The sequence below is a fragment of the Lepidochelys kempii genome, chromosome 6, assembly GCF_965140285.1.
Source record: "Lepidochelys kempii isolate rLepKem1 chromosome 6, rLepKem1.hap1, whole genome shotgun sequence".
Lineage (NCBI taxonomy): Eukaryota > Metazoa > Chordata > Testudines > Cheloniidae > Lepidochelys > Lepidochelys kempii.
Window position 1 is genome coordinate 67,036,391 of NC_136385.1, and position 53,256 is coordinate 67,089,646.

General features: G+C 44.9%; 1 protein-coding gene across 1 annotated transcript; it reads left to right on the plus strand.

The window, feature by feature from the left end:
* Positions 1 to 8,505: 8,505 nt before the first annotated feature.
* Positions 8,506 to 47,736, plus strand: TTC9 (tetratricopeptide repeat domain 9). The gene is made up of 3 exons (XM_073348506.2): positions 8,506 to 8,994; positions 35,692 to 35,874; positions 41,922 to 47,736. Exons 1-3 carry the CDS (start codon positions 8,694 to 8,696, stop codon positions 41,999 to 42,001), a joined length of 564 nt encoding a protein of 187 aa, XP_073204607.1. The 5' UTR covers positions 8,506 to 8,693; the 3' UTR covers positions 42,002 to 47,736.
* Positions 47,737 to 53,256: the final 5,520 nt, after the last annotated feature.

The following is a 53,256-nucleotide window of genomic DNA, read 5'->3' on the forward strand; positions in this document are numbered from 1 at the left end:
TGCTTCTGATTTCACCTTTGTTCCCTCTCCTTCCCCAATTACAACCACACACAAGTAAGATGCAGACCAGGGATTTCAGAGAGGCTTCTCTGCTTTTAGTTCCTCAAGCCTGTCTTGTGCCTTGATCACAAATTCCACCTCTTCCTTTTCCTTTTTGTGGGGAGAGGGGAAGGTAATGTGAGGTGCAGACCTAGATGAAAGATTCGGAAATAAGTAATGGATGACTTAATAGACTGGTGACAGATTGTAGCTGCAGCAGCAGCTGAGTATGCTGGAATTCAGATGCAACTTGGGGATCTTCTATCCTTATGCGTAAGCTGGGCAGGGATGCCGTTCTCCCAGTTTAGAGGGCTTGGCATCACTTCAATTACAATCACTCTTGGCCCACTTGGAGAGAGGCACGACTTCTGGTTTGCCTCTATGATTATTCATAAAGTGCGCAGTCATACGCTTCCACACGCACCCAAAACTCCCCTCGAAATCAATGAATTTTGAGTATCAGGGGGTAGCCGTGTTAGTCGGTATCCACAAAAACAACAAGGAGTCCAGTGGCACCTTAAAGACTAACAGATTTATTTGGGCATAAGCTTTTGTGGGTAAAACCCACTTCTTCAGATGCATGGAGTGAAAATTAAAAAGGCAGGCATTATTATACTGACACATGAAGAGAAGGGAGTTATCTCACAAGTGGAGAATCAGTGTTGACAAGGCCAATACAATCAGGGTCGATGTAGTTCACTCCCAATAACTAAGGAGGAGGTGTCAATTCCGGAAGAGGCAAATTTGCTTTTGTAGTGAGCCAGCCACACCCAGTCCCTATTCAAGCCCAAATTAATGGTATTAAATTTGCAAATGAATTTTAGTTCTGCAGTTTCTCTTTGAAGTCTGTTTCTGAAGTTTTTTTGTTCAAGTATGGCTACTTTTAAATCTGTTACAGAATGTCCAGGAAGATTGAAGTGTTCTCCTACTGGCATTCCTGATGTCCGATTTGTGTCCATTTATTCTTTTACGTACAGACTGTCCAGTTTGGCCAATGTACATGGCAGAGCGGCATTGCTGGCACATGATGGCATATATCATATTAGCAGATGTGCAGGTGAATGAGTCCCTGATGGTGTGGCTGATGTGGTTGGGTCCTCTGATGGTGTCACTGGAGTAGATATGGGGACAGAGTAGGCAACGAGGTTTGTTACAGGGATTGGTTCCTGGGTTAGTGTTTCTGTGGTGTGGTGTGTAGTTGCTGGTGAGTATTTGCTTCAGGTTTAGGGGGCTGTCTGTAAGCGAGGACTGGCCTGCCTCCCAAGGTCTGTGAGAGTGAGGGATTGTTTTCCAGGATAGGTGTAGATCATTGATGATGTGCTGGAGAGGTTTTAGCTGGGGGCTGTATGTGATGGCCAGTGGTATTCTGTTATTTTCCTTGTTGGGCCTGTCCTGTAGTAGGTGACTTCTGGGTACCCATCTCACTCTGTCAATCTGTTTCCTCACTTCTCCAGGGAGTACTGTAGTTTTAAGAATGCTTGATAAAGATCTTGTATGTGTTTGTCTGTGTCTCACGAATTGGAGCAAATTCGGCTGTATCTTAGGGCTTGACTGTAGACAATGGATCGTGTGATGTGTCCTGGATGTAAGCTGGAGGCATGTAAGTAAGTATAGCGGTCAGTAGGTTTCCGGTATAGGGTGGTGTTTATGTGACCATCACTTATTTGCACTGTAGTGTCCAGGAAGTGGATCTCTTGTGTGAACTGGTCTAGGCTGAGGTTGATGGTGGGGTGGAAACTGTTGAAATCCAGGTGGAATTCTTCAAGGACCTCCTTCCCATGGGTCCATATGATGAAGATGTCATCAATGTAGCGCAAGTAAAGGAGGGGCGCTAGGGGTCGAGAGCTGAGGAAGCGTTGTTCTAAGTCAGCCATAAAAATGTTGGCATATTGCGGGGCCATGCGGGTACCCATAGCAGTACCGCTGACTTGAAGGTATAAGTTGTCCCCAAATCTGAAATGGTTGTGGGTGAGGACAAAGTTTTACCCACAAAAGCTTATGCCCAAATAAACCTGTTAGTCTTTATGGTGCCACTGGACTCCTTGTTGTTTTAATGAATTCTGAGTGCACCACAAATGCAGGATTGAGAACACAGGATATATGCTGCATTCATAAAAATTTCCATTTTAAAAAATGTACATACACTCAGAAAAATCCACCTCCAGCTGGAAATCACAGCACCAAACCCATTCAAAGGCCCATATCCGCAACCCTCCTCAGAAGCCCTTTCAAATACTTTTGAAGCATGTTCTGAAATTTAACATCTATGCTATTTCTGACTATATTAATAATCATACAGTCTAGAAAGAGAGAGAGATACAATCATAGACAGAAGGATGACTGAAGATATATCACTAATATTTCTTCAATATCTTTCAAATTATTTCAAGAGTTTTACCTAGCAGCATACTTCCCAACTGTCAACAGTTCAAAATGTTATGACTCTTTGTTAAAAAGAAGTTAATTTGTTCAGGTAAATTGTGAGAGTAGAACATTAAGATACAATAAAAGGAGATCCCAAAATAACATTACCGTGCATGTGATCCAGAGCTCCACATACATAGCTTAGTAAGTGAGCAATGCAAATGTATACTTTTTGTCATGTGCTAAGGAAAATTCAATCTGAAGGAGGAAAGACAGGCACACCCAGGGGCAACCAGACAAGCAGGAAGGCACACCTAGGCTGATACAGAGACAGATAGAAAAATTACTCACAAATGAAGAGACAGACTCAACAGCCAACATTAGACTGCACCAGGGCACTGTGGTGGCATTAAAGATAGGAATTAATGTTAATTGATGTGAATGGTACTTTGTTTCTTAGCTCAGAGTATCAGCCCAATATCTTGGTGATGCTTTTGACTTCTGTCAGGTTTTGAAATAAACTGGATAAAATCACAGCTGTGGCTAGTCTTATAAGCTTGTGAGAAATCTAATTTTGATCCCTGGAATTTCTGCTGGACCCTCATACAGCTGAAACACCTACAGATCTGGATACCAAGTCAGCACCCATAAATAAATCTTTTCTGATTTGAGAAGGTGACAGGCTCTCACATTTTTCAATAGAAGCCATATACACTGTCTTTAACATTAATGTTCTGCCATAGTGTTTCTACAGCCAACATTTCCCAAGACCCTTTGTCTTCAGTTTTTATTTTATTTCCAGTTTCCTGGGAACTTATCAGTGTTTATTGCAAAAATTTGAAAACAGGTGAAAATCTATGCAAAAAATTAACTTCGCAGTTTTCTGGGTAAATATCAGGGTTAATACTGGGGGGTGGGAGGATAGAAAAAAGCAACAAATAGAGAAATGTAAGAGTATTGAAAGTAAAAACAATTTACTGCTGTGGTTTATCTAACGAACTGTACCTTAATGGTAAGTACACATATGCAGGTGGATGCATGTGTGTGTATATTCCACTACATTGCTTTACTTTAACAAACTGCCTCTTATTAACATTTAAACTAATTAATATAATGTATTGGATTTTCTTAACATAATCAGTATTTTCAAGTATTTGACTAGTCCAAAATTCAGGTGCAAATCAGTGAAAAACAAAATATAGCTTTTGTAAAACTAAGGAATTTTTCAGTAAAAATCCATAAAAACTGAAAACAAAGAGCCTTATCCATTTCACACGTTTTATCTTCCCTAAATATTTTACTAAAAATCAACAGAATATTTAGCTCATTTCTAGAGGGAGAGAGTCAAGAGCCAAATTGTCCTTTGCTAAATTGCCCTATACATATCTAATAGCAGATTTAGTGTCTCTAGCCCAGAGGCATATTAGGAAGCTTTCACATTGGGGCATACGGTATTGCACTCCATATCCAGCTTAAGGTGTCCATAGAATGGAAAATCATTCAGACACTTCTCTTGCCATATATAGTGACTCCATATTGTACTGATCAGCAATTTATGATATTAGGAGAATTTGGACCAATCTGGTAGAACTCAAAAATGTAAATCTCTATTGCATGCTGAGGCAATATTCTAAGATAACCAATATTTTCTTGTAGGGGTCATGGCTGTGGAAGAGACATCCTTCAGATCTTTTACAGATCTTAGTATATCAATAATTTTCAGAAGCCCTGGTTTTGGCAATATCTGTGGCCATGCTACTAGCTTCTTTTGGACCAGCCTTGACAGCAGCCACCTCTCTATTAACATTTCTTAAGGAAACGGGGTCCTTTATGAGACAAACCTCAGACATCTATACCTTTCTTCAGTCTTCCATGAGGCCAAGTTAGAATCATTTAGGGCCATTCATTAGGCACAGGTTTCAAAGTAAAAATATCCTCTAATATCCTCTGGTCAGTGGTATTGAATCTGCCTTAAAAGATCCTCATTAGTACAGCTGGTCAAAAATCCTGAAACCAAGTCAATTAAAAAAAGGGACACTTGGAAGTGGTTTCCTTTTTATGGGTTTCAGATTTTCCATTTTTCATGAAATTTTCCACGATATTTTCCACTAAAATTTTTATCAGAATGTTTTTCACAATCACCATTGAAATTATTTACTGGTTTTCAATAAATGATTATTTAAATTTAAGATATCAATTTAAATGCTGTGGGTTTTTTTGCAAAAGTTGGAAAAATGTCAAAATAAAAGTTGACAGTTTTTCATGAAAAGTTTTGTTTTCAAACAAAGGTAATTTTTGACAATAACATTTTTGTGCCAGAAATTTCTACCAGTTCTACTCATTAGAAATTTGCCACTGACTCATCTTATTTAGAATTTACATTAACACCCAAAGGCCCCAATAGAAATTGGTTTCAGAGTAACAGCCGTGTTAGTCTGTATTCGCAAAAAGAAAAGGAGTACTTGTGGCACCTTAGAGACTAACCAATTTATTTGAGCATGAGCTCAATGCTCATGCTCAAATAAATTGGTTAGTCTCTAAGGTGCCACAAGTACTCCTTTTTTTAATAGAAATTGGGACACCATTGTGCTAGATGCTGTACAACCACATAGAAAGACAATGTCTCTGCCTCTGCACAAGGTTGGGATTAAAAATATTGATTCTTGTCAAAGATGTCAGACCCTGTTTTCTTTGGTATGTGATCTGGGGATGCATCTGTTTACTAATGGGTTCTGGGAGGACACACTTGCAAATTACTTTTCAAGTTACTATTCCATTTTCAACTATTTCTCTTTTATCAGGAGAAACACCTAAATCATTCAGATTCACAGGATCAGCAAAGAGCTGATGCCTATAGGCTACTTTAATGTCAAGAAACATGGTATCACAATTCTGGAAAGCATTAATAGCTCTATGGACAGAGCAGTAGTATGTCCAAGCTAGTGCCTCTGGGGAGAGTGGCTTATAAAAGACCCAACAAACTGGGGGGCTTAGAGGATGTATGGTCGTTATTTTGGTTGTGATACAGAATAACTGTTGAGCATAACTGATCTACCCTCCTGGGATACAAACATTGATAATGTTATGAATGCTGACATGCTAGTGTCTTGAATTGATATATTTTAAATGTTTCTAGGGTCTTCCCTTCCACTTTATCCTCCTTTCCTGGCTTTACTGGCAAATTGGTTGAAACTATAGTAGAGAACAAAATTGTCAGACACATAGATGAGCATAATTTGTTGAGGAAGAGTCAACACGTTTCTTGTAAAGGGAAATCATGCCTCACCAATCTACTAGAATTCTTTGAGGGGGTCAACAAGCATTTGGACAAGGGGGATCCAGTGGATATAGTGTACTTAGATTTTCAGAAAGCCTTTGACAAGGTCCCTCACCAAAGGCTCTTAAGCAAAGTAAGCTATCATTGGATAAGAGGGAGGGTCCTGTCATGGATTGGTAACTGATTAAAAGATAGGAAACAAAGGGAAGAAATAAATGGTCAATTTTCAGAATAGAGAGGGGTAAATAATGGTGTCCCCCTGGGTCTGTACTGGGAACAGTCCTATTCAACATATTCATACATGATCTGGAAAAAGCAGTAAACAGTGAGGTGGCAAAATTTGCAGATGATTCAGAACTTCTCAAGATAGTTAAGTCCCAGACAGACTGTGAAGAGCTGCAAAAGGCTCTCTCAAAACTGGGTGACTGGGCAACAAAACGGAAGATGAAATTCAATGTTGATAAATCAAAGTAATGCACACTGGAAAACTTAATTCCAAATATACATATAAAATGATGGGGTCTAAATTAGCTGTTACCACTCAAGAAAGAGAGCTTGGAGTCATTGTGGATGGTTCTCTGAAAACATCCACTCAGTGTGCAGCAGCAGTCAAAAAAGCAAACAGAATGTTGGGAATCATTAAGAAAGGGATAGATAATAAGACAGAAAATACCATATTGCCCCTATATAAATCCATATCTTAAATACTGTGTGCAGATGTGGTTGCCCCATCTCATAAAAGATATATTGGAATTGGAAAAGGTTCAGAAAAGGGCAACAAAAATGATTAGGGGTATGGAATGGCTTCCATATTAGGAGAGATTAATAAGACTGGGACTTTTCAGCTTGGAAAAGAGATGACTAAGGAGTGATATGATTGAGGTTTATAAAATCATGACTGGTGTGGAGAAAGTAAAGAAGGAAGTGTTATTTACTCCTTTTCATAACACAAGAACTAGGGGTCACCCAATGAAATTAATAGGCAGCAGATTTAAAACAAACAAAAGGAAGTATTTTTTCACACAACGCACAGTCAGTCTGTGGAACTCTTTGCCAGAGGATGTTGTGAAGACTATAACAGGGTTCAAAAAAGAACTACCAGTAGATAAGTTCATGGAGGATAGGTCCATCAATGCTATTAGCCAGGATGGGCAGGGATGGTGTCTCTAGCCTCTGTTTGCCAGAAGCTGGGAATGGGTGAGAGGGGATGGATCTCTTGATAATTGCCTGTTCTGTTCATTCCCTCTGGTGCACCTGGCACTGGCCACTGTTGAAAGACAGGATACTGGTCTAGATGGACATTTGGTCTGACCCAGTATGGCCACTCTTATGTTCTTTTCCATCTAGCTTTTCCTATACTAGTAAATCCTGCTGTGTTTGACAAAGTGTGTCATACATAGCCTTTCTTCCCTCGAACATTGTTGGAAATGGCTGTCTTGCTGGTGCGGACTGTGTCCGAGGTGTTCAACACCTATTGCAAAGTGTGGTTGACATGCTAGGACTATCTTCTCCTTTCCCCAGGCAAAGTAAATATTCTAAATTCAGTGGCATACACTGGATTGTGTTAAATCAAACTACAATCAAATGTATCTAAAAGGAGATTGCTTGAGTAATTTGAATTGACATTGGACAGTATTGCCACTGGATGGCTAAATGTGACCCAATAGGAATTTTCCATCCTTAATTTGTGTTTTTCACACACACATTTCACCTCTAACTTCTTTGATTAAGACACACACTGTGCATCTCCAGTTTCCAAATTACATACAAACAGGCCCTCCACCTCTGATTTCTAAATCATAGAGTATTTTTAAAATCAATTATGGAATGCCTAATCTGAGACAACAGAAAGTGCTCAACACCTGCCTCTGCAAGTCAGGCCTCTTGAAGATGTTTCAAGGGAAGTACTGGGATTTTTGGATGCTTAGGGTTAGCAATACATTCACACACACACACCCAGTCTCATTTCTACCTGATACATCATGCAAATATCATATCTGACCAAGCAAAAGGAGGTCTAACACTCAGCACAATGGCATTTCTCTATTTATCTAATGCAATAATTTTGACATGCCACATCCAATCAATTCCAAAATGTCCTGAAATGGTCTAAGCATAATGGGAGACAGTGGACTTGGTGATGGGGCAAAGCAGACTGAGACTTGGAGTGGGGGGAGCGGGTGTGTGCAGGGCAAAGCAAGAAATCACAAGAGAATGGGGGGGGGCGGGAAGCAGTGAGGGGGAGTGGAGATGGGGAGGGAAAAACGGGGTCTCTGGGGACGGCGAGGAGAGAGTGTAAACGGGGAGGGAAAATAGGAAGGGCGGGGAGGGGGCACACAGGCAGCTTTGGAGGGGAGAGAAATGGCGGAATACCGGGAGGACCTAGTGGGTGCCGTGCACTTGGCCTGGAGAAGCCCCCGAGGTTCCTTCCCTTGTCTCCTCATTGGTCATTTTGGTCAGGGGCTACAGAGATTATCCTAGCTTCTTAACCCTTTACAGGGGAAAGGGTTTTTCCTCTGGCCAGCAGGGATTTTAAAGGTGTTTACCCTTCCCTTTGTATTTATGACAGACCCTCCAATGAAAGTAGCGATCCCCCTCCCCCGGCTCTCCTCTCACTCGCACCCAGGGCCAGGGAATTGGAGCTTGCGCCTTGAAGAGCACAAGTGCCTGGCTGCAGAAAGCAACAAGGTGGCTTTTTGTCTGATTTTTTTTTAAATGGGGAGCGGCGCTGCAGCCTCCCGCCGGCTGCTCCGGACCCCCCCCCCCCCATCCCCGTCCTTCTTGGCTGGGCTCCTGCCTGGCTCGGCGGTGCGGGCTCCTTCCGGGTTAGCCGGGGCTCGCTCTCCCCGGGCGCGGGGGAGGCGGCAGCAGCAGCCGGGCCGCAGGGCGCGGGCGGGGGAGCAGCGCCCGGCCGCGGGAGGATGGGAGCGGGAGGCGGCGCGGCGCAGCGCGGCGCTGGGGCGTTCGGCTGCTCGGAGGCTTGAAGCCCATTTCCCGCCCGGCGGCGGCGGGGATGGAGCGGCGGAGCCCCGCTGCAGAGCGCTGCGCCGCGGGAGCCCAGGCTGGTGCGGAGCCCGGCGAGCTGCTCCAGCGAGCCCTGGCGTTCAAGAGCCAAGGGGCGCAGTGCTACAAGGACAAGAAATTCCGCGAGGCCATCGGCAAGTACCACCGGGCGCTGCTGGAGCTGAAGGGGCTGCCGCCGCCGGAGCCCGGCTCCTCCGCCGGCTGCGCCGCCAGCCCGGGCGCCGCGCTCAGCGCGGAGCAGAGCCAGAGCGCGGAGAGCATCGAGATTGATTGTTACACCAGCCTGGCAGGTCAGCGGGGGCGGGGCGCGCCGCCAGGGGCTTGGGTTCCCCCTCTGCTCTGTGTCCGGGGGCTCGCCCCGGGGATCCTCGCACCCCGGCCCCCAGCCCAGAAATAACTTTGTGCGGGGGGCGGCTGATCGTGCCCCGTGCCTGACTTTCCAGCGCCGCTTGCAAAGCAAGGGCGCAATGACAAGATTTCTGTCTATCTTCCCCCCCACCCCCCCCACCCCCCAGGTCTTTCATGCCCCTCACAGCAGGAGCACTACAGCAGAGCAGCAGTACTGACTCGGGGGGGTCAGGGAGCTCTAAGGCCTTCCTTCCTGTGCAGGTTTTGCCCATTTTTGCTGAAAAATTCTCGGGGTTTACAAATGCTGTTGTTCGGGTTTTACCCATTTTACCCGAATTTTGGACCCCTCCAGTAAGTGAAAATACTGATTCTGTTAAGAAAATCCAAGACATTACATCAGGAAGAGTGTTTCTGTTAATAAATGAGTCTAAGTGTATATGGGAGGCTGTTTAAAGTAAGGCAGTGTTGTAGAAGATGCCCACACATGCTTGTGCCTGTATATTGTGTAGGCACTGTTAATGTACTTTGCTTGCACTACTTTTACATTAAATACTCTTCCTTTTCTTTAGTTGGTGCTTTTTTTCTGCCCTCCCATCTCCCATATTAACCCCTATATTTACCCAGAAAACAGTACAGTTAATTTTTTTGTAGTGATTTTCACCCATTTTAAAATTTTTGTAATAAACACTGAAGTGTCCAGGAAATACTAAACAGAATAAAAACCAAAAACAAAGGGTCTTGGGTATTTCTTAGGGGGAACTATGGGTCTGCTTTATAGTCTTGTCCCTTCTCCCTCCCTTCCTCACCTTTTCTTATTATTAACCAGGAATCACACAGCCCCTATATATTATACCCTCAGTGATTCCTTTTGTGTGTATGAAATATTATTTTCATATGTTTGAGAGAAGTATTTGTGCTGTTCTATTTGGGAGTGGTGCAGCATTCTGCTAGTCCTCCTTGCCAAATATAGAGAACACATATCAAAATCATCTCTTTTTAGGGTTCATCTCCATTCTTACTACTACTAAACACATGTGCACACAAGCACTGTAATGTTTGTACAGCTGTTTAAAAATATAATAGAGAGGTAACAGAATTATGTTTGTATCGAGTGCTCAGATACATAAAAAGTAAAATTCATGAATTCTCTAAGATTATACAGCATTCTCTTCTTCAGCCTGAGATTGCCTTCAATCCTTTTAGATAGCTTGCCTGTAATTTACAATATTAGAGGGGGGGAGGGTTGTCCTACAACCTCTGGTGTAAGAAAGGAAACATCTGGAAATCATTTTGATAACCACAAATGATACTAGATATATACAAAAATCTACATTTTCTTTTAACTTTTATAGCTAATAGAGTTCTAGCTAGTTGCTAGATACTAGTTGCCACACTAGCCAGTAGATGCATCAATGCATTTGACTTGGCTTCCTCCCATCTGCTTTGAATGAATACTCTTATGGAGGGGTTACACTGCTTTATAGTTTGATCCTGCAGTCCTTACTCAGACAGAACTTGTGTTGACTTCAACAGGAGCTTTGCCTGGGTAAGGACTGCAAGATCGGAAGCTATTTTAATATCAAAAATCGTATTTTTTTTATACTTACTAGGAACCTCCAAAACCAAAAAATCTTGTTTATGTATACATGGGAGAGAATAAATAAAAAACAATTTTAGATTCTCCCCTCTTTCCCCCTAAATTCCACTCTTTTCCAAAATTATGTTTCCTCGTTACTCTGGCAAAAATTTGGCCACAGCCAGGACATTAGCATGTCAGCCATTACCTTCACTTTGCACTTGACTTGTCGAGGCACAGCTGGTTAGCTTTGCTTCTTGTTGTTGTGTTGTGCAGTGCTGAAAAAAATGCGGAATAAAGTAGATCAATTTTCTACTCTCATTTACACCCCTGCACATACATTCAAACAACCCCATTGATTTCAGTGTAACTGATGGCAGAATTTAGGCCCATTTTAGAACACATTTTCTAATTGGCTATATTATGGTTCCTTCAATTATTATTTAAATGGCATATGGGGAGAGAAAAGGTGTCACTGTAATACTGTAATTACCTAAGTGTAATTTTGTCTCTAAAAAAGAAAAGAAAAAAAATCTGTGTCCATGAATGTTTGTTCAAATCAAACATCCTACTCTATGTTTGTAAGGCTTGTTTAGATTGACAGTGTTATATAAAGAACCCATAATACTATTAATAGCTTAATACAGTTTAATGTGTTCCTAGTCTTAAAACATTTCTAACAAGAAATATCTTCTCTCTCAGTCCTGAGATATAAATTAGGCATGTATCTAGAAGGTAAATAGGTTTGGAGGGGATGGATGTTGTTAGCTTTTTGTTAATATTTCTGCTGAGTATACAAATTGCTCTTGGTGGAAATGTTTACAATCCCTTTTCTGCTGACATAATAATAGTCCCACTTCATTTATTTATTGTTTCTGGTTTGGGTTGGGTTTTTTTGTTGTTGTTTTGTTTTTAAACCATTGCTGATTGTATTAAATCTCATAAACAGTGGCAAATAGACAATGGAAGAAAGTGTGCTTATGGTTTAACCTAGATTTAAACAAATTTTACTTAGCTTTAAACTGTTTAAACATATGAGAAGAGCATAATTAACCCTAGAATCATCTGCAGTGTTTCCCTTGTGAAGACACCGAAGCAGGACAAATTCTACTCTTACACTTGGGACAATTGTTATACTCGTGTTTTCAGTGGGATTGCACATATGTAACAGAGAGTAGAATTTGGCTCCAAAGTGTATGATTTCATGTTTGCCCAATGTAATGTCTTAAAATGTAAACATTGGAAAACATACGCAACATATTAAAGTGGAGAGTCTCCTCTCAGAAAACTGTAGTGTCGCAGCTACAAGTCGAGTTCTAGAAGTCAAATTCTAGCAGGATTCTCTTTGAACTGGTGTCCGAAAGGAAAAGGAGTGAGGTAAAGGGGAACCGGTCCGGAACTGCCATAATGATTAGGATGTGTTACTAAAAGAATCTCTGTTGAGAACAACAAGAGGTGTAGCAGTAGGACTTAATCATGTAAACTGAGGTTCAACAGAAGCCACTGAATTATTTACCCAGAGGGCTCTAGCAAGGAGACATCAACATAGCACATACCATTAGGGCAGAAATCAGTATATTTGTGGGGGAAGCAAGGAGGTGGTACAGGATATTCTGCTTCTGAGCACTAGAATTCTATTTTTTAAAAAAAATTTAGAATAAATAAATATCTGCATAGTGTTTGGGCTTTGCTAGCAGTATGCACTTAAGAGGAGTATGCACCAATTCTTAGTGAAACAGTTTTGTTGGTATAATTCAGGATTATCATCTGAGTTTCCTTATTATCAGGTTTTTTAGTGCTTCCAATCTCTCCACTAAGCTTAGCATTTTGCAAGTCCTTCTTTGCTTTTGCAATGTCATTTTTTGTGTGCCCACTACATTCTCCCATTTCAGGGATGCATTGCATTGTATATCGTACTTTTTTGGGAGACTGTACCAGTCAGGGAAGCACATAGGCTAGGGTAAGTATTCACCGTAATACAGTATTGCCAACTCTTTCAGTTTTATTGTGAGTCTTATGGTATTTGGAGGTTTTCTTAAGTCCAAGCACCTGGAGTCATGCAATCCAATTTTTTTTTTTTTTTTTTTAAGTCTCTAAGTCTCATTGTTTCGGGGGTGGGGGGGAGAGAAGCTGGAAAACATTAATCTTAAAGGCTCAAAAACCAGATGACAAATATAAAAATAATAAATTTGGAGTTTTAAAAAATCAAAGATTTTTAGGGCAATCTCATGATTTGGGGTGGGGGAAACCTCATGATTTTTGAATGCGTGGAGTTGGCAATACTGCTAATATCTCTTGCGCTAAGCTATTAGCAATACTATGGTCTTTAAGATACAACAGTATGATGGCCTTAAAAGGACTCATCACATTTGTGAAGTCTAGTGTTGCAATGTTTTATAGAGGCCTGCCAAAAACCCCTCCTTTTACCCTGAATATTGCTGATCAATTTCAGCAAAAACAAGAGCGGCAGCATAGTTTAAGTTCCTTGAAATTGCTAGGGTAAAAAAAAAAAAAAATCTAACAACGTAAAGCCCTGTAGAATAAACATATGATTACAAGGCAAACATAGCTTTAAGAAAACATTTCATTATAACTCGTTGACTGTCTGCGACCTTGAGCAAGTCACTTGACCTCTTTTTTGCCTCAATCAGCCCAAATGAAAATAGAGTAAAGAACAGAAACCTCAGGGAAATCCTGATGCTGCACTAGAGGTGAGCTTTCCTGAGTAAAAGGTTATTTTATAAAATAAAATAAATGTACGAGGAATGCATGCAGCAAATTTGAACTCGCCAAACGTCATTAATACATTACTAACTGTCCCTTCCATTTATACTATACCTTTCATCTAGAAGGCTCTTAAGTACTTTATGAACCACATACAAACAGGGATCACACACACACACCATAAATTGAACCACCTCTGAGATAGAATGCAATAGCCATTCTGTGCCAGCAACACTGTATAACAGTTTTCAATTGTGGAAAGGGCTATTTCTGCTCGGAATGGGTGAACGGGTCTTAGTCCTTGTTATAACCATACAGCTAAGGGTAGCCTAGAATTCCTCCTTATCTGTAAGGGGTTAAGAAGCTCAAATAACCTGGTTGGCACCTGACCAAAATGACCAATGGGGAAAGAAGATACTTTCAAATCTTGTGGGCGGGAAGGCTTTGTTTTGAGTGGGTTCTCTTGGGAAGCAGAGAAACAGCAGGTCAGAAAAATCCTTCTCCTATAAACCAATCCTGAACCAGTCTCTAATATGACAAAAATAGTAAGTAAAGCCAGGCAAGGCGTGTTAGATTATCTTTTGTTTTAGCTTGTGAATTTTCCCTTTGCAAGAGGGAGGTTTATTCCTGTTTTTTGTAACTTTGAACTAAGCCTAGAGGGAGTTCCTCTGTGTTTGTGAATCTTTTGTTACCCTGTAAGGTTATTTTCCATCCTGATTTTACAGAAGTGATTCTTTTACCTTTTTTTTTTTTTAAAAATAAAATCCTTTTAAGAACCTGATTCATGTCTCTATTGTCCTAAGACCCAAGGGTTTGGGTTGGTGATCACTTTGTAACCAATTGGTTAGGATATTATTCTCAAGCCTCAAGAACTCCAAGTGGTCCTTTCTCTGATTCTTGATTAAATCACTTGGTGGTGGCAGCGTACCCTCCAAGGGCAAAGAATTTGTGCTTTGGGGAAGTTTTAACCTAAGCTGGTAGAAATAAGCTTAGGGGATCTTTCATGTGGGTCCCCACATCTGTACCCTAGAGTTCAGAGTGGGGAGGGAACCCTGACAGTCCTTCTGAACACAGCAAAATGCTAAGAGTAGCATAATTTTAATGTTTGTTAGGAGTGAGTGTGAAACAGTGATAGGGAAACTGACAAGTGTTTGCTTAAGGTAGCAGACATCCTAGACCAGGAGTTCTCACAAGAAGTTTTTTGGTGGCCTTGCCGGTGGCCGCTCTGACAATTTTTCCGAAAATATTTAATTAACTTTAGGAAAAAAAACAAACAAATGTGCACATACACATGTCCAAATCATTGTAATTTATTTATGTAGGATTTTTTTTTGCAGACTCAATAATAAAAACGTACAGTTTTCTCTATTCTTTACTGGACTTAAACAGAATAGAAACAAAATAAGGTGCTTTGCACATTCTTGTATTTTTTGTTGTTTCTTTTGCTTTTTTGGCAGATTTTTTTTTTAGACTTGCTAGTTAGTAAGGCAGCTGCTGTGAAAACTATTATTTGTATGTATCACTTTTCACAGCAGATTTACTAGCTAACTGGGAGGCAGTGAAAAGTGATATTAACAAACATACAAATATCACTTTTCACAGCAGACTTACACAGCCCTGGCAAGCCAGAATAAAGCTGTAGATGGAGGGGTGATGTGGGGGATGAGCCTGGGGCAGAAGCCCAAAACCCCCCAGCTGGGGGATGGAGCCTGAAGCCCTGTGGCCAGAGTCTGGCGCCCGTCACCCAGGGCTGAAGCCAGAAGCCTGAGCCCTGCCACCCCTGGGAAGGTGGGGAACTCACACCAGCTGCCTGCTCCTCTGGCATTTGTGGCTCAAGAGGAGGGCTGGGCCCAACCCCTGCTGGCAGCCCTGGGGGAGGAGCCACTGCTTCCCACCCCCTCCCCCCCATCACTGTCCAGGAGGCTGTGGCCACAAGAAAAGCCTCCGGTGGCCTCATGCGGCTGAGGTGGCCACATTTGAGAAACACTGCGATCCAGCCATGGCAGGGAGAAGAGAACTTCTCCAGTTGAGATGAGTGATAGCCATTTAGATTAGGCATGGTACTGGGAGTCGGGAGATCTGGAGTTTGTCTGGCTCTGATACTAGCTGGCTGTTTCATCTTTAACAAATCACTTCACTTCCTTGAACCTCAGTTTCCCATCTGTAAAATGAAGATAATACTACTTGCCATCTCTCAGAGATATTGGGAGGCTTAATTAATTACATGAATGAAATTTATTATAAGGGTTTATATCTTAATTAAAATGTTGGTAAAGCACTTTAGGATCCTCAACTGGAAGAAGGCACTATATAACTGCAAAGTATTACAGAATGTAATGATCCAAGATACAATTTAGCCAGTAGCATCCCTACTCTTGCAAAAAGTGCCATGTAGTCTTTTATAACTGTGAATGCGTCTGATCCTCCCTTTTCATCCCATCCAAAAGATGCCACCTCTGGCAGTATAGCAACCCCCTAGCACTACGCTGGGGTATTGGCTCGTTGACGACCTAGCACTGGATTCTGCCACCTGTATTCATCATGAGTAGTGCGTTGCTCTGGAAGGAGTCCCACTGAAATAAACAGAACTAATCACAGAGGAAGTTACTATTCAGCATGAATAGGGGTGGCAGAATTTGGCTGTTGGATTGCAAGGAGCTAGTAGCTCAAACACCACTATCACTTCCTGGGTTTTCCTTGGAAGGAGTCCCTTCTGAATGGTGAGCAGACCCAACCCTGTTTTGATTATAACTGTGGTCTGTAGATCACCAATGTCCTAGCTGATGATCAAAGTAGACTTGGCTAGTTGTCTGATGTTAACTCTTTTGGTTCACGTGATAAGAGAATCTGAGAACCTCTGATTTATAGGGCACGATATGATCACAGCCCAAGGTAGTGCAGGTGCAGACAGGCAGGGATTGGATGCTGCTTGTGTGCGTGTTGGACGTATTTAGATGATGGTCTCAAACACTGTAATATCAATCTTAGGAGAGGCAATATGAACTACTACTGTAAAATACTTCTGCCATTTTGTTTGGGGGACTAGTGGGGGAGACCCCTGTTCAGGCAGATGGAGTTACATATGCATGAAAAGGATGGGATGAAAGTTCCTCCAAATCTGGGTAGAGGTAAGCTGCTCTCTGGCCCCTTGCTAACTTTCTAATAGAGTACCTGTCACTGATAGCGTAGGAAGGGAGAAGGCACCTGTGCATAATAGAGTGTGTGTATTCCTTTTCAAATGGATTCAAAAAATCCATTTGAAAATTGAGATTCTTTTACAAGCAGAATTGACGCCCCCATCCCCAGTTGTCTTTATATTTGAGAGAAGCCTATTAATGCTGATGCATCACCTATTCATTGTACAGCAGCCCGACTGCCTGCAATGTGCTGCATTTTCTCTGCATGCACAGGACATCCTGTCCGATTCCTCTCTGGAGGAGTTAACCCAGCTAGCTGGTGACTGAGGAATGAGCAGGCAGATTAAGTGGTAAGGCAGCAGCATGAAGCTTTCAAAATAAAGTCAAGCAGGGGATGGCAAGAATCAGAAGGTCCAACCAAAACCACGGGGCAGTGATCAACTTTTCTGCTCAAGATGTATTGATTGCTCACCTACTTTGAGATGTGCATTGATATATTTAATGAAAGGGATTCACAATAGCTTTACCTGTCAATGTCACCATCTCCTCCTCTGAAATTCTGTTCAGGAATTTCCTCCAGCAATTGTTCCCTAGTGAGTCACAACAAATACTCTTACACTTCCTCGTATCCTAATAAATAGCCTATGTAGGGTGGGTCCAGGGGTTGGAATCACACCAGACTGGACTGTGTTAAGATTCTACACCCAAGTCCAATAAGCCTGGCACTTAAAATGCAGCCCTAATGAGGGAGAACAATAGGAGGAGAGGAAGAGCAAAGAATGTATGAGATGAGGTATAATTAAAAGGGAGAAGTCAAATTTTGCCACCCTACCAGTTTCTTTTTCTATGTGCAACTGAATAATAATGTGGAAAGGAGGTAGCATCAGCAATAACCAACGATAAAAAAAGTTACAATGGTTTTAAGCCACACACTGTGTTCTTGTTTGTTTTTAAATGTGGACGTTAAGGTTTTGATAGTGCTGAAAGATCCCTCTGTAAAGTAGCTGAGCTGTCCCTGGAATAACATTGAGCACTTCCCGTCTTCAGAGCACTTAACATTCACAAGCTAATTATTCCTCATAAGCTCTGTGTGAGGCAGGAAGTATTATCCCCAGATGTAGAGATGAGAAACTGAGGCACAGAGAGGTTCAGTGACTTACCCAAGGATACCCAGCAAGGCAGTACTGAAGTGCAGTTAGAACTCAGGAAATCCTGACTCCTAGCCTTGTGCTTAGATCACATCTCTCTGAGTGCCAAACTTCTCCTGAATGTCCTGACACAATGTGCACCAAATATAGTAAAGCCTCCCTCTACGAATAGTCTTTGTTCACACATGAGTTGATCTACCCTAAAACATGCCAGCTGGTGCTAATAATACATTGAACAGAGCTATCATACTCTAAACCAGTGGTCCCCAAACTTTTTAGGTTATACCCTTCCTCACCTGTAATGTAATCTGTCCGTGTCCCCCTGGGGGTGGGGCTGGGAGCTGGGCCAGGAGCCAAAGCCAGGGCCTCGGCTGGAGGTGGGGGTGGGGCTGGGGCAGGAGCCAGAGTGGAGCTGGGAGCAGAGCAGGGCTGGGTGGCGCTCCCTTCCTGCCCCCTGTGGGGGCTGGTCCGAGTCTCCCTGAACGTTCTTCTGCACTCCCCGTAGTGTGGGAACCACTATTCTAAACAGTGGCATGGAGTTTAGAAAAGAATAAATCTAATAAAGAGAGGAACTTGATAATGAAGCAAGCCTATAACATGAAGACCATCTATACCAAAAGTTTACTCGGCTAGTCGTTTTCTTTGTTCTCTTCGGTGATATTTCATAACTTCGCAAGTGAAGAACAATCACAGAGATGGAAAACAGCTACCTATGCATTTGTGTTTAGTTTCAACTCACTTAAGTGACTATTCCAGAGTCTCACAGGGGTTTTCAAACCTTTCCATAGTGTGAGAGTTATTCCTAGCTGCTCAACAACTTGTCTCCTTCTGTTCATTCTTGCTTCTCAGCCTGTCTCTCAAGCATCTCATCCTGGATGTTTCACAGTAAACTTAAGCTTAGTATGGCTAAAGCTGACCTCCTGATCTTTCCTTCAAAATCCTCTCTATTCTCTCCACTGCACTCTCCATAACTTTTAAAACACCATCACCCTGAGGCTGATTAAAATCTTGATATAAAATCTTCAGCTTCTCCACCCTCATGCATCTGGGCCACATCCATAGCTTCCCACTTCTTCCATCGCATTTCTAAAGGTCTGGTCTTTACCCCATTCATGCATCACACCTGGCTTGACCCCGACTCTGCTAGTCATCTCTTGACTGCAACTTGTTAACTGATCCAAGCACTCAGGCCACCCACGTCCCAGCCCTGATACCTGCTCTTTGAATTCCTCCACTGGCTCTCTTTCACAAGTTCAAGCTTTTTTCTCACCTTGAAGGCCCTTCACAGCTCTCTTCCCTTTTGCTTATATCTTTTATCATACTGTCCCCTATTCCTCCACTCTGCCAACAATGGTAGCCACATCTGCCCCTTTGTCAGATTCTCACAGCAATGTCACTGTCTCTTGCTCCTCCACAGTGCCCTTCCTCACACAATGCTCCCTCAAACTGATCCATAATACAAACCACCTTCTCTCTCATCACATTTCTCCTCAAGACCCACCTCTGCTGTGACTGCTGACAGGAAATCAGTCAATTTACATGTATTTCCTCTGTTTATAATTTTTAAAAAGCAAATATCTATACAAATTGTACATCTGACATCGCTCACCTCTTGTATGTCACTTGTCTTCATAGATTGTGAATTCTTGAGGTTAGGGACTCATGTTTTAGTATGTAATTGTACAGCATGCAGCACAATGGGGCCCTGAAGACTATTGTGGCATCTAGGATTAAATAATAATCGTGATTAACTCAGTTTGTGCAGACCAACTTCCCATCCCAAAGCGATTCACTACTGCTAGATGGAGATCTGTTATATATCAACATCTGTGGACCACTAGGGATCTAGTTGTTGATCTGGTGCTGGCTCCTCCTCATTGTTTCCACCTGCTTGCGTAGGCATCCAGGCTCTTCTTTGCAGTGAAGATCGAGGACGCCCATTAGGAAGTTCTCACCCAGCTTTTCCTTTATTCCATGTTAAAGTGCAGTCAAAATCCTGTCTTTGTGACTGCTCAGTCTGTTGCCATGGAGGTCATTGTGACATCACAGATTCAGCATTCTGTGACTTACTTCCCTGCAGGCACAGATGAAGAAGCAGGAACCTTTTGTGTAAAACAAAACAGCTTTGAAAAATCAGCAAATGTGCTTATGTTTCCCTTTGCCAGGCATATTAGGGTTGGATGTGTTACAACTCTGTCCTGCTAAGGCTCATGCTTTATTAACCACTGCTCACAAATCCCTTCCCCCTTTCCTGTGCCATCCGATTGCATAATGCCAGGATGCATTTGCCCACATCCAGTTGGTAGCAGGCTTTCACTTGGAAAGTTCTGCATCACTGACAACAGCAACCCCTCTTGCCTCTGAACTACAGGCTGCAGAACTCCACTATTCATGTCCATTGATTTAGTTCCCTAAGTGCTATTGAGAAAAGCGGTTGGGTCAGCAATCAAAGAACCATCCTTCACTATTCTATTCTAGATAGGTTTTTATAAACACTTATCTCTTTAGTATCTGAGCACCTTCCAGTAGTGCATTAAGCATCATGACTGTCACATGTTGTTTGTTCTTGCCTCCTCTCCCCAGAGGGAGAAACCTGTGCAGTGATGTCTTGCAGTAGGGTGTGTCTTTATATTTTAAATATACCTGTTGCTATGTGTTTATATTAAAGAAGGCAGTGCCAAAGTAACGCACCTTGCACTTACAGCGGAAAGTGATGAGGTTGTGGTGGTCCTTTGTTCCTGGTGGAATTCATTCCATAGACTCAGATCACCTCTGGAGAAAGCTCTGTCTCCTGCATAGAGGAGCTTTACTCTTACTGTTGAGAGTTCCATTGTACCAGACTAACAGAATTGTCGATCGCAGGCTTTATGGAGCGTCACACAATCTTTTGGATAGCCTTGGCCAGTCCATGGAGCACTTTGAAGATAAGGAGCAAGACCTTGAACTTGATTTGAAATTCTATGGGAAGCCAGTGTAGGGAGCAGAGGACAAGTTTGATATGTTTGCAGTAGCCTGTGTTGCTCAGGTGTGCGGCAGTGTTCTGAACTAGTTGGAGTTTCCTAAGTGCTGAAGGTTTCATGCCTAGGTGTATCTCATTGCCGTAGTCTGGCCGAAAGGTGACGAAGGCATGAATAATTGAAGCCAGGTCCCCATCCACCAGGATGGGATGGAGTCTTCTAATCAAGCAGAGCTGGTAGAAAGCATTACTCGCAGATACTGCTATGCGAGAGCTTAGCATCAGCGAGAAATCAGAGTGCTGCTAGACTATGGACTGAGTTGACCAATTATGGGTGCGTATCTTCAACCAATGAAAACTGCATGTGGTTGCAAGCTCTTCAAAATACTTTCCTGTATCCACCAGCATCGCTGCTGTCTTGCTAAGATTCAGCTTCAGCTAGCTGTTCATCTATGAGCAGATATCATCCATGCACTGGGCCAACTTGGTGGTAGTGGTGTGGTCCTGTGTGGTGAAGGACAGGTAGAGCTGTGTGTCATCTGCATATTGTTGGCACTTGAGTCTATGTCATCTGACCATTTCACCTAGTGCTTACATGTCGATGTGAAAAGGACTGGAGAGAGAAGTGATCGTTGCAGGACTCCACAAGTGAGTGGTCTAGTGGTGGAGATGCCTTTTCCCATCACTGCTTCTTGGGTGTGTCCCACCAGGAAGGACTCAAAACTTTTTTCACGCATTACCCTGGATCTTGAAGGTGTGTCCTCTCTCTGTCCACTGACAGGAGATCATTCATCAGTGCCACTAAGGTGGTTTCAGTTCCATGTCCTGGCCTGAATCCAGACTCAGCTGGATTTAGACTGTTAGCTTCAGTTAGAGGGGCTTGTGGCCTTTTGCTAGCTTCTCTGTCAGCTTGCTCAGGCATGGGAGGTTTGATACTGGGCACTGTGTGGCTAGGACTGAAGTATCCATGGCGGGTTCGTCAGTGTTGATCAGACTGTTGTGTGTTTAAAGGAGGAAGGGAAGATTCCTTCACTCAGTGAGGCGTGGCTCTTTCCGTCAGGAGTGGCACCAGTTGGTCATGATTCATTCACAAGCTAGGAAGTAGTCCGCATGTTTTCCTCAGAGTTTAACTCTTGAGGCTTTAGAGTGCATTGCATCTCTGAGGGATTGACTGAACCATCAGCTCTCAGTCCTGCTTTACTATTCCACTTTGGCCACCTGTGTGTGATCTAAGCCAACAGATAACTCCCTGCTTGCGTGAAATCAAGTTAAGTGTCTGTCTTGCCATGTTCCCCTTGCTCCCTAAAGCAAGGGCTTTGATCCTATACAATGTAACCTAATCAGGTAGTGGAGGGAGTTCTCCACCCATTTGCTGCAGTCCTGAGACTGTGTAACCTGTTGGGGCTGCGACTTCATACCTGCCCCCTGGTTCACTCAAGGTCTTTGCTGGTCTGAAATGCTCAGCTGTTGGGTCCAGGCAGCAGGCTACTCACCGGCCTCCCAGCAAAGATAGGCAGGAGGGGCAGAGAATAGGTGCAGCCTTGCCTTGGATCCATCCCTCATATTCACTGACCAGAGTTGCTGAGCTGGAGTGGTATAGGCCTCCTGCTCTGAGAAGCAAGTGAGAAGCAGGAAACACTTCAGTCACATGGAGGTTTATCCCAGAGTCACAATGCTTCCTGGGGCTACTCCTACACTGGTCCCCCCCTTGTTCTGGGCTGTACCCAAAGTCACAATCTAGCCCATAATTTTCAATCTCGGAGATGAAGTGTGCCCAATGCAGTGATTTCTGCTGTAGTCCACAAACAGCCTGAAGCAACAGCCCTGTGAGGTGAACTGCTCCATGCATCTCAATGGGGTGTTAAGACCTATGGCTCGAGGTGCCCTGCAATACCATGTGACTACAGGAGAAGAGTGCACTGGGCCCTGCCTATCTACCCAAGCAATACATCCTGGGGAGGCTTCCCTTGCTGCTACACTGGTCTCTCTAGGGGGATAACCATTCCAGCTACTTATGATGGGGGCACCCCACTTCTTCTCCTGCAGAGAGGAAGGGGGTCCATGCTACTGCCCCTGACTCTGAGGGGAGACAGCTCCCCCTCCACTACTATAGGGCTGGGTCTGCAGGAGTGAAGCCATGGAGGGCCTTGCATTGCCTTGACCTGGCCCTAGCCCTGAAAAGATACTCTGGCCACACTCTTTTGGAACTTCAACAAAAAAAAAAAATTAAATCAGAACCTGCTCCGTGTCCCAGGTTATGCTTCTTGTGTCAAAGGGTGTACCAGAGAGTTACACTTCAACTCCTACTTCAGACACAGATTTTTTTTTTTAACACAACTGTAATTCAAATCCCTGGCAACTATCCTCTTAAATTATTTGCAGCGATTAAGGGCTCAAGCCCTTGGGAGTTTGTACATGCTCCAAGAAAACAAGAGCAGCATAATATCCAAAGCCATGCAGGAATCACAGAGAAGAAATATCAGAATTCTTTTATGTATACATTACCACATACCCATACCTAACTGCTCTGGCATAACTGAAAGCAAGGAGAGAGCCATCCCAGTTCCTGTGGTTAATAAATTTTGCATTATGTTAAAGTGTTTCCTTTTACTACTATACTTACATTTTGTTTTTAGGGGAAAAAAAAAGGATTAATCTGTGGAACTCATTGTCACAAGGTATCTTTAAGGGAAATAACCTAATAGGATTTAGAAAAGGATTAGACACTTATGACTAATAACTTTCACAGCTACATTAGACAGGATCAGAATTGTACAAGGGATATTAAACTTTCATGTTTCAGGGCCAAACTCTAACTTGCTTGGGATTATGTTGGATGCACAAAAACTCAGGCTGAGGGCAGGTGTCCATGGCCAGGTGATTCCATAATGGTTAATTATTGGGTTTCTTGTACCTTCCTTTGAATGCCATAACTGGTCACTGTCAGAGACAGGATATTATACTGGATGAACTGGTGGTCTGATCCAATACGGCAGTTCCTATGTTCCTAGCTTCTGCAGATAAACTTGCTGCTTGAGATAAAAACTTTACCAATATAACTGCATCAATACTAGGGGCTTCAGCTGGTACAGATATGTTGGTCAAGAATCACACCTCTTCACATCCCTGACTACCATAGCTGTGGTGACAGAAGTCTGCAGTGCAGACTTGGTCTTAATGTGGGAAGTCAGCGTACTAAAATGATCACTGGTACAGAATTTGAATGGCTCAGCGTTTGAATAAGAGCACCACCTCTCCCTGTTTGTTTCCTGCTTAACACCGAGTTACATTTTAAACAGGGTGGAATGTAGTTCAAGTCCTGGACCCTGGGTGAGAGCAAATGAATAAGTCAGCCAGAGTGACAGATTTTACATTTTCTGTCCTTCATATACACTGTCCCTAAAGTTGAAGGTCCTGGAGTCAGGAGAGGATAGGATCTAATGCTCTTTAGGACAGGTCAGCAATCTATTGCTGTGCTGGCATCCATCGAGGTATGTCAATAATATAGAAGTAACTCTGTATCTGGTAGCAAAGGACAGGAGAGAAATTACAGCTGAACTGGAGGAGAGACTGGTTGCAATTACAAAGGTACATTCCAGAAAAGTAACAGATTGTCAGGTGAAAGTGTTACTGCACTCCTGATCAGGACAAGGATGCTGAACACACAGTGCTCAAACCTGAGGCTAGATGGCATTCCAGTTCCAATCAATAGTAAATGCCATGATGAGGCATGGATGAGAGGAGGTCTTGAAGATAACTGGCTCCCAATCTCTACAGAACCTTCTAGATAATCATGAACACCTTCAGCTGCACCAGGAGGTGAACGAAAGCCAGGACAGGCCATGGAGCCTAGGTGTTGTGTGCCCACGTTAGCTTACTTGGTTTATTAGGCAGGATAATGCATTAGCTTTTAGCATCTGAGTGATCATCAAGGGCAGCTCCAAATTGAACCCATTGGCAGAAATCCATTGTGGAGACAATAATGGCATGGACTACTATGTCAATGACAAAAAGAAAAGGAGTACTTGTGGCACCCTAGAGGCTAACCAATTTATTTGAGCATAAGCTTTCGTGAGCTACAGCTCACTTCATCGGATGCATACCGTGGGAAGTGTAGAAGATCTTTTTATATACACACAAAGCATGAAAAAATACCTCCTCCCACCCCACTCTCCTGCTGATAATAGCTTATCTAAAGTGATCACTCTCCTTACAATGTGTATGATAATCAAGTTGGGCCATTTCCAGCACAAATCCAGGTTTTCTCACACACACACATCATTCCACACCCCCCCCCCCAAAACACACACACACAAACTCACTCTCCTGCTGGTAATAGCTTATCCAAAGTGACCACTCTCCTTACAGTGTGTATGATAAACAAGGTGGGCCATTTCCAGCACAAATTCAGGGTTTAACAAGAACGTCTGGGGGGGGGGTAGGAAAAAACAAGGGGAAATAGGTTACCTTGCATAATGACTTAGCCACTCCCAACCTCTATTCAAGCCTAAGTTAATTGTATCAAATTTGCAAATGAATTCCAATTCAACAGTTTCTCGCTGGAGTCTGGATTTGAAGTTTTTTTGTTGTAATATAGCAACTTTCATGTCTGTAATCGCGTGACCAGAGAGATTGAAGTGTTCTCCGACTGGTTTATGAATGTTATAATTCTTGACATCTGATTTGTGTCCATTTATTCTTTTACGTAGAGACTGTCCAGTTCGACCAATGTACATGGCAGAGGGGCATTGCTGGCACATGATGGCATATATCACATTGGTGGATGTGCAGGTGAACGAGCCTCTGATATAGTGTGGCTGATGTTATTAGGTCCTGTGATGGTGTCCCCTGAATAGATATGCGGGCACAGTTGGCAACGGGCTTTGTTGCAAGGATAGGTTCCTGGGTTAGTGGTTCTGTTGTGTGGTATGTGGTTGCTGGTGAGTATTTGCTTCAGGTTGGGAGGCTGTCTGTAGGCAAGGACTGGCCTGTCTCCCAAGATTTGTGAGGGTGTTGGGTCATCCTTCAGGATAGGTTGTAGATCCTTAATAATGCATTGGAGGGGTTTTAGTTGGGGGCTGAAGGTGACGACTAGTGGCGTTCTGTTATTTTCTTTGTTAGGCCTGTCCTGTAGTAGGTGACTTCTGGGTACTCTTCTGGCTCTGTCAATCTGTTTCTTCACTTCCGCAGGTGGGTATTGTAGTTGTAAGAATGCTTGATAGAGATCTTGTAGGTGTTTGCCTCTGTCTGAGGGGTTGGAGCAAATGCGGTTGTATCGCAGAGCTTGGCTGTAGATGATGGATCGTGTGGTGTGGTCAGGGTGAAAGCTGGAGGCATGTAGGTAGGAATAGCGGTCAGTAGGTTTCCGGTATAGGGTGGTGTTTATGTGACCATCGTTTATTAGCACTGTAGTGTCCAGGAAGTGGATCTCTTGTGTGGACTGGACCAGGCTGAAGGTTGATGGTGGGATGGAAATTGTTGAAATCATGGTGGAATTCCTTAAGGGCTTCTTTTCCATGGGTCCAGATGATGAAGATGTCATCAATATAGCGCAAGTAGAGTGGGGGCGTTAGGGGACGAGAGCTGAGGAAGCGTTGTTCTAAGTCAGCCATAAAAATGTTGGCATACTGTGGGGCCATGCGGGTACCCATAGCAGTGCCGCTGATCTGAAGGTATACATGGTCCCCAAATGTAAAATAGTTATGGGTAAGGACAAAGTCACAAAGTTCAGCCACCAAGTTAGCCGTGACATTATCGGGGATGTTCTTGACGGCTTGTAGTCCATCTTTGTGTGGAATGTTGGTGTAGAGGGCTTCTACATCCATAGTGGCCAGGATGGTGTTATCAGGAAGATCACCGATGGATTGTAGTTTCCTCAGGAAGTCAGTGGTGTCTCGAAGGTAGCTGGGAGTGCTGGTAGCGTAGGGCCTGAGGAGGGAGTCTACATAGCCAGACAATCCTGCTGTCAGGGTGCCAATGCCTGAGATGATAGGGCGCCCAGGATTTCCAGGTTTATGGATTTTGGGTAGTAGATAGAATATCCCAGGTCGGGGTTCCAGGGGTGTGTCTGTGCGGATTTGATCTTGTGCTTTTTCAGGGAGTTTCTTGAGCAAATGCTGTAGTTTCTTTTGGTAACTCTCAGTGGGATCAGAGGGTAATGGCTTGTAGAAAGTGGTGTTGGAGAGCTGCCGAGCAGCCTCTTGTTCATATTCCGACCTATTCATGATGACAACAGCACCTCCTTTGTCAGCCTTTTTGATTATGATGTCAGAGTTGTTTCTGAGGCTGTGGATGGCATTGTGTTCCGCACGGTTGAGGTTATGGGGCAAGTGATGCTGCTTTTCCACAATTTCAGCCCGTGCACATCGGCGGAAGCACTCTATGTAGAAGTCCAGTCTGCTGTCTCGACCTTCAGGAAGAAGATGACTTCATCTGAGGAGAAGGGTCATAGTCTTCAAGCCAGCTTTAGATTCTTTTCACTCTACTGCTGTCACTCCCTCCAGGTGCTTCTCCCTTCCTACCAGCATCCCCTCTATCTGGTCTTGAGTGTGTTTAAGATGGCCATCTTTCATTCAGGCCCTCACTTTGGCCATATAGCTATTCCAGCAATGCAGCACCTTTCAATAGAAAGGATCCCCAATAACTTCTACACACTTGTAGAAACTATTTGCCCAATAGATATGTGTCCAGGACCTTGCTACCAAGGATCTGTTTTGCTGGCCCAAGTAAACTAGAAATTCGGAGAACTTTGGCCTGTGCAGCAAGCCTTTTGTTGCACTCTAAGCACTAGCCCTATGGCCATACTCTCTGCCTAAAACTCCTTCCTGCTCTCCAGAGTCATGGTACATCTGATGCATTTGCTGATCCCTCTTCAGACTTTATCTGCTGTTGCCCTACAGAAATGACACAAGAGACTGGAGCCCCATGGTTGGCTGTGGTAGAACTAGTGGGGAAAAGAAGCATTTGAATGGCACTGACAGGAGGATAAAGCAACAGGGAAGGAGGACGTGACATGGAACTGGGCCTCTGGGGAGAGAAAGATTCATGGGTGGAAAAAGCTCAACAGAGATAAACAATAACAAAGGGACTCTAGAATAGATTCAGAAGGCAAAACACAGGCCGCTGGGCTAGATGAGTATTGACTTTAAAAGATAAAGCTAGGTCAGGGATTACAGGGATAATTGTAAGTGGAGTCAGAAAGAAGGAAACCTCCAGAGCATTTAACCTGTCAGAACAACCATAGCGACCGTGACCAAAAGAGAGAGAGAGAAAAAAGAGAGACTCCTGTCTCTCAGACTGGTCGCAGGGGAGAAAAATGTTTATGGAAGAAACATGACCTACTGGTTATTGCAGGGAACCAGGCTCTGCTCTTGGTTCTGCTATTGACTCACTGTGTTACTGGATGCAAATCACTTAGAACACAGAGCTCCTGAATCCCCTTTCCATTCAAAGTGGCCTGAATTAGAGGCTCTAGTTTGGGGCCTCTCTCTACCATCACCTTTTTATTTTTATTTTGTTGGAACGAGGATTTATTTTTGCACATTTAGAGAGGGATTTTTGCCACAAAATCTGTCTCATCTGCCTGTCATCATTTGACCATTCCTTTGGCTGTGCCTAGTGGAAATTCTGTTAGGCTACTTTCGTTGGCCTCTGTTGGTTTCATTTGGAGGGCCAGTAACTATAGGAAGCTGTAGCCCAGTATACTCACTGGTGTGCTCCAAAGCCTACGAAGCCAACTGGAAGCCATGAGAACCAGTTGAAAACTTAGATTGTAATTCCACTAGGGTTATCTTTGCAATACAAATTTTAATCTCGTTCTAAAGGAAAACTGCAACTTCATATAACTGTGATGCTAGTCACTGCGGCTAATGAAAAAGAAGCATAAATCGCCACAAAAACAAATTACTGTCTAAAAAGATAACTTTTAAAAAAGAATAATTGGCATTCAAACAGGCCGCTGCCCCCTTGAAAGTCTGAGATACGGAAGATCCAGTGCAGCATTTGAATGCGTGGGAAAGGCAAGAAACTTTCATAGCTGTTGTAAGTTAAGTGTTTACACATTCAAATGATGAGCTCCATTTCCTGTATCTCAAACTATATCCTGAAGCAGGACTTCCTGTTACCCACCACTTTACAGCTAATTCCTAGCAGGGAGACATATGCACCATTAATAATTGTGGTGATAGGGAGAGGGTGACGTTTCTGAAAACGTGAATCTTACCAATAAGGATTGCTCACCTGTGCCAGCCAGACTCTTACAGACAGCAGCACAAAGACCCTTTGCATCACATGGCAGGAATATCCAGGACTCAGGAGCAGCAGAGAAACAGCCCATCCTAGAAGGCTACACAAGAGAGTCTGTCCGGGAAGGTTGAGCTGAGAGGAACAGTCAGAATCTGTCTGGGAGTAGAGAACTAGGCTGAAAGGAAATGCATGGAGGCTTGGAAGAAGCAGCTACCTGGGACCCCCAAAGTGTTGGTATATCCACACCTCATTTAGCATTAATCAGCCCCTGCAGAGACGGTGCCAGTATGTCATACAATCTGGATTCTAATTTCCTACACAGTCTCCTACATGTAATAACAAGCATGCATATTTACACAGCCTTGGTAGGTGTAGAGGAGGAGTAAATGAGAGCTGCTACTTACTAGAAAGTTGTACTGTCACTTTAATTTTCCCTGCTCATCCCATTAAGGCAGTCCAGGAACTAGTTGTCAGCTAATCAGATTATTGCTAGATGTTATCAAGATGGCTATAATTAGCCAGAAAATCCCCTTTGTTTGCAGGTTTGGGATATGGAGGGGGAAGGGGAATATTTCATGGGAGAGAGTTGGTCTGGAAACTCTTCAGATCCTAATGATTCGCTCATATCTAGCGGTTACAGCATGTGGCATTTCTCTAACAAAGAATACCTCTAATCTTCACTCTTTGGGGGTATGTTGGGAACTCTGGCTAACATCTTTGAAAGGCACAGCCCACTTGATGTGTAGGAGAAGAGAAGGATCTGATATAGCCTCTGTTCTGCCCCCACATTATAAAGGTTTCTCAAGTTCCTTTTCATCCCTTGTGGCTCTTTTTTTCCCTACCAGTTTGGATTCTTGTCAAAGAATTTAGCAGAGGTTAAAAAGTGAGGTTTACACGTAAACGGGACTCTCTGCATACTACCGATGGGCCTGCAACAAAACCCTGATTCCAAATACCCTGAACTTGAGGTTAGTTTGGATTCTCAGCTGGCCTGCATGTGTGTGTGTCTCTCTGTCTTTTTTCCCTCTCTCTCTATAGATATAAAAACAGACACAAACCGTACATTAAAAGAACACTATTGAGGTTACAAAATTAGACACTCGGAAGTTAGGAGATACCAAAATTAAAGTTTCTGTGCAAGCTTAACTCAACCCCCTTGTGCATATGCATTGTGATATACACTTTCATTACATGGTCACATACTAGTTCTTCCACAGGAACCCCACCTACATCCCCACTAGCTCCAAAGCCTCATCTCCCTTCCTGGGCTCCTCATCCAATCTCAATGGCCCTCTCCAGGCTCTGTGGCCTACTTTCTTTGCCCAGCCAGTCCCAGTTCTCTACCTGCAGCCCAGCTCCTCCTCAGATTCGTTTCCCCTCCCCTGTCACATCCTTCACATCATCCCCCTGGTTCTCAGTCCCAGTCCGTCCCTGTCTCCCCCAGCGCCTCATCCAGTCTTGGTCCATCCCCATGAATACCTACTGGCTCCCAGTCCCCCACAACCTATTTCTCTTCCCAGCTCCTAGTCCTAGACTCCTTGCTCACCCAGGCACAGGCTATTCATCCACCATAACTTTCAGTCCCAGTTTTCCTCTGCTCCCTGCCAGTCTTTTTTCCAGTTTCTGCTCCCCATCTCCCTCACCCCAAGTTCCTTGTCCCAACTTACTCCCCACCACGCCACCAAGAGCCGGTTCTTGACCCATCTCCATTTGACTCAGGTAACTTCCTACTCCATAAATCCTGGGTCAGGAGGATGTCACTGAGAGCACAGGAGACAGTCTCCCTGCTCTCAGTTCTGGTGCCTGGACCCAACATGAGCAATAGTCCAGAGGAGCAATTGCAGGGAAAGTCATGCTTAACCTCAGGCTGGAGCATGTCCAGCATGGACAGAATTTTCAAGGACTGTAGCAACTAAAATCTAAGACGTTTGTACTCAGTGTGTATGAAGCATGCATTTTCAAAGGTTTAGAATTGGTCCAAATTTGGGATTTTCACAGGGATGGCAAAGGCACATCCTTGAAACAACCCCTTCCCCCTTGACAAATATCAGATCCTATCCCAAAGCATGGGGGTACTAGTGCTTTTCAAAAAAAAAAAAAAAAAAAAAGTCATCAAAATGTTTTAATGAGGGCAAAACCGTTATTTTCCCTGGGCTTGTTCTCTGGAATAGATGAACCATTATGGCTGGGGGGGAGAAAAAATCAGCCTGAGGCGAACACCCAGTATGGAAAAATTCATCTGAAACTGTTAAAGTTTGGCAAAGTTATAAGCAACTGAAAACAAAAATCTTATAATGGAAGTGCCTGGCAACATTAATAATAGGTGGTGTGTTACCAGCCCTGCCTATAATAATGGACTGTTCTGAAACCACAGACCCAAACACCCCTGAAATGTGTGAAATATAAATGTGTAACTCAAGACATTCTCTCTGGCAAAGCATTTTTTAATCCTATTGGGAGAGCAGCGAGTGGAATCTCTGATCATAACAAACTCAATGCACGACACCAGAGGAACATGCCAGGTGCACTGGTCCAGAGGGATAGGGATATACGAATCTGGTTTCCATAGTAATTTGGATAGATCTTAGGCCTGGTCTGCAGTGCAATTTTAGACATTGGTATAAATTGTGTCTATACTAGAGGTTTTCTCTGGTGCAGCTACACCAGTGGCAAAAATCCCAGCATAGTCAAGACCTTAAACATCTTTACCAAAACCCAAATACCCTTATTTTAGATTTCATTACAAACCCCTAACTCAGCCCAGATTTACCCCAAAATTCACAAAATTTTGGGTTAAGCAGGGTTGTTTTAGTAAACTGGCTGCTGGGGAGATTTCTATTGAAAAACATGAAACAGGGCAGTTTCAGATGCGCTTTGCTTTGAATTTTTGGGGTTCCTCAAAATGAGACTCCAGGGCCTTAACTACTCTAGCCATGTTTCCTTTAAACTTCCCACCATTGCCAACAGGGGCCAACAATGGTGCAAGCTGTAGATTTGGGGTGTTTAATCCTACGCTGTGCAGAATTAGGCAATTGAACCAAAGTGGCCACGTTCCACACATCTCTACTTAGACAGTAACATTCAGTTGCAAAGTTAGGTGGGCAGGGACCTCCCTCAGAGCTTTTGCTAGTGAGAATACCTCGCCCTCCTGTAGTACATTTCACTGCATGATCTCAAAGCACTTTATAGAACACAGGTGCCAACTTTTCATTATGCCAGGGGTGTTCAACCCCTGGCTCTGCCCCAGTCCCTGCCCCACGCCACCCCTTCCCTCAGTGCCACACCCCCGCCCTGCTTCTTCCTGCCCCTGCTCCACCCCTGCCCCGTTCCATCCCCTCCCCTGAGTGCACTGCATCCTCGCTCCTCCCTCCAGCCTCCTGCATGCCACGAAACAGCGTTGGGAGGGAGAGGGAGGCGCTGATCGGCAGGTGGGAGGCACTGTGGGGAGGTGGTGGCACTGATGGGGGGGCTGCCGGTGGGTGCTCAGCAGCCCCCATTTTTTCCCTGTGGGTGCTTCAGCCCCAGAGCACCCACAGAGTCGGTGCCTATAGACAATAACATAGTGGCTTTTGGTACCCCCACTATAACAATAGCTCCAGCATCTCTGCTGTGAGGAGTGTAATTTTATAGATGAGTAAAACAGAAGCAAAGAGGTTATGTTTCCCAAGTTCACATAGTCACTAGCAGAGCTGAGACTAGAACTCAGGCAGCATATGCTAACCGTTAGACAACACTGCCACTGGAAAAGATTCCCTACATGCCAAGTTGGAAAGAAAAGTGCTTCTTCAAGAATGGCGCATTCTTCCAAGCATTTAAGACTTATTGTAAAGGTTGTTGTGTAGGGCAGCACCAGTTTGATATCAAGGGAGAGGAAGGAAGGTCTGTATAAACCACAGTCTCATTTGGTCTCCTCCAGAACAGCCTGTACCTGAAAGGCCTCATTGGAGACCTATTCCACAGAGAGCCAGGGTGATTAAATGTTTGATACCGTAAACAAACATTGCCAGCCATAGACAGACAAGTCTATTTAGGAATAACAACTTTTTAAAAACAATTCTTCCCTGACCGACATAGGAAGAAAGTTTTAAAAAGATGTATTATTAACAGCTTCAAGATTGACATTATAAAGTAATCATATCCACAGTCATCTCTAATCTCTTATACTATGGAGAAAGGAGATAGTTCTCAACGAAGCAAAGTGAGTATAAGAATACGTGCTGCTAACTATTTGTAAGGGACACTCCCTTAAGAAATATAGTTAGAAAAGTGACTGTCAGAATGGCCCCTTCTCATTCACCATAGCTATTTCCTGCACTTCCCAGTCAAATCTGCTCACGTTGCTGAGACAAACGAGTGTCCATTATGTTAGCCCCACAGAACCAACTCCACTATGTCTCGTGCATCAGCAAAACCAGCAGCAGCTAAATTATGTTTGCAGAATCTTTATTGCTAATGTCACAAGAAGGAGCCCAGCTGGATTTTCAGAACACAGGTTGAGTTTGTGGAACTGCCAGTTTAAAAAAAGTCATCAATGGAGCAAGTTTGGCTATAGATTATCTCAAATATTCCGAGTAAGTGTGTCATTTTTACAGAAACACTTCTATTACTATAACTGGAGAGATCAAGGAGTGAAAGAATTGGGGAGACTAAACCCCCACTCCCCTTCCACTCCAAGAGCTGGTCCCTCCAGAACAGGATAGGGCATGTTGGATGGGCAGCATGTGGGAAGCTACTCCCAGTGCTGTATCTGTTCAGTGGATAAATAGAGGACTCCAGTCTCCAGGGCTGTGAAGCCAGCACTAAATTCACACAACCATTTTTATAAGAAGCTTTAAAAAAGAAAGAAAAAAAAGAGGCACATTCATTTCAAGCTCCATTAGAAACACAGCAAGAAAATCAATGTTGGACGAATAGGAAAGGACAAAACTGGATCCGGAAATGCCTTTGAGCTTTGAGAAATAAATTTACTACTCAAATAGTCAGTGAGTAGGTGCTTTGAAATACACTATGTTCTTCTCTACTGACAGCAACTGTCTGTGAGGAACACATGATTAGGAGTTTCTGCTTAGAGCCATGAGGCTCTACCAGAATATGGTGTTTAAATCAAAACTAACATACACAGGTGGTCAATGTTCCTGCCAGGTTTTTTCTGCATGTAGAATCAATGACAGCCAGAGCGGACACTTAAAACCTATGAATGCAGTCTCCGAAGGAAAGGGGGAGACCCAGAGCTCCCTTTCTCACTCCCCCAAGGACAGAAGCAGTAGCGGTGGCTGGGGAAGTGGTAGCCTTCGGACTCCTCCCCCCAAGATTGGCAGACAACAGTGGAATGGTTCAGGAAGGATGAGCCCTGGAGTTCCCTCATAGAGTCATGCTGATGGACGTTTTTTGATCAATAAGGTTTCAGTGAAATTGAAAACTCTCAATTGTTCACAGGAAAAATGTTGGTTTTGACTTAGTTTTCCAAATTTTTGGTGGGGAAGATTCACAACAAAATGTTTGATTAAAAATCAACATTTTAAAATGTTGGCATTTTTTCATTAAGAGATTTATGGGGATTTTTTTTTGTCCTGAGGAAGTTTTAAACTGTTCAGTTTTTCATCCTGTTTCAGGAGGAACCCAAATGTTGAAATACTGGAATTTCCCATGGGATGGAAATTCTGTTTGCTGAACAGTGCTCGTTCCTTTCCCTTACCCACACTACAGGTGACACCAGGGACAACATAGGAAGGTGGAGCTCTGGAGCCTCTTTCATCCTCCTGTGCTGGCTGGGGAAAAGAAGAGCGCTGAAGCTTCTTCCACTATAGAGAGTGAGCTCAACACAGCCAGGGAGGGGAGAGGGAGCTCTAGAGCCCCATCTCGAGTTGAACAGGAGGTGGGGCCATCTCTTCCAGCTGAGCAGCCAGTCTTCATTGTCCATGCCTGGTGCCTGCCAGCAGGGCACACAACAATGCAAGCCTCCAGTTTAGGGCAAGTAGTGTTGATGGTTAGAGTCAGAGACTGTTCCTGGTTCTATTCCCAGCTGTCTACTGATTCACCCTGATCCTGGCATGTCCTGTATCATCTCTGTGCCTCATTTTGCCCATTGGTTAAGATGGGTATTAAATATTCCCATGCCTGGTAGGAGTTTATATTTATGAATATGAAGCTTAATTGGCTAACGGGCCCAATCATACAATCCTTATTTATTCAGTAAGCAATCAGTGGGACTTTTGGCACGATGAAAGGCTGCAGGATCAGCTCCACTGTTTGGGCTTTCAGATCTTCAGTTGAAAGGTGCCACCACAGGGATCAGTTCAAAGATTTCCGTGCCATTAGCTTTACTGCCTGACTTCTAATCCACTGGATAAGAGGCAGTTAAAGGTCACTGTCAAACATCATATTTATAAAATAGAGTTCTTTCTTGTATGTTTGATAACCTTGGATTATTGAAACTGTAAAACAATTGAATCTAGTTTATTTTTTTTACTTTTATGAGGCGGGGTAATCATTTTTTGTCCTTTTTGTGCTTGGAGACTGTGTTCCTTTCTGTTTACAGTCAGCCTCACTTCTTGTTTCTCAGCCACTGGCATAAAGCTATTGGACTTGGGGTTCCAACTCTGTAGGGGGAGGGGTTTAAATCCCTGCTCCCCTTGCAAAAACAAATAACCTATCCTTACTGAAATTCCAAAAATAAAACTTTTGTATTCAGTTTGAGAAGCTGGATTTGGTGTTTAAACTATTTGACTGCATGCCTTTTGGAGCCATACCTCTAGCTCAACCTTTATCTTCCTCCCACTGACTGTGGGGAGGTGAAGGAATAAAAGTCTAACAGCCCCTGTTCATTTCTCTCTCCCTGTTCTCATGTCCTGCAGCATGTCTGCTCCAGGCTGAGCTGGTGAATTATGAGCGAGTCAAGGAGTATTGCCTCAAAGTGCTTAAGAAGGAAGGAGAGAACTTCAAGGCTCTCTATCGATCAGGCGTAGCATTCTACCACCTCGGTGACTTCAACAAGGCACTGGACTACTTGAAAGAAGCAAGGTCTCGACAGCCAGCAGGTACTGGTAGCCACAAGATTTTCTCACTGACAGCCTTTACTCTTCCTTTCATGGAACCAAATCCATCTCTGGTTTAACTGCATTAATTTCACCAGGAATGAATATGTCCTACTGTGTCTAGTTCTATTTCCTTTCAAGAATTCATTAGTAGCACAGCAGCTTTGCAGGGACATTGTCTGAAGGTATTAGCTTTTCAGCAGAGCCTGGAAGATGGTGGTATTGCAGGGATGCTACCATTGTAAAGGAGATTTCCAACCTCTTTTTACAGAAGAAGAAGAAGAAGAAGGGAACTGTGTGGAGATGTGTGTATCTCCACACTGCCTTCCCTGCCTCAGTCCCAGGGATTCCTGTATCTCTGAAAATGACCATCAGGAGAACACACCTGCATCTTCTCCAAAGGAAAATTAGGAGACCATTTGGAGTTGCTTACATCCACACCTTCCATCATCTCAGTGGAGGCAGGTCTCTCTCTGTGCCCCACTAGACAGGCACCTTCCTCTCCCCCAATCACCAGTCCATGTTCTTTAACTTTTACCATGGAATCAATTAGGTTCCTGTTCCGGAACCCACCACCTATTTGCCCAGTAACAACAACCTTTCATTTTCTGCCAGCACGATGGTTGCATATTTAAACCGGCCTGTAAGATTTCTTGGCCCTTGTAGTAACGGACTCCAAATCAGAGGGCAGTAGTGTAACTATTGTGTTTACATTTTCCAAACAAAAGTAACGGGCTCTTGAGCACATGCCCAGGACTGTTGGCTTTAGTAACACAGGGCAGCTTTGTCCTTCGGGCTCTATTATTCATGACTTCCTGGTGCCAGCTTTGACTGCCCTTTGACATATATATTTGAAGAGTTTATGTCATGTCTCCACGTAGGCATAGAGATTAAACCCACTGAAGTGTATTTTTTTAAAAGCAGTTCTGTGAAAATAAGGGAAAAGTTATAAGGATCCAAGGAAAACGTAATGGAAATAGATGCCATACACAAACATAAGCCCAGAGTGATTTCTCCAGCACGAGGGTGGAAAGGGAGTTGGTCTGGGCCCCGAGTCCTGGCAGAATGCTGCAGCTAGTGCTCCCTGAGCAGAAGGTGGAGCAGGGAGGCTGGCTCACACAGCTGCCGGTGCTTGATGCCCCAAAGGAGTTGTGTCCAGCTGGAGTCAGGACATGGAGGAAAAGGCAAGCATGAGCGTACACTTAAAAAATAAAATAATAATAATAATAGGTGTAGTGAGTGCTGGAATCGGCATTCTGTTTCCATCTGCCATGTATGGACAGAATGCCTCAAGCCTTTGGTCAGTACAGCTGTGCACGCTCCCCTTGCTTAGTTAATGTGCTTAAAGGCACAGTTTACCCCATCTAATCTATAGTTTTTACCTCCTGCTTTCAGTTCCAGCCAGAGCCAGGAAATGCAAAGCCTCATCCAAAAAAAAAAAAAAAGAGGGGGGGTGGGGGTCAAATAAAAAGCTATCCTGCTCTTTTTAAGGTTCAAAGTAGTTTCAAATTTCAGTCAAAGTTTCCAGTCTGTCCTTATATTATCTGAATCGGTTTTCCCCTAGTTTTACTGCATGCTTTTCTGCTGTTTATTCCCTGCAATATTACATGGTCTGGTTGCGCTCATCTCTTTATAAGATAAATACCTAAGTATTCAACAGCAATAGCCTCAAGCACCACAGCAGGCTACAATGATACTTAGGGGGTGGCCCAAACTGCCTTTAATTCAGGGGAAGGACAGCTCTGGACCTGCACTCTGCAGCCTGGATCCCTCTCTAGTATTATTTACAATTACTATGACATTTCAGGTCATTTTTCTGTTTTATTTATGGCTGTTTATTGAAAGTTGGGGGATATAGTAGGGGAAAGGGAAGTAATTCAGAGTGTACGTAGAAAGGAAGGAGGATAGGGTTGTTAAAGCACAGTAATGGGAGTCAGATGACTTCAGTGCTAATCCTGGCTCTGCCACAGTCTCACTGTATGCTCTTGGATAAGTCACTTAACGTCTGTTGTCCGAGTCCCCCCCCGTGAAATGGAGATAAGCACTCTTCCCTACCTCTGAAGGGTCAGTTCATTAGTGGTTGTAAAGCACTTTGAGTATTAGTATGATCTTGTTTTGTGCAATATCTCTCTCTAATAAGGGGTGAGTTAGAGATCAATCACTGGAAAACTACTCTGTCTGACAGAGGGAATTTTTAAATGGCAAGCAGGAATTCACTCACACAGGGCTTCCCTGTTCTAAAGGCTTGTCAGTACAGCAAATCCCTTAAGGCTATTTATTCCCCATCAAAGGTTAGCAGAGCTGGGATTGGTCTTTTCTCTACCCTCCCCCCTCAATCACAAACAGAGCTGAAAGGAATAAAATAGAATTGTGTAACTCCCCTCATTAGAGGAGACAATTTGGAAAGGGGAGTCAATTTTTACATAATTAAAGTAATCTGCAGCTTTCCATAAACTCTGTGATCAGAAGCTGATAAAAGCACATAGCAGAGTTGAAAGTGGTTTGAACTTTGAAGCAACCAAATATCGGTTTTACTTACGAGCCTCTTTGTTTTCAGAGAAGCCTTGGCTCACCATATATGTTGTTCCACCTTTTCCTATCCATCGCTCTTTCTAGTCACAGCATATAGAAATTGGGAGTAAAGAAGGAACTTGAGTTGACCTTCTGGTCACACAGAATGCCAACAATTAGGCTACATGGACCCAGCCCCTTCTATTTATTTCATAGCAGGGAAATACAAAGATTGGGAATAAAACCCAGTTTTCCAACAGAGTAGAGTAGCACTCTAGCCACAGAGTCTGCCTTCTGTGTACTTCTATCTGTGTGATCTAGGAGGACTGGGAATCAAAACAGGTCACAGTCATGATACCACAGACCATTAACCACTAGGCTCTATCTAGTCACTAATCCAAAACCACAAGAAAGGCAATAGACTTTCCGTTAGAGGGTATCTTTATATACTAGCATGAGCACAGTCCTGAGAATCAAGAAGTCTGGGTTCTATATCCAGCTCTGCTAATAACTTGCTGTAAGACTTTGGCCAAGGCACTTGAGTTCTCTGCGTCTAAGGTTTTGCCACCTGTAAAGTGATCATTCCCTCCCTCACGAGGCTTAATTCATTAGTGTTTATACAATGCATTGAAGTGTTCCAAAACAAGGAGGTAAAATGTGCAGAGAATTATTAGTTAGTAACAAAGGAAAGGCAGAGAGAGAGAGAGGGTTCTGTTTGCTCTGTAACCAACTGCTGTGTATATTTTTCTCTGACAAAAGTGTGAGCTTGAGAGACGATGTCATGACTTGCCTGGGAGAGTTCTAGGTAACCTTCAGTAAGAATGTCTCCTGCCACATACCTTGCTACATCCTGTTCTGCTCCTGAGGTATAGGAGAAAGCATTTGAGAAATTTTCCATGTGGGTGAATTTGTGCCATGAGTCACTGGCTCCCTTACCCATCAAGCTGGAGGGAGATGTGGCCTCTCATTGCCCAATCATGCACTGAACACTGCCTCTTTCCCTCAATCAGGCATCCAGCTGGTCCCTACGAGCCTGGGCAGGTCTGATTTCCTAGCATGCTTATTCAATTATCACTTATCACCTTCACTGGGCAGACATTCAAGGTGCAAGATGTGTGCAAAAGGGAGGCTCAAACAGGTTGTAAACCATCAGCTCCTGGAGTAGCATAGGATATGGATATTTGAATGAGGGTGCAGGGGACAAAGAGGGTGTTTGAGCTGGTATTGTCCTCCCCATTCTATTTGGGGTCACATACGTTGCACATTCTCACTGCTTTTGTTTTTTAGAAAGATGAGTCAAATCTGCAACATTCAGATCCAGACCCTCATTGGAATTTCCCAGTGTCTAGGGCTTTTAGGTTCCAGGGTTTTAGTTCAGGACCTAAAGAGAGTGTGAAATATTCTGAATTAGCAGCCCAGGACATGGAAGTGCTTTATCCACAGAACAGATATAATGCAGACAGCTTCCTCATGCTGCCCTCTGAATGTACCTTAGACCTGACCTGCATAAGGTGAGGAAATAGTTTAGTCTCCATGACCACTTGATCAAAGCTGCCAGACCTTGCAGCTGAAGATAACTCTTGAAAGGGGGAACGCATCCTACCTGGGAGAGCTTGAGAACCTCCCAGTGGTGCTCAGGTGCTGCCTCCTACTCAGTAGGAGCTCCTTGGGGTATCTGGATGTGTCTTGCTTATCTCAACAGGCCTGGCTGGGGCATATCACCATTTTCCCCTCCCCATTTTTACAGGAAACCTGCCATCCACAATTTCCTCAGTGCACACAACAAACCCACCCACCAGTGTTGGACATGTTACCTGTTCCTCTTTTCTCCCTTTGCAGGTTCCACCCCCAGCTGGTGTAGTAGAGCAGGTCTGGGCAGGTCATGAGGAGCTGAGGGGAGAGGAAGTTGCACACTGAATCTTGGGTCTGGCACACAGTAGCCTAATTGACTGATTTCACAGGGCCTCAAATTTACTTAAACTGGCCTTGGTTGGCCTTATAAGGGAGACTGGCAGCAAGGAGCCATTTCTGAATGACAATATCAATGAAAATTGTCTCTTTTTGCATTCTTATTTCTCAGCCAACTTTGTCCTTGGTTGCTGTGTAGGTGAAAACATCCTCCCTCTCCTTCCACTAAGCCAGAGGAACATTTAGGGGGCGTAGCTGGGACCCAGGCCAGCCTCCACGGGGGGCAAGGAGGAAGCGCTACTCAGCTCCACTCCTGGCCCCAGCGCCTGGCCCCAGCGCCTGGCCCCGCACATGGGGCCCTGGCTGCTGGCCCCGCACATGGGGCCCTGGTTGCTGACTCTGTGCCCAGAGCTGCGCGCTGGTCGCCCTGGCTGCCAGCTCCATGCCTGCTGGCCTTGGTTCCTGGCCGATGCTCCGCTCCTGGCCCCATCCCTGCCCCTAGCTGTTGCCCCAGCCTCAGCCCACTTACCCCTGCTCCTGGCTCTGGGAGGTGCGGACAGGACTAACGGGGGGCTGGGGCACAAGGTAAAAAGTTTGAGGACCACTGTACTAAGCAAAGGCTATCTGGCTACAGGGCTGTTGGGCATCACTGAGGCAAGTACTTCAAGGGGATTCAAGGAAGGATTAGATACATATGAACCGGAATAGTGTGTGCATTGAAACCATCTAGAGATAAGTAATCGCACAGGATAGCAGTCCTCATGCTTCCGAGCAAGCAGATCCTCTCACAGCTGGGGTCAGGGATTAGAAACCACACACATTATACATGCTGTAGCAGTGCACAATTATCCAGGAAATAGGCTTTCAATTTCTCACCTATACCGCACTGTAGACTCACACAGCACTCTGCAAATGGAGAACAGGACACATTCCTTGCCCCCAAGAACTTACTGTCCAAAACAGACACGGCAGCAGAAAGAACAATAGTGCAAGTGTGGGGACTATTTCAGGGGAGAAGCTAGGAAGGATTCTCAGAAGTGGGTTTGAAGGAGAAGAGAGAGGTAACTTGGTCAGCCAAAAGAGGGATACTTTCTAGGCGTAGTGGCAGCCTGGCAGAAAGTGGACAACCAGAAGCTGGAGATAAATTGAACATGGGAGTTGAAAGAAGTAAGAGAAGAGATGTAGGTGGGGCAAGAATGTATAGAGCTGTGTAAATGAAGATGAGGAACCTGAATATGACGGATTGAGAGACAGGAAGCCCATAGAAAGAACTCTATCAGAAAGCAATAGGAGATGATGACTTTAGGGTATTGGCTAGAATGGACTGGGAGAAGGCAGGTGGGAGAGGAGAAGGTTACAATAGTCAGAGCAAGAGTTCACCGAGGTCTGGAAAAAAAGATTTTAAGAGCGGGGATAGTGAGCAAAGAGCATATTTCTGTTCCATACAGGTGACAGGGTACTGGACCAGAGGGCCATTCTTGGGGGCGCAGTTCCTATGGCCTGGTAACTTCAGGTGCAGTATTTATAAAAAGGAGTCATGACGAACAGCAATAGGAGCGTGTGTAGCTTTTTGTAAGTTTCTCACTGGAAGTTGTAATCACAGTGGGTGCATGTGTCCTCTTTCCCTGCAGATACCAATGTCATACGCTATATCCAGCTGACGGAGATGAAGCTTAGCAGATGTTCCCAGAGGGAGAAAGAAGCCTTGTAAAAAGGAACCTGCTTCAGTGACCAGGGGGACATTTCCTTCCCAGATGCTCATTTGGGTAGATCTTTCCATTTGCTTCACCCTGTCCCCATCGCTCCATCCTCCCTCCGGCGCTCTTAATTTAATCCCAGTTTTAGAAGAGACTCGCACTCTGGGTTTGGCTGCTTGGCAGCACAGTGATCATAACCCAGTCCCCTCAGTGGGAGAGCACAGTGGCTGCAGCCTGCCTGATTCCGGGACAGTGGCAAAAGGTTGGAGGAAGTGATGAGAGGCACATCTTTAGCCTTGGGCTGACTGCTTGCTGCAATGCTGCACTGAAGAAAACATCTCTGAGGCTATGATTTACCAACCAACAAACTGGAGACAAGCATTTCCTACTGGTAGCTATCACTGGAATTCTACAGAGCCAGAAAACTAAGAGAGCTGTTGGCCACTTCAGAAGGGGAAGCAGATTCCCCTTTCACCAGTTCCCCTGTGTCTTCCTCTCCAGCTCTGTATTTTAAGGCCCTATAGGAGTTCACGCACTCCAGAACCAATGCCAATTAAAGCCAGTCTAAACATCCTTTTAATAAAAGCACAGAGCACCCTGTGATACTCCTAAACAGCAGCCCCAATGCTGGGGGAGTGGGTTCTGGGAGTGCTGTGGAACTCGGAAAGGTGTGAGGTGCACTGCACAGTATGGGGCTTAAATTGTGGAATAATTATCTGCCAATAAAAATTGTGAATGGTCAACAATTCCACACATTACTTTTAGAAGGGATTCCTGGGTTCCTAATCTCCAGAGAGGCAGCATAGTCTAGAGAAATAAGCATGGGGCTGGGAGCCAAGAACACCTACATTCTTATCTTGGCTCTGCCAAGGCCTTGCTGGGTGGCCTTGGGCAAGTCACTTTTCCTCTCTGTGCCTCTGTTTCCCCATCTGTACAATGGGGACAATAGCACTTCCCTACCTCGCAGGGGTGTTAGGGTTTATTAGTTAATGTTGTAAGTAATGTTACAGTAATATACAGTGCTAAGTATTATTAGTACACTGGATTGAGGTTGCAGTCTGTCTGGCTTGTGTTGGTGCTTCCTGTGTTCTTTCCTTTTAGAGAAATTAATGCTTGTGAAAGGTACAGGATTGACCATCCTGGATTGAAGACTTGTATCTTCACAGAACAGGTACCATCAGTCCAAACTTCCCCAAATTCCCCCTTAGATCACATCTCGGGGGTCAGCAGGATGTTCAGTCTCCATGGCCCATCAGCTTTTGGTCTTTTTGCTGAAACTGCCAACAAGGGGGTCCTTTAGTGTTGTGAACACACATCCACTGGGAAACAACCCTTCTCTCCTCCCTACAAGTGATTCCAGATGGTGCACTAAGCACCCCTCATGCAGTCATGGCTTTCGCTCAGCCAGCTGCATGTGAACTGGCTGTTGTCTCCCAGCTGTCAGTATGGAAGTGAGCAGTGTACAGCACAACTGATGTGTTTGATGTGGAAAGTGGGCTCCAGTATCCCCAATCCAGTCAATGGATACATTGTATTTTCTGGGCAAAGTAGAGGGTCAGTGTAGCTAAATATCCAGAACAGCTGAAACATATCGCTCAGAAAAACGCCCACCATAACAGCACAATGGTGCCACCTTAAAGTCAGCACCCAGGATGACCGCCCTGCTTGCCCACCCCTAGGACCGGCCCTGCCTCCACTCGCCAGGGCCAGGATGTAAGCAGGTAAAGAGACTGGAGCCACTGCCACCAACATCATAAGTCCAGGGTGAGGGTAGACTAAGGAGAGAAGATCTTTAGATGACCACGCACTGAACCTCAGTGAATATAGGGTAATAGAAAGAGAGAGCTAGAAGGCTGTCTGGCTAATGTGCTAGAAGGGTGTACAGTACTTTAGAAGACAAGGTCCCTGTCCCCAGGAGCTTATACTAAATCTTCCACAGGTCTGGGGATACTGGGGGGCAAAGGGGACAACTGCAGCCCCAAACAATCTTCAGGGGGCCCCAAATTGTCAGAAAGACCAAAATATGTACCATATCTATAGTCCTCATCCTTTAAATAAACTATTAGTTAGCAAAATACTGAGACAGTAGCCACATTTTACTTTTTTTAAACTCAAAATCTAAGCTTTCCAAAGGGTCTAACTAGCCCCTGGATGGTTGTCTGTTTTTTAAATAGGGTTCCAAAATACTCACTTGTTACTCCAATAATGGGACCCTGCAACCAGCTCTGACCCTCCATGCCCTTAGTGAAACCTTTATGATACACCAGTTCATTATGCAAATGTAATATGACTGGGACAGAGATGGCAATCAGTTATTTATCCACCTATTCCACACAGTGTCCCTGCTCGACTACAGCTCACGCCCCAGAGCTTCAGAGGGTGCAGCAATCAGGAACAATCCTGCAGTGTGTGCAAGAGTGGATGAACATCCCCTCACTGTCACCTGCTAGGTGCTGCAGGGAAGCACGGAAAGCGTGTCTGTGTGGAGTGGGGCAGTGGACTTGCCAGTTTTAATTAATAAGACACCTACTTTTGGTCCCTTCTGACACACTCAAGCCCTGAACTTGAACTACTGGGGTGGGGTGTGTGCATTCACCCCTCCACACCCTCACAGCCCCAACTCTTTTGAGGTGGGTCTATTTGCAGGCAGTATATGAATACTGTAACTCAGTCACGTTACCTGGTGGGAGGCAAAGGCCAGGCAGAGGGAGGTGGAAGACAGACCATGGGCCAAGCTATTTGGGGGAAGGAGTAGGACCAGAGAATGAGGTCTAAGCTGGTGATGGGGAACAAATGAAGATGTAAGTTTGTGGACTTGGACAGAACAAGAGCTAAGCCGGAAAGAGACCAGAGGGTCTAGCCAGATTATTTGTAGCAAAATAAGACCCAGTTTAATTGGCAGGATACACAGCAGGGGAAAAGGACAATGAGATTAGAGGTGACTTTCCAGCTGTGGGGGCAGGAGAGACTTCCTCCCTTTGTCACAGAAACATTTTTAAGTATGTGAGAAAATATATGAACACAAACAGGCTGCAGAATTTTTCCGAACACATGAGGACCATTACAATTGAGGAGAGGGGCACAGGAGTGGAACAATCCTTCACTTACATCAAAAATAAGAGGTTGCTGCTTTTCAGAAGAGACATAAAGTTGAGGTCCTGGCCACTTGTGCTCATAGAAGATCTTGATGACTCTTTCATTAGTCTGAGGGCATTAACCCCCAAGTCTTGACCAAATTCCAAGTAGAGCACTTATATGCTAACCCCTTGGAATTTCCCCACCTGTTCCAGTTGTATACAATGTGCTTCAGATCCTCTCTTAAACTGTAATATAGTGTCACTGTACAGTATTAGACAGCTGAGCCATTCCACCCTAGAGGTGGCTGCATTTTGGTGGTGGGTAAAGTGACATACCAAGAGGCTATGTATTGTTCCACATTTAAGATTTCAGTTCAGTCTGTTGGTTGTTCCCTTTTCTTTGGGCTCACAGCAATCTTTCATGGAAGTCGCTGATCACATGGCCCTTCTGCCTCTTCCCTCACCTGCCTCTATACACACACACGCTTACTGAATTCCTGTGTGTAACTTCATACTTAGTGCTGTGATTTGAAAGATTGGGAGGGCTATTTCCACTAACAGGAGGTGTTGTGGGAGGGCGGAGAGTGGCCCCATGTGGGATGCTTCGGGTGGTGCTCCCTGTCATCAAAAGCCCATCCATTGCTTCAGAGTTCATTAGCAAAGCTATTAATATCATCACAGGCTTAATGTTGAGGCTCTATGAGGCTCATGTTTGTGTCACTGCAACCAACGTTAGAGCCGAAAGAAATGCCCGTTTGGATTCTCTTAGGGTTCCTAGGTTTCTAAATGCTCTGGGTTATGTAAGGTCTGGCACATTAGGTTCTGCAGGCTTGTCCTTACCTGGGTGATGGTGGTGAAAAGAGAGGTCACCTTCCTGTCTGCATGAATCCCTGCAAATCTTCAACTTAGGCCAGGTGAATTCATAGCGGCTTGATAAGAATATAGTACCCAGTCATCAAGCACAGTGGGGCCACTCAGGACTCTGTAGAGAAAGTGGGGAAAGACCTCAGAACCAAAACGCTTCCAGAACCAGAGGCTCTTGTCACTTGAGCTAAAAGAGACTCTTCTTCAGCTGTTGCAGTAATGGGCCCACCCAGCTGAGTATTTCAGATTCAGTCCAACTGTAGGCAGTGGTACATACAAACATCCTTTCATTACAGTGATGGTTGTGGGGAGAGGATTCCTTTGGTGTGGAAGCAAGATACAACTGTGCACCAACAAGGAAATTAATTGGTTGGCCTAGTTTGTCTTATCCTCACTCTTGGCTGCCTGCATTCCCTGGCTTAGGGAAAAATTGTGCCCTGCATTGCACAGGTGAGCTGGGGGGGAAAGGGTATAGCAAACTGATTCCCTTCCTCACCCCACCAGCGCCTTGCACAACTGCATGGGAACAGAGACTGATACACTGAACACTCCCAAGCATTGATTGCTAGACTGGGGACCCAGCTAACAGGCTTGCTGGTCTTCCACAGACTGGAGCAAAGAAGCAGGGCCTCCAGATTCCCTCCGTCCATACAGCAATGAGTAGCAGGCAGTAGGGCTATGGAGCAGTGCTCACTGCAGAGTGCCTTGCCTCAGGACCCCTCTGCCATGCTAGCAGGATGTTTACTGGAGCTAAAGCCAGGCTACTACAGCTCTGCTACCCTTGTCCCCTGAGCATGCCTTTGGTGAGTTGGGGCAGGATCTTGCCCCTACCTAGCAAAGGGCTCTAAGGAAGAGAGCTCCAGTCCACGCTCAGAGGCTAGTGCGAGGCTGCATGTTTTCCATGCAGCAAAGTGGCTCTGCTGAATGCAGGTTAGAAGGGAACAAAGAAAAGTACCAGGTGGCTGCCTGTTCGATGTGCTGTAGCCTAGGGAGTGAGGGTGCATTACAGGAAGGGAAGACTTCATAGGAACTATTCCCAGCATTCCTTGTTCCCTGGGCATCAGCCAAGCTTTACAGATGGTAGCAACTCTGCAATAACCAGAATTATCCAATAAGCCTGCTGCTTCCCCCCTGCCCCTACTGATTCTCACTAGTTTCCTGAGTCTGCCTGGGAAGGGCTGAATCTTGGCCAGCTACCCAGCCCTTCTGACAACCGCTATAGGTGGGGAAATGGAGCGTACCATTGGAGCGGCACAGGGTATTTTGGGAGGCAGAGTGTGATACTTGAATTGGAACTTGTCCAGGATATTGGGCTTAGCAACCATCCTCATGTGAAAAGTACCAATGGATCTTCAATGACCACAAGTGGCCAGGACCTTGGTTTTATATCTCATTTGAAACACAGTGCCCCCGGCAGCTCAGTGCCCCCCTAGCATCATGTTCGTGCACTGGTGCAGGACTGACTCAGAGGGAAGAGTGAATCACCAGTGTCACTCCCTGTATTCTCCTTGGGAGCTGAGTGAGGCCAAATATATGTTGCCTTGTGTCTTGTCAGCTCCACTATTCACAATCACGCCTCATGACAAGTTGGCTGTTACTCATGTTAGACCCAAATTTACCTCAGGCCATGCAGACTGGTATTTAGTACTGTGAAATTTCAACATCAGAAATGCAAAATCTGGACACAAAGATCATAGAAAACTTCATACACATCTGAAGGATTCTGTCAAGATAAAACTCCTATAGTTAATAAACCTGATCTAGGTTATGATTACCATAAACTGGAATTAAAATGGAAACCACTTTAACTGGCTGTTCTGTTTCATCATTTATGGCAGTGTTCCCCACCTTGTGTGTGCGCGTGCACCAAACAATTCCATGAGGATGCAGGGGTGAGAAGAAGGGGAGTGGGAGGCCCATCCTCTACAGCCGCAGGTAAAGCAGCAGGTGACTGTTTGACTGCCTCCTGTCATCTCTCCCGGCTCCTGAAGGGGTCCCCAATGCAGCTGACCCTCAGGAAGCATCCTGCTGAGCCAGGCATCTTTCTGCCCCTGCAGCACAGAGCCCCCATACTCCCACTCAGCTGTGAAACCACAGGCAAACTGGTCTCACAAGCTGCAGTTGGATGCACCACCTGGAGCAGCTGTATGGCGAGTAGGGAGGAAGAGCTTCCAGCCGGGAGGGAGAAAAACAAGAAAGACCAAGCACGAATCCAATAAAACTGACCATGGGGAGAAGAGGAAAAGAAAACAGACAGAAAAGGCCAGGAGAGAGAGAGAGAGAAAGAGAATGTGCAAAATAAGGGAAGTGACAACTATAGGTATTGGGGGGTGAGGCAGGAGGATCGGCTGCAGAGTGGGATCAACCATCTGCCAATTCCTTGTCAGGGGAGGCTCAAACAAAAAAAAAAGGGGGTTGGTAATTAATTGATTTACGCTGTTTGTTTATTTTTTACCTTTCACTCAGCTTGGACAGTGAAACTAGCCTGGTCAGTTCGCTTTGTATTTATGGCCAATTTCAGTTTTCATGCATTAGTCAGTGCTCTAGTGCCTGAGTTTTTGAAATAACAGGACTAGGTTTACATCCAGTAATCCAACAGTTTGCCCTGAAATTAACTGAGAGAAACTATCTGAACCCATTTCTGTTCATACTGAGTTTTGTTAAAAAAAATAACCCCACCACGCATCTTTGGAGGTGGGGACTAAACTACTCGATCATGTCCCTTCATAGAAAAAGCTCACCCCCTCTTCCAAATGACCTGAGCTGTCTGATATTAAACATACACATTTGTTTGCCTGTCCCACTTTAAAAAGGCCAATATTACATATTTGAATCTTGGAGATTTGCAAGCCATGATGAAATCTCAATAGCTTGATCATAAGCAGCTTCGCTTTCACTGTCTGTCTCACTCACACACACATTCTTGACATGAACAGACCTCAGAAGAGTAGAAAAGGCCTCCTCTCTCTCCACCTGGCATGACAACATTTTAGATACAAAAGGCAGCAAGAAGAAAAATCCCACACTCTAACTGGAAGGATACTGAATGTATTAAAAATCTCAACAGGACCGTGCTTTTGCTATTTGTAATTACTGTTGATGGAGAAGAAAGAGCACCTGCAAACGTGAAATGATTTTGTCTATTTCAGCTGAACTGACAGGTAGAAATTCCTTGCTAGGGACCTTCATTTTGTGTGTGTGTTTGCACATACAGCAGGCTGGAAACTTAGCCTCACTGGCTTGCCAGAGGTAAATGGAAAATCAGTTTTGCTGCGAAAAGGAGGGGAGCTGCCTCTGAAGGGCTGGGGAGCCTGTTTAGCACTTAACCAATGTAGTGTCAGACCCTGCAAGGTGAGGAGCACCCTCAATTCCCATTGATTTGAATGAAATTAAGGGCACTTCATGCTGGATTTACACTGCTTCAACAGGGTTTCTATCTAGAACAAGAGGTACAGGTCCCACTGCAGAAGAGGAAGAGTAGAACTATAATGTGGGTTTGAACGGCTGCTGAAACTACATCAGGTCACTTACGCTGCTTCATGCAGAGAGGGCTGAAGGGGAGCAGTGCACAAGACACGATTGGGCTTGTCAATAAGAACAAGAGTGAAGGTGATACACTGAAAATTAGGGCTGGGCAGATGGCTAATTACTGATGTACTGGGTCTCCCAAGGTTTAATTTTTGTATGGCAATCAAGCTGCACTGGGCACAAATGTGTTATTTAAAATGGGGTTCTCTGTTTGGGGTTGTTTTTTTGTTTTTTGGTTTAGTGTTAAAATGTTTTCAAACTGCATGTTGAAATTTCCATCTGCTCATCAATGAAACAAGGAGAAAACCAAAGGGGAACATGAGTATCTAAGAACCTGAAAACCAGCATCTCTGCCTGGCTCAGGTGAAGGAGAGACAATGGGCATGGGGCTTGCTGAACATGTGTGAGAGACATAGCGGAGGAGGTGCCTCTATGGGCTAGAGAGGAGTCTTAAGGAGCCAATCCTTGGAGCGGGGGTGGGGAGAGAGAGAGAGAGTGATGTTTGCTGCCCTGAAAGCTAGGGAGAGGCTAATGGCAGTGTCATAAGAGCCCTTGTGGGAAGAGGGAGAGGTGGTCTGGGAGGTACTGAGCAAAGAAGATATGGTAGGAGGGTAAGAAAGATGGAGGAGCCACCACCTGATCTGTTTCTGGGCCCCAGCTTCTAGCTTTTTCTGGATGACTCAGCCATCTAGGGCATTTGTGCTACATCTAAGGGTCAAAATGTAGGAGGGAGTAGTCAGACAGACAGCTGCCTCCTTAGGGGAATGGGGGAGATCAGCTGGAGGAGGTAATAGGCTGCTAGGTTTCTGCCCCAGGAAGAATTATTACAGCAAGTAAATATGGGTAGAGGAACAGTTTGGTCCCAGCCATCTCTTCCAGGAAGGAAGGGTTGTGCAGGTAGGTATGTAACAAAGCTGAAGTAAATTTGGACAATAAGACATTTCTGGTCTGCCACTGGTGATTGACTGTTTAGGGTGGAGGTGACCTGTAACATTTTTGGAGCGGACTTTCCCCTTCCTAGTCTGGATAAGCAGCTAAGCTTGGTTTGCTTTATCTGAACCAAACCTTTGAGTATAGTTTTTTTCTGTGCTTATACATCCCTTTGCCTATTTTGCTGCTTTTTATTTCTGTCAACACACACACCAATTAGCATACTGGACTATTTTTAACTCAACAGCCAGCTGCAGGAGATCACTAATAGGGATATAGAGCTTTTCCCTGTACTGTGGGTCATCAATTTGAATCCAGAGCAGGTGGTGGGAAGTGACAGGGGAGCTTTTAGCATCTGTTTTTCTGGTGGCTGTTTGGGGGTCTACAGGAAATGAGCTGCTGGGTCTCAGTCCGGTTCCCAGGAGTGAGAAGGGAGTTTAGTCTCCTTGATCAATTCAAATTGCCACCACAGGGAACAATTAGTGCCAAGTGTGGGGGTTGGTTTTGGCAATGGGGATGCTTATCCTCAAGGAAGTGACCCAATGCAGTTTGAGCAGCTTTTCAAACCCACATTATAGTTCTACTCTTCCTCTTCTGCAGTGGGACCCGTACCTCTGGTTCTAGATAGAAACCCTGTTGATATTTCCATGTGGGCTGCTGGGGAGAGCTATGAGACACTACTCTTATACATGTAGCTTAATTGCTGGTAGATTTTTGGTGTTCTCTAGCTTACCCAGAAAGAAACATATTGACAAACAGGGCTGGCTCTTGGATTTTTGCCGCCCCAAGCAAAAAAATGTTTGGCTGTCCCTGCTTTTTTTTCCATGCCCCGCCCCAGGCTCCACCCCAACTCCGCCCCTTCCCAATCCCTTCCCCAAATATCCAGCCCCGCCTCCTCCCCCGGGCGTGCCGCATTTCCCCCCCCCCCCATTGCTTCCTGTGGCTTCCCCCCTGCCCTAGCTCACCTCCGCTCCACTTCTCCCCCCTCCCTCTCAGGCAAGGGAGAGGCAGCGCGTTCAGGGAAGCAGGCGGAGTGGAGGTGGGGGGGGAGCGCAGGAAGTAACGGGGGGAGGGTAGAGGAACCGCTCCCCACCCCAGCTCACCTCTGCTCCACCACCACCGCCGCCTCCCCTGAGCGTGCCGCTGCTCGGCTTCTCCCCCCTCCCTCCCATCCAGGCTTGCCACGCCAAACAGCTGTTTGGCGTGCGGCAAACCTGGGAGGGAGGGGGGAGATGCGGAGCAGTGGCGGCGTGCTCAGGGGAGCAGGTGGAGGCGGAGCGGAGGTGAGCTGGGGCACATTTCTAGGGGCGGCATGGCCGGCGCCGGAATGCCGCTGCCCCTAGAAATGTGCCGCCCCAAGCACCTGCTTGTTTTGCTGGTGCCTAGAGCCGGCCCTGTGGACAAAGCTCTCCTTGGACTTTGCAAAGCAAAGCCAGCTGTGGGCTTTGCAGTGGGGAAGTAGCTGCTGAGCGCACACATTTTCTCATCTTTCAAGCAACATTGGCTGGACTGCAACTGATTTGTCAGCCAGTCTTATCCCTCGCTGGGTTCTGACAACCTGAGCCAGGCAGCTGGCTGGATAAATTGTTGCAAGCAGCTCAGGAAACCCTCATGGAAGTAAAGATTTAGCATTGCTTCACACAGCCCCATAGCACTGGGTTACAGTGAAGCTTGCTGCAGATTATGAAAACCTCAGTATTACATCACAAAGTACTTTACCTCCTGCCCAGAGCTGCTCCCTGTGGATGTTCATAGGAATTTAAGCACTTCCATGCCAGATTAGTCCAATAATCCATCTAGTCGAGTCTTCTCTGCACCTTGTTGTCATGAGCCAGGGAGTTCACAGAGGCCCATGCCTTGAAATCAGCCTAGCAAGCTACAGCTGCTGAGCCCTTTCCCAGGATCCTGGCCCATGTCATCAGCTAAGCAATGATGCTGAGCCGGTCCCATGGCAAAGGCCAGCGCCTTGGCACCAGCGGAGCAAGCAGGGAACGGTGACTCACAAAGACTTGTATGCTGATTTCAGCTGAACGCGTCGGCGTTGCCACCTCTCCCCATGGCATCGCATTGTGATATTCGGTGCTTTGCTTAAAGCCTTGGCTGCTGGAATCCAGTTGTTACCCCCCCAAAAAGTCAGCGTCTAGCCCTCATGGAATGTGAAGGAAAACTTTAAAATGTGACCCCTGAACATGCCAACATCAGGAGGCCAATGACCAGAAGGAAAAACATTCTTTTTACCATCTTCTGATTTTTGGAATTGGGGGAGTTTGCTCATGATGTTTGAATGTTGGGGCTGGCAGCGCTGCATGCTGACGCATCTGAGCTAGTGATCTCACAGGTCTGTGCCTTGCATCCACCTTGAAAACCGGAGTACCGAGCCAGTCACCTGCTGTGCCCTGGCTTCAGCCCAACAAGCTAGAGGCTCTGACCAAGAGACTGCACCAAAGCCTGTGCTGCTCAGACCCCATCACACCAACGTAAAGGTGCTGAGGCAACAACATCACAAAGGCCCACCCTTGAAATCGCCCTAGCAAGCTGGAGGTGCTCAGCAAGTGATCTCACAGTGGACTGTCCTCTGACAGACCAACAAACTTCAGTCACTGAGTCAATAAGCTCATGGGGCTGGTCTCTTGACATCAGATCAGCAAGCTGAGCTAGTGAGCTCACAAGGCCTGTATTTAGGCATCATCCCATGGCATTACTACTTTTTACGCTTGCTAGCCCTGCAGGGTCACCATAGCTTTGGGAGAGCTCTATCTATTTTATTTTGACTTGGCATCAATATCGTTGTTTCAGGGACAAGAGAATGGGATTTCCCAGGTGTAAATGAGGGTAGAACATGGACTGCAGATTGCAAACAATAATGCAGC

What these genes read in the sequence shown, in the direction of transcription:
- TTC9 (XM_073348506.2), top strand. Translation starts at nt 8,694, where the DNA reads ATGGAGCGGCGGAGCCCCGCTGCAGAGCGCTGCGCCGCGGGAGCCCAG. An exon ending in TTGTTACACCAGCCTGGCAG is followed by an intron (nt 8,995 to 35,691) that starts GTCAGCGGGGGC and finishes CATGTCCTGCAG; the next exon opens with CATGTCTGCTCCAGGCTGAG. An exon ending in AAGGTCTCGACAGCCAGCAG is followed by an intron (nt 35,875 to 41,921) that starts GTACTGGTAGCC and finishes CTTTCCCTGCAG; the next exon opens with ATACCAATGTCATACGCTAT.